Source organism: Halichoerus grypus, chromosome 7 (genome assembly GCF_964656455.1).
Source record: "Halichoerus grypus chromosome 7, mHalGry1.hap1.1, whole genome shotgun sequence".
Taxonomy (NCBI): domain Eukaryota; kingdom Metazoa; phylum Chordata; class Mammalia; order Carnivora; family Phocidae; genus Halichoerus; species Halichoerus grypus.
Genome location: NC_135718.1, coordinates 99,000,622 through 99,072,710, shown reverse-complemented (window position 1 = coordinate 99,072,710; position 72,089 = coordinate 99,000,622).

Sequence of the window (72,089 nt, the reverse complement as noted above, 5' to 3'; positions counted from 1 at the left end):
CCAAATGGGAGGTGGGTTGGGGGGATGGGTGAAATAGGTGAAGGGGATTAAGAATACATTTATCTTGATGAGAAGCACTGAGAAATGTATGGAATTATTGAATTGCTATATTGTACACCTGAATTAAAATTTACAAACTTAATAAGAAAAGGCTTTGGTAAAATTTATTTTCTACATCTGGGAGATTTCATGGAAGTATTTCTGCTGGGAGGCTTTATAATATAGTGGTAAGTTTCTGGGTTCTAATGACAGACTGCCAAGATTTAAATCTTGGCTCCACTACTTACTAGCTGTGAGACTTGGGAAAACCCCTTGCTTTTCTCTGCCTCAGTTTTCTCATCCACAAAATAGTCTCAATAGTAGTTTAGAGTTGTAGAGATGAAGACATTTCGCAAAGAACAGTGCTTATGGCCGTGTAGCAGGTGCTTACTACATATTAGACATTGAACTGCCACACACTCCCACCTATTTGCCACGGGAAGAGAGAGTACTTGTCAGATCTTTTTGAATCTTTGAGAAAATTTCACTAGAACTGATAGAATATAATTTTCCCCAAAACTAAATCCATGAGAATTTATCCCTATTTTGTGGCTCCTCCTTTAACCATGTGATGGGGCCGGGGCTTGAGATAATGGAGGAGAAGCAGGAGAAGGAAGAAATGAAGGAGGAAGGAGGAGATGGGAAATCTCATGACCTTGGAATTGGAAGCAGATTGGTACCCCCATACCTGCTTCCTCCACCCCCTCCCCCTAAACAATGTTTGCTCATTCCCAGTAACTGGAGATCCTACTTGGAACTATGAGTTGCTTTTATCCTGGATCTCAAAGAGCCAAGTCTGAAATATAACTCCTCAGTGTGACATTCCTCACAGGTTATTGTGCAGTGCTACATCCCGCAGTAAGAACACACAGCACCGCTCTGGTAATACACAAACCCAGTGTTTTGTGTGGGTGTGGAGATGTGAAGGGAGATTTTTTTTTTTCACCATTAAGGTTAAGCTCCGAAAAAACAAAAAGGACTAAATCTCTGTTTTTATCTGTCTTTCTTAAACACTTACCTTGCAATTTTAGAAAATTAAAGGGTATGGTATTCATTTAAGACAGTACTAAGACTTACAACCCAAATCAACTAATGTTAGCAGAGAAGAATAAATGCCACAAATTCTCATTTGTTTGTAACTGAGGATAGATGTTACTTTACTGAAGTCATGGCTGGGCATTCCTCCCTGTCTGCCAATCCACATTCCCATGTTCCTGCATGATATCAGAGCACACGGACATTCTGGCTAAATGCACACTGCCCATTCTTGGAGAGAAATTCTGTCCTGAGCACAGACACTTGAAAAAGCATATTCAGCTCCTGGGGTTTGGTTCCTGGCCCTGCAGACAACCTCCCAGCATTTCCCTTCACTGTAGATTTCCCACCTCATTCCACAGCAGTACTAACCACTTTCAGGTTCTCTCATGTCTCTGGCCCTTTGCTCATGCTAATGCTTCTGCCATGAGTAGGTTCTTCTTCCCAAACTTTCACCTTCATCTTGTCTTTTTGCAAAATCTTCCTTCTTCCTTGAGTTGCTTACTCAGAACATGATCTTTTTAGTACCCTTTCCCTGACAATCCCCAAGATCCTTAAGGCATTCCACTCTCTGGAATCCACTCAGACATGGTTTATATCTCTTGTTTAGCCCTTGTCACAAGGAATCTCATTGTATAAAATGTGTGGACATGTGTGCATGTGTGTGTGTGTGTGTGTGTGTGTGAGTGAGTGAGTGTGTGCCTGTGTGGGTCTGTATGTACTGGTTTCTCCTATCTTAAGGATAAGGGACCAGGTCTTATTCATCTTTGCTTCTCCAGTTCCTCGAATAGTTTTTACACAGAGACAATTAATAGAAGCTCCTCATGTGCATGAAAAGAATGAGCAATCTCCTGGCTTCCTTTGCCACTTTCTTGCCTAGTACTGGGACCGTGGGAGGATGCCTCCCCTAGAGGTGTCCTTCTCTTCTTTGAGATCCCAGACTTCCCTTCCTTCTCTTTTCTCCATTCTTCCTTGGTCACCACAGAGGGTTCCTGAGACTCAAAGTAGATTTCTAAGTCCAAACTGAGACCAGCTCACACTCCAGAAAGCCCATAGGAGAAGGCAACCTTCTCCTCACCATCAACAGAGTTAACTGAAACATTTGTGAGTCCCTCAAATATTCCTTTTCTCATCCTACCCTCAGTGGGGTCTGGTAGGCTATAACAAATTTTGTAGAAGCTGGGAAGAGCAGAGAGAATCTCTTGTGCCAGCTCTGCCTGGAATCAGTTATTATTTTAGCTCCTTCAAAGCTTCTCTGTGTAGTTTCATATTTTATGAGAGGTTCTGTCAATATTTTTTCATGGCCATTTTCACTGAATGTCATTAGTATCCACAGTCTTGACCAAGCCTGACTTCTTAATAGAAAAGGTCACATTTGTGAAATTCAAATACCATTACACATATTAATGTCCAATAATAACTTGTGATTGAGTCCCAGCCTATTAGGTAAGAAGTTAATGACATTATTTGATTGGTGCCTCACTGAGGCTAATTAATTAATTCCCTTGTTTTCTGCTTTTTCCTGATACTCATGAAATCTCTATGGGATGACTATTCTACAGCAGACTTGTAGCTTCTTAATTTCGGGATTCATAGAAATCAGTGGCAGTGAGATTCAAGGACAGAGAAAAGAATATATCAATCAACATGTATTTTTTATTCTCTGATTACCCTTTTATGAACCCTTCCAGAAATCACAAGGGAAGAAAAAGGCACAGAGGTGTTTGTGTTTTTTCTCTTTTTCTCATTTCTCTCTAAGTAAATAGTGTAATGTTGCTGAGTCTGGAGGCTGCAGGCCCCAGTGAGTTTGGTATGGACTGTAAACACTGGATGCTGAGAGAAGAGCAAAACAGAGGGTTTTGTGGACCGGGCTCAAGTGTAAACAGCTCCTTCTTGGTCTCTGTGTTGGGCAGGATGAGGACGGTGGCAATAGCTAACATTTACTGATGCTTATTGTTCTCAGTGCTTTACAGACATTCTCTCATCTAAGTTATGAACTGTTGGGTCTGAACTCTTATTATCCTCATTTCACAGATGAAAAAGCTGCAATGTCTATTGACTAAGAAGTTGTCCAAACTTATACAGCTAGTGCCTGTCAGAGCTCAGGTTCAAACCTATGTCCATCTGAGTCTGACCACCCAGCTCTCTTCCTAAGACTGCTTATGTGGGACCCTGGCTCAAGTTGAGGTTCTCCTCCGTTCCCAGGACTCCTGAGTAACAAGGGAGAGGCATCGAGTAGTCAGGAACAGATGAGATACTAGAAGATCTATATTTACACAGAAGATAAAATAAGGATGATCATTTGCACAAAAAGATTTATCACAGTGTTACTTTGGGAGGAAGCTCTCCAGGAAGACAAAATATCAATTGTTGTACAGAGATTCTCATCACACCTTTTTTTTTTCAAGCACAGAAAGCAAAGCATAACTGCATTTTACTATTGGACTAAGACACAGTTTCATGGTAGTATTTGTGTCCTGAAGCCATTCTTGACATTGTTAATACATTTCTACAAGTTGTTTTGGTTTTCTGTGATAATTCAGGAAACCATCCTGGCATTCTTGTAGGTTTTCCTTGTATATTCTATAGTTGGACTTGCCAGAACATTTATCTTATAACAACTGCAATATGTTTCTTATATCTCTTACTTAAACAAATAAATGCCTTGTGATGCCTATAATAGTGGGACATCAAGTTGTACCTCACTAGGGAGTGGCTATTTTCTGCATGTGACATTGTAGCTCTATGCTCAGTTGCCTGGATTTTATTTCCAGGACCAGCCACCTAAATATTCAGTTCAAAAGATGGTGATGGAGGCTTACTATGTGTTTCTCCTGTTGTTACCTTATTTCATCCTACACAGCTCCATTTATGTTAGGATTTGACAGGTGAGAACTCTGAGGCTCAGAGCAGGCTAGTAACTTGAGCAAGGTAATGTCAGGAGCTGGGATTCCAACTCAGATCTCAAACTTTGCATCAAGAACCATGTTTTTTATCACATCAGAGCTCTGTTCCCTGTTTCCGATGGATGTGTCTCTCCTTCTTTCTCTCTAAACAAGCTGGTGAATGCCTTGTAGTATCTTTAAAAAAACAATTACATGAATACAAATCAGATTTTACCTTATTATGTTGTTGATGTTCTCAGCATTTATCTCCCACGTGACACTGGGCCTGTCATGCTCATTATTTGAGTTTGGCAATTATGAGCAGATTGCTTAAAGAACGAATTTGGAGATGGCTCAGGTCCTCAGTCCCTCCAGTCCCCATAATTATCCCTCTGAGTAATTGCTTTGTACCCTTTGGTGGAGGAAAACAATAGCCAAATTGAAATAACTATTTGTGTAAATGATGGTGGGATTCTTTTTAAGGTTTTATTTTTAACTTTCAGTTTTTGAAAAGAGCACATTAAGAAGATCATCTAAAACTGAGGCTAATATTTAACTGAAATGAAAGTCTATCCAACAGGGTAATAGTTTCTTTAAGATCATGTCAAAACTTTTGTCCTTTCTCCCTCCTTTTCAGAGTCCCACAGGATCCAAAGTGCTGTTGGCAGCCAACCCAGCAGCGGGTGCCCAGAGAGGGACCAAGAGCAGGAGTGTCAAGGCAGGCTCCTTCCAGGGCTCACTCCTGTGCTGCCAGCACTAAGTGGGGACCAGCTTTGAATGCAGGGGCAATTTGATGTGCTATTTGGCAACTAATACAATAGAGTGTGCCAATGAACAGTGCTTTCTTCTCCAGGATAAGAGTTGCTGGGTAACTGTTTTATCTTGTGCACATAAACTTGAAGTCAATGCAATTTTGGCAAGTTTGCTTGACTAATTAATGGTCTATATTAACAATCACAGATCTGTACATTTGATCCCTATATGGGCCACTTAGCTTTCTTTTTTTAGTACTGTCTTACTGCACTCCCAAATCTTGCAATCTAAGGCCTTGATCACCAGGCCAGCCAGTTGAGACACTCTTGGAGATTATTTGCCATTCCATCTTTCTCACTGGTAGAGTAGTTCAATTCCTCTCTCCACCCAGTGGTGGGCCTCTCTTTGAGTATGAAGAAGGCATGTCTTCAGAAGCAATTTGATTGCTATTCTAAATCTCTGTGACATATAATGAAATTGTCATTCTGCCTAAAACATAAAGTGCACAATGTTCTATGCCCCCAACCTTGAGTCAGAAATTGCACACATAACCTTGAGATTGCATTGATTACACAGGCTGCCTTTGTTTTTCTTGGAACCCTGCCACTTGGGACAGTGTGTGTGGGACGAGACTTCGGACTTTAACAGCACAGGCATCATTTGGCCACTGAAGTGCCTTAGCTGAATTCTGGTTCCACCTCTTCATTAGCTATGAAAACATGGGCAAATATCCTAACTTTTTCATTATCTAGAAATTGAGAACAGTAGTCAGTACCTGCCTCATAAGGGCATTTTAAGAACCGTTAAAAAGTAAACTGAGATATATTAAAAATATTGAGTTTATTTGAGCAAAACTTGATTTGAATTGCGCAGTATTCAATCTAGCAGACAGAAAGTAGCTCTGAAATGAAAGACTTTTATAGGCAAGATGGAGCAGGAACAAGCCAGATTGGTTGGTTATCGCTAAATTACTTTCCTTTAGGGGATAGTAAGGGTCTATCAGACAGATTATCTCACTAGTGATGATCAGGCAATTCCTGACTGGTTTAAGATTTCATTTCTGGAAAAGCTGAAACTGAATTAAGTCAAGTCTCTGGTGACCTGGGGCTTAGCATAAGTGACTCCATTTTGGGCCTGTTGTCTTGTATTTAATAGGACAAAACAAGGTAATTCATGCAAAAGCACTCAGCACAGTGTTTTTAGCATTTTAATGTGTTAGTTTCCATCTTTGGAAGGGAAAATGAGGATGCAGGAGATGAAGTAATTTGTAAAATGATCTTTCGGTGCTACATCTGAGTTGATGAAATAGTAAGGTAGATTCTGTATAAAGATTGACTTTCTGCTGTTGAGAAGCAGTTGAGATTATTTAAATAATACACTTAATATATGAGGAACAAATGGAAAAGAAGAGCCAGAATTGTTAAATTTTCATCTTTATTTGAGACTTGTTGGCACGAACCTCCACACCAACAAAGTCTTCATAGTTTTGTTTGGCAATGGAAAGAATCCAAAGATTCCTTGGTTTATGATGGATCATTGACCAACTAGAGGCTCACGGTGAGTCACTTGCTTTGAACCCAAGTTTTTCCATTGCAAAAAAGGAATAAGAAAGCTTAGTTCACTGGGTTCTCAGGAGGGCTTGAATAAGATTACACATATAAAACATTTTCTAATCCGCAAAATGCTTTCAAACTTAAGTATTATTATTTTGAAGATGATAATGATGATGATGATGCTTTTAGTTAGCTGAAGAGTTAAAAGATAAAAATGTTACCTCATCTGTTGAGAACAATTCCAGGAATGAATGCTGAAGTCTAGTGCAGACCCAGCTTTCCTTTGTCCAGATCCATATTATCATATTATCAGTCACCCACTGGACAGATGGCATTGGACGAAGTGGGCCTGCCCAATCTTACTGATGGCTCTCCTACTATCCTACTTCCTGCTTTCATTGGCCACATATTACAGAACTACTCATAGGCTGAGGAAGAACTAATTCTCCCCTTTGAGTAACTTGGTCTTCTTTCAGGGAAGTTGTCTTTCTCCTTAAGGAGTTGGAATCCATTTCTTGATATGGAAGTTATATGTCTTATTGGAGAGAAAATCTATTTGTGAAGAAAGCCTTACAAAGAAAACACTTTATCAGAGTGCATTACTCCTGCAGATTCATTAATGCAAAACAGCTGCCCCTCTAAACAGCTGCAATGGGGTGAGGGTCCTCAGGGCACTTGTTTGGGATTGTGGGTGAAGTTAAGTATCACTCAACTTAAGTTAGTAAGGATTTTACATCCAGTTAGACTTTTCCTGTTTTGAAATGAGAAAACTGAGGTCTGAAGCATGTTAAACCTCCTACTTACATATCCACTTTCGTTTCTTGCCATATCCCAGGTTTTATTTTATGCTGTAGCTATACAACATCATTTTCCTTTTAATTTTTGTAGTGTCCTTTGCATGCTCACACCTCAGGAACTTTGCACATGTTATTTCTATGTCTTGAACAATCTCTTTCATCATCTTTATGATGTCATATGACTATAGCCTACTCTATAGTGATTGCTATTGATAGCCCCTATAATTTATCCATCTGTCTGTCTGTCTCCTTCACCAGATTATAAGTCTAAAGAGAAGGGCTATTTCACCACTGCACAGTCCTCATTGTATTCCTTTTGCTCTAAGTGACTGGCTCATTTTAGGTGTTCAATCACTATTGCAGAATGAAAAAGTAAATGAAGCTATGCCATACTTTTATTCTTAATACTTTAATCTCTTATGGACATTTTTATGAAAGGACATAAGATCCTTATATAGTATGTAAGAGCCTAGGATCCTTAAGCCCTTGTTCAATGAGATAGAACAACTAGGATTTACTATTTAATTGGAGCAAAGAGCCAGTCATAAGCAAAACTTCTTCTCTTGATCAGCAAAGTAACACCTCAAAGATATAATGAATATCAAAGAAATTATGGGAAATGTTGGGTTCCCATGGGGAGAAGGAAGACTTGCCTCTGGGAAGAGCTCTGGCTAAATAAAGGGAACTGAAATCCTAGCACTGAGATAGCTAATTGGTGAGAATTACTTCAGACATATGAAGTAATTGTCAGTTGAAGAAGATCAACGGAAGTAGGAAGCACCCCACCTCAAGGGCTTTAGGGCCCCTGTTGGAAAGCGGTATAGCACACCTAAGAAGTCTCCTTTCCAGCTGAGGGAATAGCCCTGGGTAGCAAGTAGCCACTCTTAATACTCCCATTCTCTTGTCTCAAACTGGACTGTTCCTGAGGGTGGGGACTTGTCTCGGTCATTTCTGGATTCTACAGGACTTGCACAGAGGTTAGGATTGAACAGGCTCTTGGTGAAGAATATTTTTGAATGACTGACTGAATAAGTAGGAAGTGGTCACAACTAAGTATTTTAAGTGTTTTGTTGTATATATGTCCATATGTACACTCTGATGACTCAACAATATAGAAAAAGTGGCTGGCTACTTGAAACTGGCAACCTGGATTCTTCTAACATCTTACAGGGTGGACTGTCAGTAGAGCCTAGCAAGGTGCTCAACTAAGGTCTGAACTCCGGTGCCACTTCTGTGGCTTATTAACTGTGTGACTTAAGGCAAGTCATCTTGACCTCCACTGCCTTTGTCTTGCAAAAGAACCTGTCAATACTGCTTAAACCTTAGGATGGTTATAAGAAATAAATGAGTTATGCATGCAAAATGCTTAGCGCTGTATTGGTGCATAGTTGGCACTCAATATATATTAGCAATAACAATATCCAACATTTATTGAGTACTATTAGATGTGTGTGTATATATATCGTGTGTATATATGTATGCATGTGAGTTTATGTATTTATGTGTTATATATGTGTGTGTAAATACATACGTGTGTGTGTATATATATATGTGTGTGTATATATATATATATAGTTAATATCCTCAAAATAGGCCTGAGAGAAAAGTACTACTAACACCAATGTTTACAGATGAAGAAAGAGAGATATTAAATAGCCTGTCCCGAGTTATGTAGATGGTAAGTGGCAGAGCCCGTTTTGAACCTCTGAATCTTCCATTGGAAGCCTATGCTTTCTACGGCCTCTCTCCCATCAACACTGCTGGTTTTAAAAGGGGTGTGGGATAGGGGGCAGTGTGGAGTCTGTTGTCAGATACACTTACTCCATCAGGCTCTGCTGAGGGGAGGGTAGTTACCTAGACACATTAATCAGCAAAACTTTTCCCCACTGAAAAGTAACCTTTAGTCTTCACATAATCTAGAGGGCCTAGAAATTCTCTGTTTAATTACTGTAGTTATTTCAGGAAGCCCCTGAATTGGAAGCAAATAAAGCCAAAAAGGAAGAGGTATAACACCATGTTAGGCTCAGATTTACCCCCCTGATCATGATCTCAGGGGTGGCCCCAAAAAGTGATGTCATGCTGCTGTGCTTCTGATATTCATTTCAGGTAAATTTTATCATAATGTACTTTCCTTTATGAGAACCAAACCATAAGCAAGAATATCTTTTCAGTTAAGAAAAGTTTGCGTTAATGAAATATTGACAAATAGGAAGGGGAAAAAGATTAAGCAAGGTGTATTTCACCTGAGGGATGGCAAGTGTTTATTTTTAACAGATTAAATATTAGCACATTGATTAGTGCTGTGGGATCCATCTAGTTCTGTTTCTTCTGAAAGTGGCCCTACTATTGGAGTCAGAAACAGTCTGTCACTTTAGCTCCTGGACCCTCCAATTCTCACTTCATTAATTGGAAGCAGGAATTATCGGCAGAGACCATTTACCATGCATGTGGAGTGATAAATAGTTGGTCACTCTCCAGCTGGGGTTTTTTGTTACCCCTTTGGAGCTGAAACCATTGGAAGAGGACTATGTTGGAGCCTCTCTGCAACCTCATTTCTCCCTTAACTGAGCCGGCTGCTCCCAGCAGAAGAAGCTACTGTGGATTTGTGAAGCGGGAGGTTAAGTGGGAGGAAAGAGAGGGTAGGGAAGTATGAACTGTGACAATGAGAGTACTTTACAGGCAGCTACTCTTTACTCATGGTCCCACATCAGCCAGCATAGGACCATGGGTGGGAGGCCTTCCTCAGGTTGAACCTAAAGAAACTGTATTTAGTTTGACACCAACACACCTAGCTAATGCAGACTCACAGGCCCTGCAATGAGGGTCTGTAAGCATTAAAACTCCTGGCAGAGATGGAGATGGATGCCTACTCCAGGACAACCCAGAGGAAGTGATGGCAATGGGATGATGCAATGGCAAAGAAAATCCTGAATGGTGTAGTCAGCCAGAAAGGAAGCTCTGGAGCCCTCGGACTGCCCACTGGAAGCTCTAATGTGGCCCTTCTGCCCAGAGTCCTCATAGATCATATAGGTCATAGTCCTGAGAATAGCTGTGACTGAGCCTCAAAAGAAAAAAAAAAGCTAAATTTAACAGGACATCATCAAACCAGTTTGATGAGTAATATTTGCCTGGTGCCTTAACACTTTTGAAAGAAACATGAAATCAAAGGGTAAATTACTGGGACAATACACAAAGCAAGTAGCTGGCTAGCAGGGCTTTAAGATAATCCAGAATCTAAGTAACTCTCTAAAAAGAACAAGCAAGCTATTGAAAAGACTTTCCTAATTTATTTAGAAAGGATATCATGTTCTAAGGAAAGGACTACATTTTTCTTGCTGGAGGTGAGAAAACACTTAGGTTCATGGCCATTAGATCAGACATAATTAATAGAATGCTAACTCATTATTCCTGAAACTAAATCTCCCAGGTGCTCAGTGTAAGAAAGGAAGTAAAAAGCCACTCAAGTGAGAGACTGTGGCTTATTAACACAGGGAGAAAACCACTATCGTTTTTTCTCTTTGCTTTACATGTTTTACATTTATATAACAATGAATAGTTTATAACGCATTTTTTATTGAAACTGACAACTTTGAGTACCTCGAAGTGAAAAAGAATGGATATTAACATCCCCATAATAAGGTATGGGGAATCATGCTCCAATGCTCAGAATGAGTGCATCACTTCCTCCCCTCTTTCCAAATCTAGTCTTAGCCCCTCATGTTATGATTGCTTTAAACTGGATAAAATGGAAATAAGCAGACTGATCACTGAGAGGGTCTGCCCAAGTTACATCCAGGCTGTCTCTCTTAGGCTTCCTGCTTGCTTGGCGGTTACCATAAAAAGGGGAGGCACAGGGAGTCATATTTTGGAGTTTTATGGCACATAGAGTACGATTATATAGTAACTGATGAGCGTTGAGCACTTTTTGGCACTGTGCTGGGAATTTTTCATGTATTAACTCCACTATAATCTATGAAGTTGGTATTATTATAACTTATTTACAAATAAGGTCACTGAGGCACAGATATAAAGCAACTTTTCCAAGGTCACATGGTAAATATAAACCCATCTAGATCTGTACTTGTGGGCTTAATAGCTAATACTTTGTCACTAATTTGTTGTCCATGGCATTCTTATGAGTTTGAAAGAATCTATAGGAACAGTGAATGCAGTGGAGAACAAAACCCTTAAAGTCAGGACACCTGAGTTCGGGTCCTAACCTTGCTATCCAGATCTCACTTGAGTTATCTGCGAAACTAAGGTTTGACTCCATGTATCCTCTGTGGTTTCTCACAAATCTAAAGGGGTATATTCTATTAAAGATTGTGTCCTATTTGAGTCTTCATTTCCAAACTAGAGTCTGAACATATTCTCTGAGCTTCTGCAACTCTGAAAGGTTACACTAGTTATCTTAGAAAAACTAAGTTTATAAGAGCTATTTTATTTAGTCCTTGAGCTTTGCAAAACTCCTAAGAATGTTAAAAACTCATATTTTCATGCTGCTGCATGGGCTTGCACTGACGTGGACACCCAGCATCCAATGACTCCTCATGGCAATTCTGAGAGGTGGGGGGCGGCTGTGGCTCAGCAGCAAGGGACAGCATCCCCATCTCTCACACCTCTCTTTTGATGACCTTTGGCAGCTAAAAAAACACTTTCACAAATCATAGGAGTTCATTTAATCCTCATAATGCCCTGTGAAGTAGGTGTTAGCTTTCTCATTTTACAGATGAAAAAATTAAACCCCAGAAAGTGGTATGTCTTGACTGCACTCTAAATACTTACAAGTAATGACCTGGGCCCTAAATCTCATTTTGACTCTAAATCTAGGTGTATTTCAATTGCCTTTTGTAAGGAAGGCAGCGTAGCATAGTCGGCAGGGTGCTATAGTGGTGGTATGATTCATGACACCACCCCTCACCATCCATGTGGTCTTGGATGAGTCCACCAGATCCTATGCATCTCATCTGTGAAATAGGTTAGTGATACTCACCATGCAATGGTAGTGGCTCAGAAATGATACACTCAGAATTACTTAGTAGAGTAGCTGGCACAAAGTGGATCCTCAAAATCACTATTATTTCCATTTCTCCATGTTTGAAAACTTAGTATCTTCTTTTGCTTCCTAGGAGTTTACAATTTAGTCACTGCGGCTTATGTAATTGCTATGCAAATAACGAATTGTTTTCTTATGGAAATAATTTTCTTGTCAGGAAAGAGCAAAGATGAGGATAAATTAGGAATTTGAAAAATTGTCAATTTAATACATCAGAATAATCTGGGGCCACAGTTTTCTTGCTATTTAAATCTCTTTATTCTTTTAGCTTCTAAATCTCACCTCCCATCTTTTAAACTCAGCTTTAAAAAGTGAACTCACAATGATATAATGTATTAGTCAGGCTGCCCCCTCAAGCATTAAGCTCAGAAATGTAAACTTTAATGGAAAATCAAGCATTGGAAAATCTATATTTAGCATATGCAGCTGTGTCCATGGTGAAACATTTACTCATTCTCAATTTACAGTGGAATAAGCAAAAGACTAGTATCCAAATAGAATAAACAAGTCTCCAAGCTAGACTTTTCCATTTTTTATATTACTATTCATGCACATTTATTTTAAAAAGAACATTTTATTTTAATCATCATTATTATTTTTCAGTTCCAGAAGTTTGGTGCCTTGCTGATGATCACAACTGGTTTCTGGTATTGGAGAATGGAAGGCAAACTGTCATTTCTTGCCCTACTGTGTGTGTAAGCCTCTTTGAATTATCACATTTAATCCATTTGATCCTGTCGAGGAGTGTGCAGAGCTGCATGATGATGGCTGACCCCAGAGTCTGTGTTCTGTCCTCTACCTTCCTGCCTCCAGGATTCCCTTATGCTCTTTGTCAGGGCCTGTGGTGGAGCAAAAACATGGGGATGGTTTGTCAGCAATTTCAAGATCTTGTCAACTGAGACAAGCCTCTCTTAAAGGGGAAGAGTAGGATGCATTTGGCAGAGGAATTCTCCAGCTCAGGGGAGGCAGAGAAGCATTTGGGGGGTGGTAGACTGGGAGCAGGACCCTGCATTGAGTCCAATTCGAGAGTCATATCCCTTTGGGGCTTTGGGCAAATTCTAAACTCTTTCTGAGCCTCAGTTTCTTCTTGTATTGAAACAGAGATTTGGAATAATAAATCTCCAACTTCTTTTCCAGCTTCAGGATCATATGGTCTAAACAAGTTTTTTTTTTAAAATGAGTCTAGCCATGATAAAACAATTCAGGCTTAAGAACAGTTATGTTAAGTCCTCTAGGTTTTTAAGAGCTCAATTTTGGTTATGGATAATAATGGGTTCAACAAAAAATAGAAATGACAAAAGATGGGTAGCTGAAACCCTCATTTATCCTTGCCCCAGAAAAAGGATTGGCAGTTTGTCAGACAAAATTTATTCTCTAAGCAACATACCAGAAAAACAGAATGGATCTGGTAGCATACAAGGGACAGCCACTTTGGGATTCTTGCTTCCATGCTGTCATCAGATTCTCATGGTCCCAATGGGCATAGCCTTAGAGTTGAGCTGGGAATCAGAAAACAGTGGCCATCACCTAGCTTCAAGCCGAGATTCTTACTCAACAAGGTACCACCTGCCAAGTGACTAGTGAGTGGCATAAATAGTTTTGGTACTAGTAGGCAGAGGTGGCTAGGAGAACAGAATGAGATAAAGAACATAGTGCAGCTGGGGAAAATGAACAATCCAGGTTCACACAGGCAACTCAGATATGGAGGTCTTCTGAATCAAATCCAAAATTTCTAGGCTCTAAAGAAATGTGAAGTTGTGATGAGTCACAGTAAATCAGACAGATGAAAAATTTCAACTCCATCCAGTTTTTCTTTATTTGAGTGAATTTTGTTCACTGACAAAGAAGGTAGTTAACAAATTGGTTATGAACTTGCTTTTTAAAAATAGCAATTTCAGGGGCGCCTGGGTGGCTCAGTTGGTTAAGCAACTGCCTTCGGCTCAGGTCATGATCCTGGGGTCCTGGGATCGAGTCCCACATCGGGCTTCCTGCTCTGTGGGGAGCTCTGTGGGGAACCTCTGCCTCTGCCTGCCACTCACCCTGCTTGTGCTCTCTCTTTCTCTGTCAAATAAATAAATAAAATCTTAAAAAAAAATAGCAATTTCACAGAGATCACTCTGCTGAGGGTAACTTTGATACCTCCATAGGAATGCACTTGTCTTTGTCTAGTTTGCTAACATTAAGGTTTCTACAGAAAATAATGCTGTTAAATGTATGGTATGGCAATTGAATCTTGTATTTCTTTTGGCATCAGCTGCTTCTATCAATTCATTACAAGAAATCCATGTTCTCCTTCTTGAACTCAATGAACTTAAAATATTGAGTGAGTTGTGTGAGGCCATTTTCAAGTCTAGAAGTGCTTTACAATGAATGCTTCCCCTTGAGTATAGGGCATTCCATAGGGATCATATCATTTGCCAACTGAGGATAATGACAAAGGCCCACTGTATCTCTAATTGCTGCTGTAGTGTATCAGCCTCTCCAGATGCCTGCTCATATATACCAACCATAAAATAACTTGCATGTAAGATACTGTTTTCCAAATTTCTCTGATATCACAAGAATCATCTACCATGGTAAAGGTTGTAAATGCCCCAGTGAGTATTACATGGGCACTCTGGGCTTTAGTTGGAAGTCTTTGTTAATGTTAACAGTCTTGTTTTTGTCATAGCTAATGTTTTTCTAATTCTAAACCAGTTAATATTCATGAATAATCTATGTCTGTGCAAATTTGCTTAGCTAAGGAGATCTTCTGACATTTTTTTGGCCTAATATATTTAAAAATCAACTTGTCATCAGTAACTTATGGAGCACTTTTCCCACACTTATTTCCATCATGTAAGATACTAAAGTAGTATTTTAGAGCTTGAGAATTGCCCTTTAGAGCCGAAACACGTAGTTAATGAAATAATCATTTATTGCTTCCTTCTTCCCTCCCTCCCTTCCTTCAACCGCAACAACATTTAGCGCTGTATGTATTTTAGCAAGCAAGACCTGGAGACTCAGAGACAGATTATATCCAACTCTCTGCCTTCAAGGGACGCAGAACCTAAGAGAGTTAGATCTAAATAAATAGCTGTGTAGGCCACATGTCAGCTGAGTTATCCTGTCCACTAAGATTTAAATAAGGTCAATTCCAATCCTAATCTAGAAGTAAAGATAGCCTTGAGTCCCTTCCAGTCTTTTCAGAATAATTTTTGTAGGGAGGGAGGTCAAGGGAGTAGGAGGGTTGTGAGGACGATACTTAGGACGTTCTCCCTTTTCACCTCTGGCTGCATCTTGCTGTTCCATATGTCATGTTCCTGTATCACATTGTGCACACTGTGAACCATGGCCCCTCCACCCCCTGAAAACTTGGCATGTACAAGGCAGTTGTTTCTGTGGTGGACTTTACTGAAAGTTTGAGGTGACGAAGGTGTATCACCCTGTCCATTACTGGCCCCCACCTCTCTATACACTCTATTTCCTCACTTTCTAGGTCTTTACACTTTAACACGGAAGAGAGAAGCTTAACAGAATTGGAAAAATGAAGGATGAAATGAAGCATGAAGGATGAATAAGTACTGGCCAGATTGTGGGGCACTTGACAGCAGTGTGGGAGCTTTTTTTCCCTATAATTAGGCAAAGCCCTGCATCTCTTGCAACTCTCTGCTCCATGCACTCCTATCCATGGACTCTGCCATGTGTTTGCTCAGTCCAGGCCGCCTCTTTCCTGCCTCACACTTCACTGGTACCAAAGAACAGTAGAGGCTGAAATGTTCTCTTTCTCTTTCCACTTTTCCCAGTCCCTGTAAAGGAAAGGGAGCATTGTAAAGATTCATTGATATTAAATTATATCACTTTCTTTAGAAAATATTTTAAATGTTATAATTTCCCCTCTATTAATTGCAGCACAGTCCAACCTAGTCCCACCCTACATCCAGGTGCTACTATACTCTCCTAAAATAAATAATAGATTCTTTACTTCCCAACTTAAGCCATGACTCTGAAGTATATAATAGCTATGTCCCACACCAGGTTCAGTCTCAACGGCTACTGGAAAATTCACTCCTAAATAACAACAAAAAATTATTGAATACCTAAATCTATCACTGTTAAAACACTATGTTATTTTGTTGAGATATAGTCAATACTCTTTCACCTCTTAACAATACTGAAGGTAACTTTAAGTTTAAAAAAAAAAAAAAGAGAGAGTTTTGTTCTACAGAAATTAACGTGCCAAAAGAAACTTGTTTAGTTTTCTTTTTTCCCCAACTTTTTATTTAAATTCTACTTATTAGCATACAGTGTAATATTAGTTTCATGAATAGAATCTAGTGATTCATCACTTACATACACCACCTAATACTCATCACAAGTGCACTCCTTAATACCCACCCCCATTTTACCCAAGCCCCTCCCAGCTCCTTCCAAAAACCCCCATTTGTTCTCTATAGTTAAGAGTCTCTTTCATGGTTTACCTCTCTCTTTTCTTTTTCCCTCTATGTTCATCTGTTTTGAGAAACTTGTTTTCTGAAGTTAATCTTCTTATCCATCAAAATGACAGAATTACAAAGTCACAGGAATTAAAGAGAAAAATTGAGAATTGAAGAACTTGTATTTTCAGTTCTCAAGTGCTGATATTGTAAAGGCCATTTAAGAATGAAATGATAATGGAAACATACAAATCATTTCCTAATCTTATTTTAGCCTTCAGGTTTAAACTTTTCATAGAATTGGTGGAGTGCTAGGTACTTCATTAAAAGTTGTCTTTTCACATAATCCTATTTACTCCATAAATGGAAATGCTTCTCAAGAGTAAAATGGCCAAATTGAAGGAAACTAAAGATCTTAGGAACACACTCTAGTGTATTATTTAAAGTTGTTTATAATTCTAAGTTATGGTAAGTTGTTTCTAAAGATGACCATCATCAGTCCCTTCCTTCTCTGCACCTATATGCCATTTCCTCATCAAGAGGTAAAGTCAAATTTCCCTCCCCTTGAATTAGGGCTGGCCTTAAGTTCTTGCTTGACCAATAGAATGAGGTAGAAATGAAAACAGCATTTCCAAAGGCTTAAAAACTCTTGCAGCTTGCACCTGAGCCTCATGGAACACTCCTCTTGGGATGCTCTGGGAAATCATCCGCCAAGCTGTGAGAAGTCTAAGCCAAACAGAAAGACCACATACACAGCTCCAGGAAACAGTCTCAGCTAAACTTCCAACCGACAGTTGGCCATATGATTCAGCTATCTTGACTGTTGAGCCCATTTGAGCCTCCAGATGACCCCAGCCCCATCTATCATCTGATAGAACCTACAAGGGAGACCTTAAGTAAGAACCATCCAGTTGAGCCTAGTTAATCTACAGAACCATGAGAGATAATAGTAAATTGTTGCATTAAGGCCTGGAATTTTAGGATGGTATGTAATAGAGCAATAAATAACAAGAACAGAAATAAAAATATTTTGAATAATTATGTGTTCTTTCTTTTTTCAACACTTTGCATAGTATTTTTGAAGCAGGTCCTGTGCTGGGTGCTGGGGATTCAAAGATGAATGAGATATAAGATGTAAAGCCTAATATGTTTGCTTAAGAAACACCTAGTTGGTGAGACAGACAAATGAACAGAAGAATATTATAAAGGATGATGGGTGCTATTGTAAAAATGTGTGTAGATCCTGTGGGATCACATAGCCTTGGGAAAATGAATCCAATTTTTGGAAGGTGGTGAACAGAGTGAGACTAGAAGACAGAAGAAGAGATCACAAGGCATTCAGATAGGGGGAATCACCTGAGCGCTAGCATAGAGGGATGTGGAATCTTCCTGGAATTGCAAATATTTAAGTAAGCCTGGGGCATAAATGTGAGGGCTAAGTGGCTAAAGAGTGGTTGAAAAGGTTAGCAGAAGGCTCAAAAAAGATCCTTGTGTACTGTTGAAGGAGTTTAGATTTTATTCTTTTTTTAATTTTATTCTTCGATGTTATTATCCTTCAATAATTAAATGATAATCAAGATGTTTTAGTGTTTGTATTGAAGGATTTTGAGGACAGGCAGAGAGTCATATTATCCAATTTATAATTCAGAATTATGGTATCAGAAATAGATTGGGGGTATAGTAGGGAAAGCAAGATTATATGCAGAGAGACTATTTAGGAGCCTATGCCAGTAATTTAGGCATGGCAGTGGGAGTGAGATTGGAAAGAAGGAGATGGATTCAGGATATGCTAAGCAGGTGGAACTTGAGTGCTGAATTTGTAAGACAAGGGAGAGGGAGGAATCCAAAATGAGTTCCAGATTTCTAACTTGGGCAAATGAATAGATGATGATGTCATTCACTGAGCTGTGGCTAAGGGATAATGACAAACACTTTGAATGTGTTGAACTGAAAGCATATGTTAGGCACTGATGTGGAGATGTACAAGAGAAAGTTAGATGGGGAGCTCTAGAGGTTAAGAGAGGAACCTGAGCTGAAGGTCTGGATTCAGAGGTCATGAGTATGTAGAAAGGGTCTGAAACCATGGGTGCGAATGAGCACAGAAGGGAAATGTGCAATATGTTAATAGAAATTCTGCATGGGACTTCCAGGGAATGGCCATATCCAAGGGAAAGTTGGGAGAAACCTGTAATGGGATTGAGAAGGAGTAATCAGACAGGTATGAGGACATGAGGTAAGAAGCCAAGGATAAGAGAGGTGCGAGAAGGAAAGAAGAAATGATGGCATAAAATGCTACAAAGGGGAAACATTCAATGAGGAAGACATTGATGACTGTGGATAGATCAGCTTCAGTAGATTTATGAGGGCAAAGGAGAAGATCTGGTGGATTCAGGACAGAATGAGAGGTGAGGAAGTAGAGTTAATGAAGGTAGACTGATCTAAGAAAGTGGAAGAAGAATTTTGTTTGTTTATATTTTTTACTGAGATACAATTGACATAATGTTGTATTAGTTCCAGGCCCATAACATAATGATTCAATATTTATATATATGGTCATGTCTTTTTAAAGATAATAGTGGTGTGAGTGTATTTATAAACAGCCAAAAAAATACATTAGAGCTGAAGAGACTGAATATGTGGATAAAAAGAGGGAGGGAGGGGCACTGAGTGCACAGGTGGAGAAACAGGTGTGTTTCTGGGGGGTGGGGTGGGACTCTTCCCCACTGATATGGGTGGGAATTAGCTAAGGAGGCACAAGTTTGCAGAGACATGAGGGGAGGGGCAGGGGGCAGGCAGGAGTTCTCTGTGAAGTACAGGACAGAGTGACCATCCAAGAAGGGTGGAGAAGATGGTGGACAGGTGGCTTCTAAAAGAATGGTGAGCATCTGAAAAGGCTGTTGTAGGATAATAGGCTAAGCCTGGCTCAGGGGACAGAGAAGGACTGCCTTGTGCCTCTCAGGACTGAATTAAGATGTAAAAGAATGGATTTTTATTGTCATTAATGTGCATAGGTGTGTGACCTTTTTCTCCCTAGTACTTGACTACTCAGGTATGGCAGTAAGAAAATGAGTGATTGGATTGACCCAGAGTTATGGTTTTTTGGGGCAGGTGCAATGGGGGTTTTAGACCAGGGTCTAAGGAAGGACTGGAGGGCTCATTGAGGTGGCAAAATGGGTGTTAAAATGAGAGAGCTGAAAAGATCAGAGGTTGTGGTTGGAAAGAGGGGCTGTACAGATTAGATGAACTTTCCTTATGGGCATGAAAGACACACAGGTGATGCAGGACTTCTGAGGAAACGGTTGTGAGCTGTCAGTGGTGAACATTCTCATACCAGGAAACCAGAAGACTAGAGAAGACAAGGAAGGAAAATGACAGAGCTGCACTGCATGAGCCTCAATGTAAGGAAAAGATACAGAAATGATATAAACAGGAACTGAGGGAGCAGGTGATATCTGAGCTGGGCTTTTGTGGATCAATAGGAGTTCTCTAGGCAGATGAGAGAAGTGAGGGAGACCCTTTCAGATAAAATCAATAACACCTGACAATGCTTAAGTTCTCTTCCAGCACAATATCTCCCAGGGGATATAGCTCATAAATATATACCCCACTTCCCATTTTTCCTTTTTTTCCCAGACTATGACCATTCTAGAAATAAAATCTTCTCATGAAATTAAAATAACCTTATCTCCAGGATATATAAGCAAATTTGATTTAAATCTTGCCTGAGTTTGCCAGTTGTACAGTCTGGATAACCCCGTTACCATTATTTTCAGAGAAAATGGTAGGAATTATCTTTGAAGAGTGCCACTTTTATGACTTAACAAATATCAATATTTAGAATCCATTATTTGTCCATGACCTGTATTCTTCTTCTATTCTTCTTTGGAAGCTAGGGTGATTTGAGAAAGATTATGGGCCAGCCAGAGCTGATACTGAATCTTGCTAACAACATACACTAGCTATGTGACATTTAATAGCCTACATAACCTTTCCTGGTTGCCATTTCCTCCTCTGTGAAATATGGATAACATGCCTATCTCTAGCATGATGAGGATGAAATGAAATCATGTCAATAGGGATATGACACAGAATAGACACTCAATAGGTATCCTCTGGCTCTCTCTGAATTGTCCTTGCTTCTCCCAGCTCAGTTTTTCTGTGCCAATTCCTTCCAAGTACTTGGCCGCTGACTTTTATTATGTCTTTCTCTTAATCCATTGACTTCTCTATACTTACCTATCCTCTAGCTGCCACAATTCACACAAATACATCACAGTTGCCCGAAAGCATTTTCTTTCCTAGAATCTTGACTTCTAGCTTAGAAAGATCCAAAAGAAAAAAAGGGGGGGAGGTGAGGGGAAATTCTTTTATACTAGATGGTTTTAAGAATGGAATCCTGGAGACAGGGGCAGAAAGTGATCACAGAACAGAAAACAGAGAACAAATACCAGAACCATAGAGGAGACACCTTAACAATAAAATCTCCAGCAGTAAAACCTGCTACCTTGCTTTGCTGAAGTTGAGTGATATCTTGTTATAATTTCTTTGTGTTCTTACTACCTTCTGAAACAGAATGTTCTTTGAATAGGAAGAGGAAAAAATCCTTTAAAAACTAAATTTCTCCAATGGTTTGTCACATGTTTTTTTAAAAAATATTTTTCACCAAAATGTAATCCATATTTTAAATTTCTCCTACTTGCCAGACTTGTTTTATATTTTGTCTCTTATAGAGGTCTGCAGCCAAGAAAAACTGCGACTCTGTTCATACTTGCAGAATAGAGTATCACATTGTCTTTAGGTGAATGATGCTCTCTGGAGTTGTACAACACAGTTGCACTGAGAATCAGGGAGGCTTGGCTGGGTCTTCAGAGACCTAGGACACTGAGATTCTCAAAGCTGCCAAACCCCATGGCTCCTTCCCCTTTTCCTGTTAATGGTTATGCCACATGGTCTGTACAAATTTCTTTGCAGCTATGTAGCAACTGCAGAAAAATAAGTTTGTAATGTATATGAGGAGACCCTTAAAACAAATAATTCACAAAAGAGATACAAAGGGCCAATTAACCTATGAGAGAATGTTCTGCCTCTCTAGTAATAACAGTAACGCCACTTACAACAAGACAAGCCATTTGGACTGATTTGACATAAAACATGTCATTTGGCATAAAGTGACAAACGACAAAAACCATTTGGCAGAAAACAGTAGCCATCATTGTTGTGAAGGTGAAGGAAGCCTAGAAGAGAATTGTCCTAAATGGCAATGCTCGTTATTACTGGGCAGTGTGACCACGGATGATTTCCTTTTTATTTTTTTACATGTGTGAACATGGTCCTATCTGGCCCCACTCCAATAGACACACTCACATGATTGTCATATATCAAATTGGGAAAATAGGGGTGCCTGGGTGGCTGTTATGCCTCCAACTCTTGATTTTGGCCCAGGTCATGATCTCAGGGTCGTGAGATCAAGCCCCCCCCCCCCACCTCAGGCTCTGTGCTTATGGGGGAGTCTGCTTAAGATTCTTTCCCTCTCCCTCTGCCCCTCCCCACCCTGCATGCATGCCCACCCATGTGTTCTCTCTCTCTCTTAAAAAAAAAAATGGGAAAATAAAAGGGGAATGATCTAATATAATGTGTGTTTAAAACTTTTAAATGAAAGATGTTAAATATACACAAATACACAAAAGTAGGGAAAACAGTATGATTATCCCTTCTGAGAACCCATCTCTAAATTCAATAGTTAATCAATATTTTTTTCTGCCTCCCTCTATTATTCCTTTTCTTTCCTTATTTTTCCTTCCTTCCTTCCTTCCCCCTCTCTCTCTTTTTCTTTCTTTCTTTTTTTCTTTCTTCTTTCTTTCTTTTTCTCTTTTTCTTTCTTTCTTTCTCTTTCTTTCTTTCTTTCTTTCTTTCTTTCTTTCTTTCTTTCTTTCTTTCTTTCTTTCTTTTCTTTCTTTCTTTTCTTTCTTTCCTCTCTCTTCCCTGAATTATTTTAAAGGAAATTCCTATCACATTTCATCTTAACCCTAAAAATTCCATATATATTTCTTTTAAAGGGGACATTTTCTCACAACCACAATTCTATTTTCATGTCTAACAAAATTAACAAAAATTCATTAATAACATCTGAGTCCAAATATACCTACACATTTTCTCAGTTATCTCAAAGAAGACTTTTAGAGTTGATTTATTTGAATTAGGACCTAAATGAGGTCCAATCATTGTACTTGATTGCAATGCCTTTAAGTCTCTTTTAATTTGCAACAGATCTGCCACTTTCCTCTCCCTTTTTTTGGTCCTTGACTTGTTGAATAAACTGTCTTAGTTGTCTTATAAATTGTACCAAATTCTGGATTTGTCTATTTGTTCTCCTGTTGCCCTACAAACTAAAGGTTAGATCTAAATCTTGACTAAATTCAGGTTTAACATTTTTTGGGAAGACTATTTCATAAGTGATGCTGTGTATTTCTTATTGCATTACATCATGCAATACATAATGTCTGGCTGTCTCATTTTGAGACATGCTAAAACTGATCAGCAGTTCACATAAGGTAGCTTGGTCCTTCCATTGTGAAGGTTCCTATCATCCTTTTTCCTAATGGCTTTAGCATCTCTTGATGTACATTGCCTGAATCATTATTTCATTAGTTGTTATAAATGGTGATGTTCCAATTTTATTAATCCTTTTGCATTTAATAACTATAATTCTTCTCTAACAAAATAAATCCTCATCAGCTAGGGCTTTTTTGATTATTTGAAATGTAGCCATACAGGACAGGTCAGATAAATGCATATTCCCTAATCTTGTCCACACTAAAGTCCTAGCAGCAATGACAAACCAGTGACAAGGAATATCCATAATGCCCAGATTGTGGTCTCGAAGTAACATTACACACTGAAAGGAATTAGGGTTTGGTAGAGAAAGGGCTGATCCCAAGTCGAGGCTGGAAATAAGATGATAATAAACCTGTTGTGCCAGTAAGCAAAGACTCTATCAAAAGCAAGCAAGCAAACAAACAAACAAAACAGGACTTCATCATAAAATCTCCCAGGAGCTGGTTTGAGGGAGCTCCTTTGGGTACAAGATGGGGTAATTTGAGAATCAAAAAAATAGCAACTGCAATTGATTGACTCATATTGAATATGTTTTATAAGTCTGTGAGTTCATAATGATACAGACAAAAAAATAAGAACAGGTTGAGAACCACAAAACCACCAGCCAAAAGAGAAACAAACCCACTGGTAGCCACTGCAAGGAAGTAGGACACCTACTCCTTCCTCAGGAAAATAGTAAATTAAAGTGAAAGAGTGATTATGTTTATGTTCTTGAAAGATCTCCATGGCTGCTATGTGAAGAGAAAGTTGCAGGAAGACAAGAGTGGAAACTGGGAGACTTGCACTGAAATCCAGGGACTGTGCAAATGCCAGAGGTAGACAGATGAAAGAGCTGGTTCTGATCTCCTGGAGCTCACGTCTCCAGTGGAGTAGACTGCCTTGTGACAGGGCAACTGCAATCAGGTGGGATATGTACAATGAGAGGGACACACAGAGGTGTGTCTGGAACACAAAGGAAGGAAGGGTATATCAATTGCACTTGGGAGGACTAATCCAGAGATGATGCCCAAACTGAGTCTCACTTGAGTCAGAATTAAAAACGTGTCCTACCCCAAACCAACTCCAGAGCCAGTTGGAGCCTGACAGTGGTGGTCAGTACTGACTCAGGATCTGGACAGGATTAACTTGGCAGGAGGAGGAAGGGAACATTGAGTACCTGCAGGGAAGGGACTGAGGAAGGTGGGCAGAATGAGAGGAGAACTACAAGGAAAGATAGGGATGGGGAGGCCCATAGAAATGAAGGACAAATCACAGCTGTGCCATATGGAAAATGAACTTTGCTATGTTGCTGAGCTGCATCATAGGGAAAGAGGTGCTGTGTGGAATAGCTTACATAAGCCATGTTGTGCTATTTTAAAGACTTAAGCATTAGAGATGATACAAACATTGAAGATTCAAAAAACATCAAGACATAACTAGGCAGACAGAAATAAAAAATGGAGAGACTCAGGCTGAGGAATATGGGGAGGATGATGCCCAAGTAGACCTTCACACAACCCAGAGGCAAATGCCTCCAATTCTCAGGAATAGATGGAATGGACTCTACCCACAGGAAGGTGAACAATTTGGACAGGCTGTTTATACACAGATGCACAGAGAAGAGTTACAGCCCAGTACCAAGCTGAAATGGAGAGTTTAAGCAACTATTTCAAATAATAATTAATGATAACATTCAGTTCTCGCAGGAATGCAGTAAAATTGGTCCTTTCATATACTACTGGTGAGAGTTAAATCAGTACCATCCTCCTGGAAAACAATTTAATAACTCATTTAAGATTTGTAAAATATTGTTAAACTTTGACCTAAAAATTATATCTTTGAAAAACGCATTTTAAGAAAAAAAAATCCCCAGGACGCCCGAGTAGCTCAGTCAGTTAAGTGTCTGCCTTTGGCTCAGGTCATGATCCTAAGGTCCTGGGATCGAGTTCTGCATCAGGATCCTTGCTCAGCGGGGATCCTGCTTCTCCCTCTGCCTGCCGCTTCCCCTGCTTGTGCTCTCCCTCTCTGACAAATAAATAAATAAAATCTTAAAAAAAAAGGAAAAAATCCAAAAAACCCTGCAAGAATATATAACCAAAGTGTATCAGAATATTATTTAATATAGAGAATAACAGAAAACAATCTAAAATTCCACCAATAAGGGGATGATTAATTAAGGTTGACATGTTTATGAATGGAATATTATGCAGGAATTAAAAGTTTGCAGTTTTCAGGAACATGGGAAATGTTTGTAATCTGATATTAAGTTAGAAAATAGAAAATAAAGTACAAGAACTTTTTAGTTTTTACAATCATAGAGACAGTATATCTAAAGGAGGGAAATATAGCAAAATTATCTGTAACCCGCATGTATTTTTTTATTATTATTATGTTATGTTAATCACCACACATCATTAGTTTTTGATGTAGTGTTCCATGATTCATTGTTTGTGTATAACACCCAGTGCTCCATGCAGAACCTGCCCTCTTTAATACCCATCACCAGGCAAACCCATCCCCCCAACCCCCACCCCTCTAGAACCCTCAGTTTGTTTTTCAGAGTCCATCATCTCTCAAGGTTCGTCTCCCCCTCCAATTTCCCCCCCTTCATTCTTCCCCTCCTGCTATCTTCTTCTTTTTTTTTTTTTTTTTAACATATAATGTATTATTTGTTTCAGAGGTACAGGTCTGTGATTCATCAGTCTTACACAATTCACAGCACTCACCATAGCACATACCCTCCCCAATGTCTATCACCCAGACACCCCATGCTTCCCAACCCCCACCACTCCAGCCACCCTCAGTTTGTTTCCTGAGATTAAGAATTCCTCACATCAGTGAGGTCATATGATACATGTCTTTCTCTGATTAACTTATTTTGCTCAGCATAACACCCTCCAGTTCCATCCACGTCGTTGCAAATGGCAAGATTTCATTCCTTTTGATGGCTGCATAATATTCCATTGTATATATATACCACTCCTTCTTGATCCATTCATCTGTCAACGGACATCTTGGCTCTTTCCACAGTTTGGCTATCGTGGACATTGCTGCTATAAACATCAGGGTGCACATACCCCTTTGGATCCCTACATTTGTATCTTTGGGGTAAATACCCAGTAGTGCCATTGCTGGATCGTATGGTAGTTCTATTTTCAACTTTTTGAAGAACCTCCATACTGTTTTCCAGAGTGGCTGCACCAGCTTGCATTCCCACCAACAGTGTAGGAGGGTTCCCCTTTCTCCACATCCCTGCCAACATCTGTCAATTCCTGACTTGTTAATTTTAGCCATTCTGACTGGTGTGAGGTGATATCTCACTGAGGTTTTGATTTGGATTTCCCTGATGCTGAGCGATGGTGAGCACTTTTTCATGTTGGCCGTTGGATGTCTTCTTTGCAGAAATGTCTGTTCATGTCTTCTGCCCATTTCTTGATTGGATCATTTGTTCTTTGGGTGTTGAGTTTGATAAGTTCTTTATAGATTTTGGATACTAGCCCTTTATCTGATATGTCATTTGCAAATATCTTCTCCCATTCTGTCGGTTGTCTTTTGGTTTTGTTGACTGTTTCTTCTGCTGTGCAAAAGCTTTTTATCTTGATGAGGTCCCAATAGTTCATTTTTGCCCTTGCTTCCCTTGCCTTTGGCGATGTTTCTAGGAAGAAGTTGCTGTGCCTGAGGTCGAAGAGGTTGCTGCCTGTGTTCTCCTTTAGGATTTTGATGGACTCCTGTCTCACATTGAGGTCTTTCAACCATTTGGAGTCTATTTTTGTGTGTGGTGTAAGGAAATGGTCCAGTTTCATTCTTCTGCATGTGGCTGTCCAATTTTCCCACACCATTTGTTGAAGAGACTGTCTTTTTTCCATTGGACATTCTTTCCTGCTTTGTCGAAGATTAGTTGACAATAGAGTTGAGGGTCCATTTTTGGGCTCTCTATTCTGTTCCATTGATCTATGTGTCTGTTTTTGTGCCAGTACCATACTGTCTTGATGATGACAGCTTTGTAATAGAGCTGGAAGTCCGGAATTGTGATGCCGCCAGCTTTGATTTTCTTTTTCAACATTCCTCTGGCTATTCGGGGTCTTTTCTGGTTCCATACAAATTTTAGGATTATTTGTTCCATTTCTTTGAAAACAGTGGATGGTATTTTGATAGGGATTGCATTGAATGTGTAGATTGCTCTAGGTAGCATTGACATCTTCACAATATTTGTTCTTCCAATCCATGAGCATAGAACATTTTTCCGTTTCTTTGTGTCTTCCTTAATTTCTTTCATGAGTAGTTTATAGTTTTTTTAGTACAGGTTATTTGCCTCTTTGGTTAGATTTATTCCTAGGTATCTTATGCTTTTGGGTGTAATTGTAAATGGGATTGACTCCTTAATTTCTCTTTCTTCTGTCTTGTTGTTGGTGTATAGAAATGCCATTGATTTCTGTGCATTGATTTTATATCCTGCCACTTTACTGAATTCCTGTATGAGTTCTAGCAGTTTTGGGGTGGAGTCTTTTGGGTTTTCCACATAAAGTATCATATCATTTGCAAAGAGTGAGAATTTGACTTCTTCTTTGCCGATTCGGATGCCTTTGATTTCTTTTTGTTGTCTGAGTGCTGAGACTAGGACTTCTAGTAGTATGTTGAATAGCAGTGGTGATAGTGGACATTCCTGCCATGTTCCTGACCTTAGGGGAAATGCTCTCAGTTTTTACCCATTGAGAATGATATTTGCTGTGGGTTTTTCATAGATACCTTTTATGATATTGAGGTATGTACCCTCAATCTCTATACTCTGAAGAGTTTTGATCAAGAAAAGATGCTGTACTTTGTCAGATGCTTTTTCTGCATCTATTGAGAGCATCATATGGTTCTTGTTCTTTCTTTTATTAATGTACTGTATCACATTGATTGATTTGCAGATTTGAACCAAACTTGCAGCCCAGGGATAAATCCGACTTGGTCGTGGTGAATAATCCTTTTAATGTACTGTTGGATCCTATTGGCTAGTATTTTGGTGAGAATTTTTGCATCCATGTTCATCAAGGATATTGGTCTGTAATTCTCCTTTTTGATGGGGTCTTTGTCTGGTTTGGCGATCAAGGTAATGGTGGCCTCATAAAACAAGTTCAGAAGTTTTCCTTCCATTTCTCTTTTTTGGAACAGTTTCAGAAGGATGGGTATTAATTCTTCTTGAAATGTTTGGTAGAATTCCCCTGGGAAGCCATCTGGCCCTGGGCTTTTGTTTGTTGGGAGATTTTTGATGACTGCTTCAATTTCCTTAGTGGTTATAGGTCTGTTCAGGTTTTCTATTTCCTCCTGGTTCAGTTTTGGTAGTTGATACATCTCTAGGAATGCATCCATTTCTTCCAGGTTATCTAATTTGCTGGCATAGAGTTGCTCATAATATGTTCTTATAATTGTTTGTATTTCTTTGGTGTTAGTTGTGATCTCTCCTCTTTCATTCATGATTTTGTTGATTTGGGTCATTTCTCTTTTCTTTTTGATAAGTCTGGCCAGGGGTTTATCAATCTTGTTAATTCTTTCAAAGAACCAGCTCCTACTTTCGTTGATCTGTTCTACTGTTCTTTTGGTTTCTATTTCATGGATTTCTGCTCTGATCTTTATTATTTCTCTCCTCCTGCTGGGTTTAGGCTTTATTTGCTGTTCTTTCTCCAGCTCCTTTAGGTGTAGGGTTAGGTTGTGTACTTGAGACCTTTCTTGTTTCTTGACAAAGGCTTGTATTGCTATATACTTTCCTCTTAAGACTGCCTTTGTTGCATCCCAAAGATTTTGAACAGTTGTGTTTTCATTTTCATTGGTTTCCAAGAATTTTTTTAATTCTTCTTTAATTTCCTGGTTGACCCATTCATTCTTTAGTAGGATGCTCTTTAGCCTCCATGTATTTGAGTTCTTTCTGACTTTCCTCTTGTGATTGAGTTCTGGTTTCAAAGCATTGTGGTCTGAAAATAGGCGGGGAATGATCCCAATCTTTTGGTACCAGTTGAGACCTGACTTGTGACCTAATCTGGAGAATGTTCCATGGGCACTAGAGAAGAATGTGTATTCTGTTGCTTTGGGATGGAATGTTCTGAATATATCTGTGAAGTCCATTTGGTCCAGTGTGTCATTTAAAGTCTTTATTTCCTTGTTGATCTTTTGCTTAGAGGATCTGTCCATTTCAGTGAGGGGGGTGTTAAAGTCCCCCACTATTATTGTATTGTTGTCAATGTGTTTCTTTGCTTTTGTTATTAATTGCCTTATATAATTGGCTGCTCCCATGTTAGGGGCATAGATATGTACAATTGTTAGATCTTCTTGTCAGATAGACCCTTTAAGTAGGATATAGTGTCCTTCCTCATCTCTTATTACAGTCTTTGGTTTAAAATCTAATTTGTCTCATATAAGGATTGCCACCCCAGCTTTCTTTTGGTGTCCATTAGCATGCTAAATGGTTTTCCACCCCCTCACTTTCAATCTGGGGGTGTCTTTGGGTCTAAAATGAGTCTCTTGCAGACAGCATATCGATGGGTCTTGTTTTTTTATCCACTCTGATATCCTGTGTCTTTTGATTGGGGCATTTAGCCCATTTACATTCAGGGTAACTATTGAAAGATATGAATTTAGTGCCATTGTATAGCCTGTAAGGTGACTGTTACTGTATATTGTCTCTGTTCCTTTCTGGTCTATGTTGCTTTTAGGCTCTCTCTCTGCTTAGAGGACCCCTTTCAATATTTCTTGTAGGGCTGGTTTCATGTTTGCAAATTCCTTTAGTTTTTGTTTGTCCTGGAAGCTTTTTATCTCTCCTTCTATTTTCAATGACAGCCTAGCTGGATATAGTATTCTTGGCTGCATATTTTTCTCATTTAGTGCTCTGAATATATCCTGCCAGTCCTTTCTGGCCTGCCAGGTCTCTGTGGATAGATCTGTTGCCAATCTAATGTTTCTACCATTGTAGGTTACAGATCTCTTCTCCCGAGCTGCTTTCAGGATTTTCTCTTTGTCTCTGAGACTCGTAAGTTTTACTATTAGATGTCAGGGTGTTGACCTATTTTTATTGATTTTGAGAGGGGTTCTCTGTGCCTCCTGGATTTTGATGCCTGTTTCCTTCCCCAAATTAGGGAAGTTCTCTGCTATAATTTGCTCCAATATACCTTCTGCCCCTCTCTCTCTTTGTTCTTCTTCTGGGATCCCAATTATTCTAATGTTGTTTCGTCTTATGGTATCGCTTATCTCTCGAATTCTGCCCTCATGATCCAGTAGTTGTTTATCTCTCTTTTTCTCAGCTTCTTTATTTTCCATCATTTGGTCTTCCATATCACTGATTCTCTCTTCTGCCTCATTTATCCTAGCAGTTAGTGCCCCCATTTTTTATTGCACCTCATTAATAGCCTTTTTGATTTCGACTTGGTTAGATTTTAGTTCTTTTATTTCTCCAGAAAGGGTTTCTCTAATAACTTCCATGCTTTTTTCAAGCCCAGCTAGTATCTTTAAAATCATCATTCTGAACTCTAGTTCTGACATCTTATTAATGTCCATATTGATTAGGTCCCTGGCAGTCGGTACTGCCTCTTGTTCTTTTTGTTGAGGTGATTTTTTCCAACTTGTCATTTTGTCCAGAGGAGAATAGATGAATGAGAGCACAAAATGCTAACAGGGTAACAACGTCCCCAGAAAATATACACTAAACAAATCAGAAAAGACCTGAAACTGGGGGAAAAGAAAGGGAAAGAAAGAAAAAAGAAAAAGATAAAAACAAACAAAAACAAAAAAAAATAGAATATGATCAAATATGATCAGACTGGTGCATAGATCAGTGCCACACACTAGATTTTGGGCGTATTTTGGTCTGTTAGAAGAAATTGCCTCCCAAAATTTTAAAGGAAGTAAAACTTATATATGTACAAAAATAAGGGTTAATACAATGAAGGGATAGAATATGACTGTAAAGATGAAAATTATAAAAGATTTTATAAACGGAATTGATAAGATAAGAAGTTGGTTAAAAAAAGAAAGACGAGGATTCAAAAAAAAAAAAAAAGGAGAGAATGTGATCAGGCAGGAGACTAGGACAAAGCCATATACTACAGATTGAGGGTATATTTTGATCTGTTAGAAGAAACTGTATCCCAAAATTTTAAAGAGAGAACATCATATTATATATATATATATACCAAAAATAAGGGTAACTACTATGAAGGGATAGAATATGACTCTAAAAATGAAAAAAATAAAATAAAATAAAAAATATTTTTTAAAAAAGGGATTGATAATATGTTGGTTGAAAAGGGGAAAAAGAAAAATTAAAAAAAAAAGACAGTTAAAAAAATTAACTTTGAAAGGCTAAAGAATCATGGTAAAAAGGCCATGAATTCTATGTGCATTATTCCCCTAGCGCTGGATTTCTGCCATTCTCATTGATCGGTAAACTTGGCCTTGGCTGGCTGTTCTTGCTGATCTTCTGGGGGAGGGGCCTGTTGCCGTGGTTCCCAAATGTCTTTGCTGGAGGCGGAATTGCCCCGCCCTTGCCTGGTCCGGGCTAAGTAATCTGCTTGGGTTTGCTCTCTGGAGCTTTTGTTCCCTGCAAGCTTTCCGTACAGCTTTGGAGGCCTAGAGTGAAAATGGCGGCCTCCCAATTTCCGCCCGGAGGAGCTGAGAACTTGGGGCCCTTCTCCTCAGTGAACCCCCAGAGAAAAGCAGTCAGTCACTCCCATCTCCCTGCTCTCCAGCCGCACTCCGTGCTCACCCGGCCTGTGACCGAGCGTTTCTATCTCTGGCACCCGACCCCAGGTGGAGTCTCCAAACCCAGCAGATCCCTGCGGTGCGCTCCCGCGCCGCTCCTCCTGGGGGAGGAAGGGGAGTCTCCCCGGATCTGCCACTTGTTGGGTCCCTGCCGGAGGAGCAGTGGCCCAACTGTGCCGCGGATCACGGTTTATGGCAACCCCGAGCTGAGAGCCCCCGCCTGGGCTCCGTCTCTGCAGCCGGCTTCCCTGCTCCGATACCTGGGAGCTCTGCCGCACTCAGGCACCCCTGGTCTTTCTGTGACCCCGAGGGTCCTGAGACCACACTGTCCCACGAGGGTTCCAACCCCCCGCTTAGCCACTGGAGCGACGTCCCTCAGCGGAGCAGACTTCTAAAAGTTCCGATTTTGTGCTCCTCAGCTCTATCACTTGCCATAAGCGGCCGACGGAGGCCCCTCCCCCGCCGTCTATTTTCCCCGAATATCGCCTCGGATTCACTTCTCCGCACGTCCTACCTTCCAGAAAGTGGTTGCTTTTCTGTTCAGAGAGTTGTTGCTATTCTTTTCTTCGATCTCCTGTTGAGTTTGTAGGTGTTCAGAATGGTTTGATCCCTATCCAGCTGAATTTCTGGGACCAGATGAAATCCAGGTCTCCTACTCCTCCGCCATCTTGCTCCAACCCTCCTAACCAGTAGGTATTTTTAAAAAAATTTATCTTGGTATAATTTATAGACAATAAAATTCACCAATGTAAGTGTACAAATCAATGTTTTGACAAATGTTTATACCTGTAACTACTACCACAGTAAAGATACAGAATATTTCAATGGCCCTAAAATGTTTTCTTCTGCCCTGTGCATTCTTTCCTCTAGCTCCCTGACCCTTGACAACCATGCTCTGCTTTCTGTCACTAGGAAATGCCTTTTCTAGCATTTCACATAAACAAAATCTATGTTATGTAGGCTTCTGCATCTAACATAATGCTTTTGTGATTCTCCTATGTTGTTGGATGTATCAATACCTCATTCCTTTGTATTTTTTAGTATTCCATTGTACAGACATAGTACAATTTGGATTTCCATTTACCACTTGTTAGATATTCCGATTGCTTCAAGTTTCTTACTCTCATGAATAAAGCTGCTCTGCACATTTGTGTTGAGGACATAGTTTTCATTTCTCTTGGGTAAATATATAGAAATGGAATAAGTAGCTTATTTGGTGTTAACTTTACAAGGAACTGTGAAGACTTTTTCCAAAGTGGCTGTATCTTTTGTAGTGAGAGTTCCAATTTTTCCATATCCTTGTTGACACTTGGAATTGTTAATTGCTTTAATTTTAGCCATGCCAATGGGTTCACAGTGGTAACCCAATGTGTTTTCACATTGAAAACAATACATGTTTTCCAAATGACTAATTATGTTGAGCATCTTTTCATACACTTATATGCTATCTGTAGTATACCCTTTTTGGTGAAAAGTCAATTCAAATCTTACACTCCTCCCCATTCATTGTGTTGTTTTCTTATTATAGTTCTAAGTGTTAAATATTCAGCATATGTCCATTTATTTATTGGATATATGTTTAACAAATATTTTTCCCAGTCTGTGACTTTCATTTTCTTAACAGTATCCTTTGAAGAGAAAAAACTTTCAAGTTTTAATAAAGTCCAACTTAACAATTTTTTTCTCCTATAGTTCATGCTTTTTGTGTCCTCCTCCAGAAATCGTTGCCTAACTCCAGATCACCAAGATTTTCTCCTTCATCTTCTTCTGGAAATAGTTTTAGCTCTTACATTTGTATCTATGATCCATTTCAAGTTGATTTTTGTATATAGAATGAGATAAGAGTTTTGTTCTGCCTTTTATCATGATTGAGAATTTTCTTCTATTCTTTGTTTTCTGAGATTTTCTTTTAATCATGTATGGGTGTTGAATTTTATCACATGTGTTTTCTTTAGCTATTGAGATGATCATTATTTGACTTCTTTTTTGCCTATTAATACAATGAATTACATCATTACTTTTTAACTATTATAGCCGTTGCACTCCTGAACTAAACTCCATTTTTCATGATGTATTACCTTTTTAAGTATGTTTTTAAATTTGAATTGCCAAAAAATTCTTAAGGACTTTTCCATCTATGTTATGAAGGATATTGATCTGTAGCTTTCTTTCTCAGGGTATTTTTCTGGTTTTGGTCTTAGGGCAATATTGGTCTCTTAAAATGAGTTGAGTTTTTCTCCCTCTTCTATTTTCTATAACAGTTTGTGTTAAATTGACATTATTTATTCAATAAATGTTTGGTAGGACTAAACCATGAAATCATTTGGACCTGGAATTTTCTTTTGGGGAAGATTTTTCATTATAAATTCAATTCCCTTCATAGGTAAAAAGCCATTCCTGTTACATTTTTTGTTCTTGAGCTAGCTAGAGTAGTTTGCTTTTTTCAAGATATTTTTTTCAACTTTATCTAAGTTACTGAATTTACTGGCATAGAGCTGTTTGTACGTCCTTATTTATTTAACCTCTTAATGTCTGTAGGAGCTATGATGATATTTCCTCTCTTAAGGTTGATATTGTCAGTTTGTATCTTTCTTTGTCTCCTTTGGCTAGAGATTTATCAGTTTTATTGATTTTATTTTTATCTATTTTTTCTATTTTCTATTTTCCATTATTTTCTGTTATTATTTCATTCCTTCTACTTACTTTTGGTTTAATTTGCATTGTTTTAATCATAAAATAATCAATAAGCAAAAACCAAATATGACTCCAAGACACACTAAAATTCTCTCTTTTTCAGGTATCAAAGTAAAAAAGTTTCAGTTTGAATAAAGAAGAGTAGAGACTCTTCCAATTTCTAAGGACTACTAGCAGCTCCATTAAATCAAATAAGTCACTATTTGCCTTTCTATAAACAACAATTGCTAGAGAAGCATTGTCACTGGCACAAGGGGGTAAGTAAAACAATTTATTTTACTTTCTCATGTCAGTTTCTATACTAAATATTCCCAGTATATCTCATAAAAGTATTTTGCTTTTCTCAACTTAGAAAAAAAGGAAGTGGGCGCCTGGGTGGCTCAGATGGTTAAGCGTCTGCCTTCAGCTCAGGTCATGGTCCCAGGGTCCTAGGATCAAGTCCCGCATCGGGCTCCCTGCTCAGCGGGGAGCCTGCTTCTCCCTCTGCCTCTCTCTCTCTCTCTGTCTCTTATGAATAAATAAATAAAATCTTAAAAAAAAAAAAAAAAGAAAGTCAGGGAATGATCTTTATCACTCACCTCCTGAGACCATCTTGACAAAAACTGATGAACAATTGTGAAGTGCCCTGTGAATACAGCGGCAAAGTGTAATTGCCAATATGCTAATTAAGAATTCATCAAGAGTGTCAACATATCGACATTGAGAGTCTCCAATTTACCCAAGGATGATTATGCTTCATAACTGAGCTGTTATCACTGTCACCTAAAGCAACAAATGTTTATAGAATGTCTGCTTATGCAGGACACTTAGCTAGCCAAGAGGTCCCTGCTCTGAAAGAGTTTATATTTTCATTAGGTGTCCAAGGCATACATAAAGAGATAAGCGGTCCAGGTTGTACAAAGCTAAGTGCCAAATGAGTGGTGCAGAACCTTAGAAATTCAAAGGGTCACAGAATATAAAGGCTGTGATCTAAGATGAGGGCTTTAGGGAAAATTTCACAGCATAGATGAAATTTATTGGTACTTTAAAGGAAAAGTCCATCTGAAACAGGAAAAAAAGAAAGAAAGAAATCCATTTACAGGGATCAGAATAAGCAAATATGTAGAGGAAAGAGGGCTTATAATGTACTTTTGAAATAAGCAGAACAGTTACCGACTGAGCCCCTAGAATAGTCACACATTGTGAAATAGAGTAGGGGAAAATAGTTGGAGAGAAATCACCAATCCCCCAATGTGTGTTTTATGTGAAAAGATTTGCATGTGCTTTGCACATAATTTTTGGGCCCATGATGCTTTTGCCAGGGTTCCGGGATCATTACACTAATACTGCAGCAGAAAAATCTGAGGCTCAGGGAGTAGGGAGTCAAAGGACTTGCCTAAATTCAGAGTCAAGACAGCAATTCTAGTCTTTCAACCTAATTCCACACCACAGATTGGCAAGGACTTGGGAAAACAACTTAAGGGATTTGGGTTTTATTGTGTGAGCAATGCAGGTACACTGGTGGTTTGACCACATTGGAGAATATGCACAGTGAAGAGTTCCAGGAGGACAAATCAGATGGAATTTTATAAGATGAATTGCAGAGGGGAAACAGAGACAGGGAGGAGGAATGCGCGACAGCCCCAGTATAAGGCACTTACGGTCCAGTGGAAGCTGTGGGAATGGAAAGGAAAAGGTGTAAAACACTTTTCCAAATGTCTTGGTTTCAACACATTTTTGAAAAATTAAAACTTTATCAATCTTAAATAAAAGGAAAAGGAGGGAGGATTTTGTATGTGTGGATACAGCGATAGTCTGATTGGGGAAGAAATATATTTAATTTGGGGTAAGTTGAATTTGAGGAGCAGGTGAGGCATCCAGGCAGAGAGGTGGAGCAGGGCACAGGAATCAATACAGTGCTGAAATGTACAAGTAACCCTGAATGGAATGTATAAATAGAGGTCAAGGTCAAGTAAGACTCTTTGAGGAATTCTCTTACCTTAGCTGATTCTTTCTAAAGGATTGATTTTGCCTTTACATGCTCCATATAATTGAAGAGAAGTCAAGTATAATGCTCCTGGGAAGGTGATGAAAACTTTTGGAAAATCAGACCTATGAAGGAAGATTTCACAAAAGCTGTAGAAGCAGCCAACATTATTAAATATTTTACTATGAGGAGCTCATATTTGTTGAGTGCTTACAATGTACTGGATGCTTTTCCTATCCAGCATCACGTGGCAACACTGACAAACTGGGTAGAAATCATATGGTGGAGGAATCTTGTGACCAAATCACAGAGCTGAAATGACCCGGAGACCAGGCTAAACATTCCTTTTTGAGATGAGGAAACTTGGACCCAGGAAGGTTAATGGAATTACTTCCTGAAGAGTTAGAAGTAGCGAGAGTATATTCTAGTTATTTTGATTTAATCACACTCCTGTTCAAAGCCATAAAAGAGGACTGTGCCCTCTACACACCTGTGCACCAGGCGTGTGAGTATATTTTGGAATTGCATTTAATAAGAATAAAAGGACAGGCGACCTGTTAGTTGAGGTTCAGTCTTTGGCCCTACATCTACTCTTTGGAGTGACTAGAATATCACCAAGCATACGGTTTCTTCTGGTACCTTGCATGCAACCACAGTGGTCAAATATTCCTGCTTTTCTAAACAATGAGCAATTTTCTCCAGAGCCCCCATAGGTCAGAACCACATAGCCTATTTTGAGCTATTTACACGACTTAAGCTTCTTTTTCCTTCCAGATTAACATTTCCCAGACTGATTTCAGCCCTGAAGAAAATCTTTATTTTTGGAAAGTTCTAAAGAATATCTGTTCAGCTATTTTTGAGTTTTCAGAGTGAGGAAAATCAATGTTTTATTGCTGCTAAAGGAAAAAAAAAAAAGGTTTAAGTACTTTGATGCTTTGGATACCCAGATAATTAAAAACTCTTCTCATTGAAAGTTCTGAGCATCGTTGTAGTTCTCAGCAAAAAACAGCCCCTATGCAGAATTTGACAATAGTGGTCCTGTTTTGGTTTTCTCTTGCCGTGTAGCCAATTACCGCAAACTTTGCAGCTGAGGCAACAGGCATTTACTATCTCCCAGTTTCCGTGGGTGAGGAGTTTGGGTACAGCTCAACTGGATCCTCTGCTCAGGTTTCACACACTGTTAGCAAGGTGTCAGCCGGGGCTGGGGCTGTGTTCTGGAGGTCCTTTTCCTCATTCTTTCAGGCGGCCGGCAGAACTTACTCCCACATGATTATGTGATAAGGCCCATGTTTTCTTGCTGGCTATCAGCCAGGGACCACTCTCAGCCACTGGAGACCCCTGCCCTTGTCTAGAAGCAGCTTACAACATGGCTCTTTGCTGTCTTCCCTCAAAGCTGGCCAGAGAATACACCGTTGCTTTAAATCCGCTTTTAATCACTAAATGGATCAGCCCCTTCCAGGATCAGATCAACTCATTTGCAACATTTGTAACCACTGCAAGATCCCTTTGCCATATAATATGATATCATCAGGAGAGTGATACCTCATATTCACAGGTTCCCACCACACAAAACGGGAGGGGATTATACAAGGATAAGGGACAGTGGGCACCGTCTTAGAATCCTGCCTACCACAGATCTTAAAGTTGCTTCAAATGAATAAGAAAACTGTCATTATATATTAGTCTATCAAGTCCTCTATCAAAATATTAGAGTCAGCTTTGATTATATAGCTGAAGCAAACCACAAACATGTCACACCTCACATCTCCCCTCTTTGTGCTGCTATAAAGAATAGAAAGCACATTTGAGAGCTTCTTCACCTTTTCCAGACCTGTCATCCTTCCCTCAGTTTGGGCATCATCTAATTCCTGTTGACCCAGTCTTTTTTGCAGTAAGAGAAGCACCTAAGAACAGAATTTGCAAGGAGTTAAGTGACTTCCATGTTATGTTTCCACGAGTATTTGCTTTTTAAAGAGGAGCACATAGCCACAGCCATATTGTACTCAAAGTAAGTAATTCTCTATGATAGAATGTCACCTTCACCACACCAGGAAGGGAGAGGGCAAGGAGAAGGAGTCTGTCCTGCATCCCTTAAAATGCTACTAGACTCATCTCAGGGTAAGCAGAGATACTGAGCTCTGATGACTGTGGGCATCCCCTCTAAACAGGAAGGAAACTCAAAGCCCATACCACCTACCCACCCACACCTAAGTCTCACACCACCTTCTGTGGAGGGTAAAGGATGGGGTGGGTCAAGGAGATGGTTAAACTACACTCCCAGAGAGTGGAGTTTTCTCATAATTGTACACATTGGACTTTTCTGGAGTAATATTGGCTTTATTCTTTTAAAAACACATTAAAACACTTTTTCTTGGGTTCAACTCTCCATGTCTCCACTAGCATACGTCATGATAAGATCCAGAAGGGCCAGACTTGGAGTGTGGGCATGACTTGCTCTAGTGTGTTCCTAGGTTAAAAAGCCAAAGGATCCACTCAGCCCTGTATAGTCCAGCCTGGCTCACCTGGGCTCCATATAAGGGCTTTGGCACATAAATCCTTATAGAAATAGACAGTGTTAGGATCTGCCTGGAGTAAATTTTCTGTATTGCTTCCCATCAAGTATGCATCAGAGTTATCTGACAGAGGTCTCAATGTTTTGTAAAGTGGGTATCTTCCTAACTCTCATTTTATCAGGGACATGACTAAGGCTGGCTCATTTTCTAAATCTTACTTCAGGGAAGAACATTTAATGCATGTCCTGAATGGGATGCACTATTCACAACTTGACTTATCTTGAAAAATATCAGGTGTGTCTGTATGACTATTAGGCCTTTCCTAGGTGGGATTGGAGTTTGACTTTCAGACCCATCTCACCCAGAGGAACTTGTTTCTGAAGAAATCAATGGGCAAGGTTTCTGACCATTTTTTGTGAGTCTGTGTATGGCTGAGGTATTATTCTATCAGGAACCAACCCTTCTAAATGCCCCCCTTCAAGATGCCAAAGTTTTTTTTTTCTCTGCCCCTGGTGACAAATTATGAGTAGAGAGTTTCTATCTACCACTTTCTATTTTGGGTAGCTCCCTACCTTTAGGTTGGGAGTTGCATTTTTGATGGGGTGCAGGTGAAAGCTTGCATTCCTGCTGCCTCTGCCAGTTCTGATGTTTGGCAGGAGTCTTTGAAGTACAACATATTCTACTTGTTTTGGTTAGACTCCATAAACTTAGATTTGAACATCCACTGTACATTACAGTTTGGGGAGGTACAGAGATCAATAAATTACACATCTCTGTCCCAAGTAGATTTTTCCTTTTAGAGCCGAGTAAATGCTGTGCTTTTATAGGGAAAGAGAAGAACCTTCTGCCCCTCAGGGCCCATCTCTTTTAATTCACTATTTGAATCAAGAATTCTGATTTCCATTTTACAGAGAAAACGACTGAGGCATGAGGGTCCAACAGCATTTTCTCATGAGTCAGCAATGACACTTAGCACTGAGTTAATGATTTGTCTATCTCAGTAAGTTATGAGCTTTTGTAGTTAAAAATTGTTTTTCACTCATTCAGTGTTCCCCCTCAGCTGGAACACTAATAGGAATGTAAAAGGGTATTTAACGTTAGCTGTTGTTATCATTGTTGTTGCCTTTAAACATTTCCACACTCATTGTTTATGTGACTCTCAACCCTGAGGAGTTTGGATGGTTCTATCAGAAGCACTGGATAACCTTCCAGTAACATGTTTAAATAAGAGGAGACCTCAATTATGCCAGGGGGTCTTTTCAATCTCTCACCCCAGGCTCAAGCACCATATACAGTTTACCCTTGAATGATAAGGGTTTGAACTGTGTGGGTCCATTTACACATGGGTTTTTTTAATAAACATAGCACAGAACTGTGAACATATTTTCTTTTCCTTATGATTTTTTAATAACATTTTCTTTTATCTAGCTTACTTTATTGTAAGAATATGGATATAATCCACATAACATGCACAATATGTGTTAATCAACTGTCTGTGTTATTGGTAAGGCTTCCGGTTAACAGTAAGTAGGCTATCACTGATATGAGGAATTCTTAATCTCAGGAAACAAACTGAGGGTTGCTGGAGTGGGGGGTGGGGTGGGAGGGATGGGGTGGCTGGGTGATAGACATTGGAGAGGGTATGTGCTATAGTAAGCACTGTGAAGTGTGCAAGACTGTTGAATCACAGATCTGTACCTCTGAAACAAATAATACAATATATGTTAAAAAAAAAAAGAGGAAGAAGAAGAAGATAGCAGGAGTGGAAGAATGAAGGGGGGGAATCGGAGGGGGAGATGAACCATGAGAGACTATGGACTCTGAAAAACAAACTGAGGGTTCTAGAGGGGAGGGGTGGGAGGATGGGTTAGCCTGGTGATGGGTATTAAAGAGGGCACTTTCTGCATGGAGCACTGGGTGTTATGCACAAACAATGAATCATGGAACACTACATCAAAAACTAATGATGTAATGTATGGTGATTAACATAACAATAAAAAATTAAAAAGAAACAGTAAGTAGGCTATGAGTAGTTAAGTTTGGGGGGAGTCAAAAATTAGAAGCAGATTTTCAGCTGCGTGTGGGGTTGGCATGCCTAACCACCATGTTGTTTAAGGGTCACCCGTACATGGTCAAGATCCTCAACTCTGCCCTGGATAAATTCTGTACCACAGTGTGGCAGCACTGACAGAAGGCTGGCTTGGATCCATTTTCCCTTTGCCCAACATCTACTCCCCCTCACTTCCCTCTATTGAATGGAGTTCTGTGAAAAGCCCTGGGGTGTTTCAGGTGTGGTCATTCCTCCAAGACAAGATTTCTGTGATGCCACCTACTTTACCCCCATTCTTTCTTCCCGACCCCTAATTTAATATAACTTAAATCTTTTGAGAATATTCACTGCACTTCAACATTCCTTGTTTGTTTTTTTTTTTTTTTTTTTTTTTAAAGATTTTATTTATTTATTTGACAGAGAGAGACATAGCGAGAGAGGGAACACAAGCAGGGGGAGTGGGAGAGGGAGGAGCAGGCTTCCTGCTGAGCAGAGAGCCTGATGCGGGGCTCGATCCCAGGACCCTGGGATCATGACCTGAGCCGAAGGCAGACGCTTAATGACTGAGCCACCCAGGCGCCCTCCTTGTTTTTTTGTTTTTGTATTTTCCCAAAGACAAATGAAAGGAACAGTGTATCTATCCTAATGTTTTCTTAACAAAATAGGTTAATTTCTAATTCTAGGGAATTGCCTCTTTCTACCTCTTCACTGCACACACATTCACCATCCCTGAGGGATTCTGGGAGATTTCCCCCAGGGTTTCTGAGCACATTCAGTCTAACTCAGTGAATGTTCATTAAATGCTCACTAAATACCAGACTCAGGGTTAGACTCTGGGAATGCAAGGATGAATTAGATGTCGTATCTGCCCTTGAGACGCTCACAGTCTAGCTGGGGAAGCAGAACAGCATATGCAGTCTGCTATGCAAGAACATCTCAAAGCAGAGTTACGGAAGAGCCATGTGTGTAGGCAATATCAGGCTGGAGGACTTGGGGGGAGTGTGGAAACTGGGCGGCGGGGTGGTGGATATAAGTTTAGGACAAGCTTGTAAAGCGCCTTGAATGCCAAAATAAGTAGTGGGGATTTTGTCCTGCTGTTTATGGGTAAACCTCTGAAAGAAAAGGTAGGGTTTGTGTTATGGATGTGTTTCTTAAACATTGAGGTGAAATTCACATAATATAAAATTAACTATTTTAAAGTGCACAATCCAGGGGCATTTAGTGTATTCGCAATGTTGTACAACCACCATTTCTTTCTAGTTTCAAAACTTTTTCATCAGCCCGAAAGAATGCCCAGTATCTGTTAAGTGATCACTCTCTAGTCCCCTTCCACTAATCTGCTTTCTGTCTTTGTGGGTTTACCTATTCTGGATATTTACTTCATTCAAAAGGAATCATATAATTTGTGACCTTTGTATCTGACTTCTTTCCCTTAGTGTAATGCTTTCATTCTTGTATTATGTTTCAATACTTCATTCCTTTTTTATGGATGAATAATATTCTACTGCATGTATATACCATAATTTATCCATTCATCTCTTGATGGGCATTTGTTTTTTTCCCACCTTCTGGTTATTATTAATAATGCTGCTTTAAACATTTGTGCACAAGCTTTTGTGGGGACATATGTTTTCATTTCTCTAGAGTACATACCCAGGAATGGGATTCCTGAGTCACATGGTAATTCCATGCTTAACTTTTTGAGGAACTGCCAAACTATTTTCCACAATGACTGCATCATTTTACATTCCTGCCAGCAAAGTATGTTATCTTACTTCTCCTGATTATTGCCAACCCGTGTTATTTTCTCTTTCTTTATTATAATTGTCCCAGCAGGTGTGAGGTGGTATCTTATTGTGGTTTTGATTTGCATTCCCTTAATGATCAATGCTGTTGACATCTTTTCGTGTGCTTCTTATTCCTCTGTAGATCTTCTTGGGAAAAATGTCTATTCAAGTTGTTTGCCCATTATCTGGTTCTATAAAGAGTTTTGTTGAGACATAATTTACACACAATTCACTTACTTAAATTTTATAATTCAGTGGGTTAATGTATTGACAGAGTCGTGCAACCATCACCACAATCTAATTTTAGAATATTTTCATGACGCCAAAAAGAAATTATGCTCTTTAGTAGTCACACCTCATTCCATCCCCCTCCCAGGCCCTGGCAACCATTAAGGTGCTTTCTGTCTCTATCAATTTGCCTATTGTGAACATTTAAAAAATGGAATCATACAATATGTGGACTTTTGTGATTGGTTTCTTTCACTTAGCACATGTTTTCAAGGTTTGACCATGTTGTAGCATGACTGGTACTCATTCCTTTTTATTGTCAAATAACAATCCATTGTCTGGATATGCCACATATTATGTATCCATTCATCATTTGATGGACATCCAGGTTGCTTTCACCTTTTGGCTGTTGGGAATAGTGCTGCTATGAATGTGAGTATACATGTATTTGAGTACCTATTTTCAGTTCTTTTGAGTTAAACCTATAAGTAAAATTACCGAGTCATGTAGTAACTCCAGACTTAACTTTTTGAGAACCATAAAACTGTTTTCCAAAGTGGCTGCAACACTTTACATTCCCATTGGCAATGTGTGAGGGTTCCAATATCTACATATTTTTGCCAATACTTGCTACGGTTTTGTTGTAGTGATTCTAGACAGTGTAAAGTGGTATCTTTTATGAATTTGATTAGCATTTCCTTAATGGCTGATGATGTTAAGCATCTTTTCAAGAGCTTATTTTCCATAGGTATATGTTCTCTGGAGAAATGTCTATTCAGATCCATTGGCCATGTTTTCTTGGGTTATTTATCTTTTGTCATTGAGTCATAAGAATTCTTTATATATCCTGAATACAAGTCGCTTATCAGATGTATAATTTCCACATTTTTTTCCCATTCTGTGGGTGGTTGCTCATTTTCTTGAGGGTATCATTTGCAGTAAAATATTCTTATTTTTGATGAAGTCAAATTTATCTATATTTTCTTTTGTCACTTTTGCTTTTGCTATCACATAATGTATTTTTATATCATATTTAAGAAAGGTTTGCCCAACCTAAGGTCACAAAGATATATTGCTATGTTTCTTTTAAGAGTTTTTTAGTTTAGCTCTTACATTTAGGTCTATCATCAATTTGGGGTTAATTTTTAGTGTATTGTATTAGGAAGGAGTCCAACAATCCCCCCCCCTTTTTTGTATAAGTCTGATGTGTTTTGAGTCTATACTCTAGGGCAAAACTAATGATAATTTCAGTATTAGTTGGGCTGAGGTACAGAGAAGAGTATGAAGAGTTATAGGGGGCATCCAGGGTTGTAGAATTAAGCTTTGTGCTATCAGCACAGTGATTCAGGAACACACATGTGTCTCAAGCCAGGCCAATGAGATGTAATTTCAAGATTTGCTCGAACTATTGAGATAAAATACTGTTATTTTTTGTTGGGATTGCTGGCTGTATGGATGACTTAAGACTGAAGCTACCAGTCTCTTTAAGTAGATAGCCTACTGGAAAATGGGCCAATAAAATGGAACACAGAGCCAGGAGATGGGGAGAGAGACACTAACTTAAATCTAACCAAGCTTGAAAATCTATCCTTAGATTTTTTCAGTTATATGAGTGAATAAATTCTCATCTTTCCTTACATGGCTTTGTGTTAGATTTTTGTCACTTTTGTCACAGTTAAGTAAATGGAGAATGATGCACATCTGTACCTTTCCCTAAATGCCCACCAACAATCTACACTAGAAAAAGAATAATTTGTTATAGTTTCCTGATCATAATATGCACTGGAACCTTGATGCGGACTCTTCTTTCTACCAAGAATGCCTTTCCCCTTCTCTACTTCATTAATATTACCTATCCTTCAAAACTTAATGAAAGTCTCAGTTGACCCCCTAGAATTCTTGGCTGATATAGCTAGGCAAGTTTGGAGCTCCTCTGTGAGCTCTAGTGGAATCCATCTCATTTTATCTTAGTTTTCTTGTCCCTTAACTTCTGAAAAACTAATGGGCTGTGAATACATGTACTCATCTTTGTATTCCTAGTGCCTAGACCAGGGCCTGGTACATAGTAGGCAATTTGTAATGTTAGTTAAATAAATGGATAAGTGCAACAGATAACCCATACCCATTAAAGTTTTAAGATCTCACAATGCCCTAAATATGTGATTATTTTCTCAGTATCTATCTGGTCCCCACTTCCTTGTCCTGAAATATAAAACATTCTTATAGGAAGATATTTAAGGAGAAACACAAACTGATGTGATGGTTTAGCCAGTGTGGGATGCAGTTGCTTTCCTGCTTTCTGAACAATGTGATGATGACCAAGTACAACACCTCTATATTCTCTACTTAGTAGGTTTTGGTACATAATTTCTTTTTTTTCAGGTTGGCTTTTTTGAATGAGAAGGCCAATGAAAAAATGATCTCCTTAGGCTTGAGACACATTTAGCATTCTTGAGCTTGCTTTCCCATCAGACACTACCCCCATGTTTCTGGAGTTGCTGTATCATTTAATTCAGAGTAATCAAGCAGCTGGTATTATTTTATTTCCTTGTGAAACCTTCTCCATTCCAACCAATGTCCATGTAGTATGTATTATCTTAATATTACTAACTTTGATTTTAGTGTGTTTGTCTTAAGCACAATAAATGGCTGACCTATAAAATTTTTGACACAAAGGGCAGAGTGTTGGAGCCAGGCAAGTAGTCTCAGTTATTCCATCAGCCTGTTGTATGACTCGAATACCTCTGGCCCTCAGTTTCTTCACCTGAATGATGATGGGCCTGGATAGAAGAACACCTAAGACCCATTCCAGCTCTCAGACCCACAAAACACTCAGTATTTTTAGGATTCTCACTGACGTCATTTGTACTAGTGGACAGCAACAGAGGGACTATGGCCTTCTAGTTCTTTGTTCAGGTTTCCAGAATCAAAGTTAACGTTGTTAACTGCAGAGAAAACACTGACATTAAAAAAAATGAGGACTTTTTTAATTTAAGAGAGTTTGTCTTTACTTTTCTCCCGTTTGTTTTTATTTCTTTAAATAACATGTTATGACCATTTTGTGGAATCCAAATCATCTAACTGGCCCTGTAATCTGCCTTTTTTAAAATTTATTTTTATTTTTAATTTTTTTAGAAAATTTTATTTATTTATTTGAGAGAGAAGGAGATAGATAGCAAGAGAGAGAACAAGCAGGTGGAGAGGGAGAAGCAGGTTCTCCACTGGGCAAGGAACCCGATGCGGGACTCAATCCCAGGACCCTGGGATCATGATCCAAGCCGAGGGCAGACACTTAACTGACTGAGCCACCCAGGTGCCCTGCCTTATTTTTAAAAGGAAGACAATATGTACCTTTTGTCTAAAGAGACCCTTTATAGTTGGGTTGTACAGTCAGAGTAGGCCAAATGGTATACTAAAATACCCCCTAATTTCAATTTTAACACAATAAAAGTATATTTCTCACTTATGTCATCTCCATTGAAGGGTGGCAAGGCTGGGGTTTGGGGTGGGGGTGGGTAGAGAGGTGGGACAGACTGTTTCCATCATGTGGACCCACAACATTTTAGGACCTCAGTGTCCTCCACTGGGTCTTTCAGCTCCACCAGCTCATGAAGAAAGAGACAGAGAAAGTGTAGAATTGTTCTTATGGCCATTTCTAGAGGTGTTATATCAATTTGTCCCACATTACACTGACCAGAACTCAAATATGTGGCCCCACCTCTGCAAGGTGGCCAAGAAATGTAGTTTAACTGTGTACTAAAGATGAAATGAAAATGAGTTTGGTAATCATCCGAGGTCATCTAGGCATGGCAAAAATATGCACAGGGAGAAGTTTACACAATATGAGAGCTGTGCAGAGAGATGTCATTTTCTATATAAAGATGAAAAAGACAAATGGGATCAGTTGGTCACAAAGAGAGGCCTAGTGGTGATTTTGAGTTCAGAGAAGGAACTTAATGCAATCTCTCTTGTTTTATAGGCAAGGAAGTGATGGCCCTGATAAGTAAAAAACTCAACTGCTTAGTAGAAACTAGAACTCCTAGGTTGATATACTTCCTGGCATTCATCAGTAGAATAAAAAATACCAGCATTCTTTGGAGAAAAGCCTACTTGGCCTTGGCTTGAGACCAAAGTTAAGATAATCAACCTTAATTTTTTCTTTTAGTGGAACAGATATAAACACCTCTGAAGAACTTCTTCAAAACTAAAAGTAGGCATTTAATGAGAGAGAGAGAAGGAGAGAGGAGGGAGAAGAGAGCAAGAAAAAAGTCACTCAGAAAGAGGCAAAGATCTATTGAAGAAGTGCTCTTATGGTTCACCTGGATTATCAATTTTGATGGATCTAGGGGTTTATAAGTTGAATTTTACTTCCTGCTTTCTAGTTCTAAGGAGAACTAGCCCCTGGCCAAATACTGGAGAAGGTAAAGACTGTCTTTAGGCCTTCTGCCCCTCCTGTGTGTACCACTCCTAACAACAGAGCTCCAGTAGTGTCTCCCAGCCCCTCATCAGAAAGCAATGCTATCATTCCATTCCCCGAGTAATTCAATCACTCCATTCTATCATAATCATGTATAAAGTGCTAATTATATATGTTCATTGTCTCTTTTACTTCTCATATATGTCATATGAGCTGTTTTATAATTCTAATTTTGTAAATGAGAAAATTACTGTTTCCAGATGCTTTATGTACCTTATCACATTTCATACAACATAAATCATGCTATATGTCTTCCCTTTAAAATATGAGGTATCAATAGCAGAGAGGTTAAATAATTTTCCCAAGATCACCAAGCCAGCAAGATAAAGAGCTGAGTTTTAAACTTAGATCTATTTTGTTCCCAAACCCATGCTTTTCATGATGCTTAATAATAATAATAATTAAAATGATTTTATTATTTTTACTGTAATTTTTTATTTCATAGCTTTCCCAGAGAAATAACTCTGTAATGGAGTTCTATGATAGGATTCTTAGAGCTGCAATACTTAAACCCTATGACTAAATATGGTCGTTCAGTTTATAGGATACTTTCAGCTGCAAGTTAAAAAAAAAAACCCAAAGGCCCCCAAAAAACAAGTAAACAACAGGCTGTTTCTTTTCTCTCTTAAGAAGAAATCCAAAGATAGAAGAGTTTCAAAGCTGGTTCATTTAGCTACTCAGAGATGTCATCAAGGACCCAGTGTCCATCCGTCTCTCTAGTCCGTCAGCTACAGCAATTTGCTTTGTCCTTAGGCTGGCTTCCCTGATGGTACCAGATGGTGCTTTCATTGTAGGTGACAACATCCAGAGGCAGAAAAGGAAACTATTAAACTTGTGTCGCTTTTTAGGAGTGGGAAAAAGTTTTGCAGAGCCTCACCAACAGATTTCCTTACATCTCTTCAGCCAACATCATGTCATATGCCCATATCTAAACTGATCACTCTCCAAAGGCAATGGAGTTACCATGTTTGACTTGAACCAGTCAAGACTTAACCTCTTGGCTTTGGTGTCCCCTGAAATAACTGGCTACTCAACATATGAACAAAATTAGAATTCTATTAGGAAGAATGGTCAAGGCCAAGGGGTGAGTGGGTAGGAGGCAACAGTGATGATCACTTCCAAGCACCAGGGCTTAGTAGGTTAGGGAGAGAAGTAGAATCTTTCAAAATTCATAACAGAAGTCTCTTGCTTTCCCATAAGCCCAGCCCCTGCTATGAGACTGTTAGAAATAATACTGTAAGTGTTTGGGAAAGAATTTTCACATTGTTTTAGGGTGTTATTTTGAAATTACAAAGATTCCAAGCTGGTTGATTGAAAAAATTCAAATTATGATTTACTGAGGGTTACTTGCATTACTCTATTATGGACTCATAGATTTCAAATGACTTTAGAGTCATTTCGTTTAATCCTCTGACCCTCTGTTATAATGCTTGGCTTCCTTTTACAGTGTCTTTGAGTATCTAGACTCTGCTTCAACACATTCTGTGACAAGAGGCTCACAATTTATAGTCTATTTCCGTTGGGGGCAAGTATTTTTTGTTAAAAAGTTATTTTATTTTATTTTAAGATTGATTTACTTATTTATGTATTTGAGAGAGAGAGCATGCACATGTGAAAGAGAGAGAATCTGAAGCAGACTCTGTGCTGAGCATGAAGCCCCAAGCAGGGCTCTACCCCACTACTATGAGATTATGACCTGAGCAGAAACCAAGAGTTGGCTGCTTAACTGACTGAGCTACCCAGGTGCCCCAAAAAGTTATTTCTTATTTTAAGCCAAAATCACTATAATTAAATACATATATCTTTTACATAGACATAAATGTGCTGCATAAAACAAACAAACAAACAAACAAACAGCAACAAAAATAAAACAGGTTTTGGAATCAGACAGACTAAGCTTAGTATCTCAGGTTGGCCAATGCCTGGTTATATGGTTGAGAGCCAGACTATCTGGACTCAAATCCTAGGTGTGCCATTTACCATCTACATAACCTTACAAAAGCACCTAGCTCATCCCTCTACTCCCCATGCCTCTGTTTTCTTTCTTGCAAAATGAGTCTTATAGTAGAATGTGCTTAATGGAGTTAAGTGAATCGATATATGTAAAGCCTTAGTGCTGAGACAATACATGTTGTTACTATCACAATTAGCTGTAAGGACTTACAATTATTTAAACTCTCTGATATTCAATAAAATTGATATAACCATCCCTCTTTTTGAGGTTTGTTATATGATTAAATGAGACCATGAATACAGAACAATCAAAAAAGTCCTTCTTCCCACATCACTTGCCCCATGCCTGCCTGGAACTCAGCAGGTGCCATATAAATATTGTCTGCCCCACCAGTTCCCTTTACCCCATGAAGGTAGAGAGATGAAGTTCACAGGGTGGGTGAATCTTAGCCCTCCTTTGGATTCCATGTTTCTGCCAAGAGCAAGTCCAGCTGCTCTCAGGGTCAGGGCTCCTACCATTTATATCTCCCAATCACTAGACTGGAAGCTTCTCAAGGGCAGGGCCAAATCATAGTCACACTTGTATCTGCAGTGCTCAGTCCCTGGCATGAATTAGTGCTCAACACATATTGGTAACTGAAGTAACTTTTCTCTGGGCCTTTCTGTAGGCACTATACTCACAGTAAGTGCTTGGCAAACATTAGCTCATGATATTATTATTATATAACAAACTCAGTTGTTTGTGCAGGTAATGAAGGGGCTAGTGGGGAAAACATCTATTTCAGATGTCTGCAGTACCTATTTCCCTTTCTCCCAAGCCAGAACTTCTAAAGTTTACTTTTCCACTCCCAAAATGCAAGTCATCCCCACAGAGACCAGTCTTCACACTGGGCAGGGAGGACTGAATGTCTAGGACCTACTTCCTGCTTTTCTTCACCCTAGCTGGGGTCACAATTGCCATTCACTACGCCGCTTAGGCTTATGCAAACTGTATTTTAAGTGGATTAACTAAAGTCAGTTTGACGATTGCTGCCCCTGAACACGTTTAGTCCAAATAATTTATTTTTGCCTTTCAAAAGGTAACCGGAAAACCCATATGAAATATGGCACATGAAATCAAAACATAGATCCATTAAACCCAAACTTCTGTTCATTCAACCCAAACTTCTGTCCCTGCTGCCATCTCAAGGTAAGGATTGGGGAAAAGCCAAAGAGTTTTATGGCATAAATTTAAAATACAGAAACAATTCTTCATAATATCTTATGGATTCACCATCATAGATTAATCTTCATCTTTCCTGAGTTTCTATCAGGGAATGTCAAGGTCTGTCCATAGTTCTTGGGATCAAGTTTGTATTCTGACTATGGTCTTGTAGATGCTGATCTACTTCCCACCTCTGTCTTAGCAGACCTAAGAGAACAAGTCTACAAGGTAGCTGTCCTTGGCTTTGTGTGGCCCCAGTTTTTAATCCTTGGTACATTTGAACACTAAATAACTTTTTCAGATCCTGCCTCCCTGGGAAAGAGGCACAAACCTTTTTCACTTCAAGACACAGGAGGAGATGTAGGAGAAAAGTGTTTATTTTAGAAACCTGAAATCCAGAAGATTCACTTAACTATTCTTTCTTTGGGAAACAAGTCAAAAATCCGATGAGTTGACTCCTACTTTTGTTTTAGCTTGGCTGGACGTCTGTATAAACAGCCTTTCTTATGACAGTTTGGCAGCAAGACTTCTGGTCAGGAAAGGGAGAACATACGAATGTTTTTATTTCTCAGCCACCATCCTCACCCACCCTCCCCTTTGCTGCCCTTTCCCTGAACCGAGACTAGAGTTTGATTGGGGCTTTGTTTTGTGCCTTGGGCAAAAGTTTTGGGTCAGCTGAGGTCAGTTCTCATTTTATCTAAATCAGTTAGCCCTCTTCAATCTCAATGGAAAAACTTCAACAAAAATACATTTACACATAAGACTTCGTTTTCATTGAGTTCTGTGTTGGCAAAGAAGACCAGATCCTTATCCCTGGAGGCACTTAACTTCTTAAACAATGTTTTATTAATTTTTTTTATCAAAGAACTTCTACTTCATCATAAATAAATTGGCTTTCTTGCTTCTCATGCTGACACCAGAAGCTTGTGGACTTTTGACATTTCCTAATTTAAATGTTGACACTGTCTCAAACATATAGTAAGGAGGCAGTATCAGAATAGCGAATAGAGGGTTGGTGGGTCAGGAAACCTGGGTTAGTCTTGACTGTGCCCTCAGGTGTGACCTTGGGCAAATTCCTAAACCCCATGGCTCCTCATCTCAATAAATAGGGGATTGGATAATAATTAAAATTTCTTAGACTCAAAGATTTAATGACTTAGTTGATAGAAACAAAGAAATCCAAGACCCATAAATAAATCAAAAGATAGATATTAGGTTTATTTTAGAATTCACAATTTTCTACATGGTTACCAAGCAAGGATTACTTCTTGAGTTATCAAGACTATAGTGATGTCAGGGAGCATGTTGGAGCTGAGAAGACCATAGAGGTTTTTCTATCAAATCCATCCCTTTTATAGATGGAAAAACTGAGGCCTGAAGAACAGCAGTGACTTGCCTAACATTGGCTGCAAAAAGCCACCCAGGATTCTCTCTTCATTGCTTTTATTTTATACTTCCTTGACTCTTTATACTGCTACTCAGAGGTATTCTTTATTATAAATGTCTTTAGTATGTGTTTTCAATAATTCATTTTGGCAATTGATACATCATATATATGTCCTAGGGATTTGAACACATAACAGAGGCATTTAAAATAAATACCATCTTGTGATTCATGTCTTTCATCCTTTTTGTTGGTTCTATATGTACTAATTATCCAGTGTATGCAAGCCTGAAGAATACCTTCTTGCCACAATATCCAAAGACTATCTTCACCCAAAGTATCTGGATAGCTGAAGTACAAATTTATTTTGAAAAAATGAATAATCAGGGTTGTTGGCTTTTGGAAGTTTATATACTACATTAAAGAATATAAGGCTATAGGTTTTGTATACATTTCCTCCCCAAATTTTATCTGTTTGCAATATTCCTCAGACAATAAGGATAACTCATCAAATTTTAGCAGTAGCCACGTTAGCGTCAGAGTTTACAATATATACTCTCCCTGATAATATCTTGCTTTCCCCACATTTGAGGGAGTGAAAAGTGTCATATACATGAATTTTTCAGGCAATTACTATCTTTATAAAATCACAGTGCTAGTTTTAAATTGATACTATTTGATGGAATACTTGATAAAATGTGTATTTTTTAAAATTTATTTTAGAGAGAGAGAGAGCGGGGGAGAGGCAGAGGGAAAGAATCTCCAACAGACTCCCCACTGAACGCAGAGCCTAACACAGGGCTCAGTCTCATGACCCATGAGATCATGACCTGAGCCAAAACCAAGAGTCGGACACTTAACTGACTGAGCCAGTCAGGTGCCCTAATGTATATTTTTTAACACTAGAGTAGTTGTAGGTGTTTTTACATTTTTTTTAAATGATCAAGTTTCATTATGAGCATTGATTATTATACTGTCCTGATAATACAGTGATCACTTCTGGAGCTATTGAAGTACATGGGGCCATTTGTATTTTTGTGGTCCTCGTATCAATGGTCTGTCACCAGTAAGGTCCTACCATGGATTACATGACAACTTTTAGCAGGCCCTCGCCCAACTAAAAACATAATGGCTTTGGGTTTTGCAACGAGATGACCAGATCTGTTAGAACTGTGGGAAGAAAGAGAGAGACAAGAATCTGAGAGAGGCTTGCCAGACCTTAGTGCCTGGAATTTTACTGCTCGAAGAGCCCTTCTATTTACTTCAGCAATAACTAGATTCTGGGAGGCATTGTCTTCAGGGCTTACAACCATATATTAGTTTCCTAATTGGAACTTTGGGTCAGTTTGTTTATGTTCTCCTAACTAACAAGAATTACTTACGTCATTCTTGGATCTAGACAAGTTATGAATTATGAATGAGTGGATAAATAATTAAGTAAACAGAACTCGGCCCTACACAGTGCATTCTCCAACAACCCATTCCATTCCTGAGAGCAGCATAGTAAGAATGCTAAAGAGAACAAACCAGAACCAGAGCAACTTACGATCCAGTCCAAGTTCACACTTTTTAGCTCTGTGACTTGAACAATTGATTCACTTCACCTTTTTTTCTTCATCTGTAAAATGCATATGATAATAGTACGTACCTCCTATTTTGTGAAAGTTAATTGTGATAATGCATGTAAAGCATTTAGTACAGTGTCTGGCAGATAGCAAATACTAAACCTTATTTCAGTGCACACCTTCCTGTTTTCCAAATCCCTCTTATCTCTTTATCAGTCCGGATTGGCTAACTGCAGTGAACCCTACTTTGGGTGCTCAGCATAACAGGGGCTCATGTAACAGAAGCTTCTTTCTCATCCATGTAAAGTGCAGTCAATAGTGGGCAGGGGAGAAGGTCTGTTCCACAGTCATTCAGAGACCCAGGCTCCCCCCTGCCCTGGGTCTCCATGACTACCTTGCGCAGGGAGCAGCAAATGATGACCTGTGGGCCACACCAGCCTGCTGTCTGTTTTTGTAGAGCCCATAAGCTAAGAATGGTTTTTACCTGTTTAAATGGATGTATTTTAAATAGCTACAAAAGTACATACATAAAATCCTTGATTTTGCCTCTTGGCCCACAAAGGTTGAAATATTTACTATCTTGCCCTTTAAAGGAAAGTTTGTCAATCCCTTTCCTGGGGCCCTAGAGCATAATCCACTGCAGGATCCTTTGCTTTGGGCTATCAAATTAAAGAAGAAGCGGAGCATCACGTGAGAGATTTTTTGAGATCAGTTCTGGCAATGGCATGTGTTACTCCTACCACATTCCTTTGGTCAGAACTCAGTCACATGGCCATACCTAACAGCGAAGGAAGCTGAGAGATGTGGTCTAGCATAAGCCCAGGAGGGAAAGTAGTGGATTTTAGTGATCATGATGCAGTACTGCCAAACCATCGTAATCATAAACTTTTCTCTGTGCCACCCCCATGCCTCCCCTTTCCTGTACCTTCACCTCTGACCCATCCTCCTCATCCCTAAATACCTCCAGACTCCCCACTCCCCTCCCTGCAGATTCCTTTGTAATGTACTTTGTGGGACCACTCTCAGTACTGTCTCCTCTGTATTGACAACTTCCTGGTTTTGAATCCTTCTAATCTTGGGTATGTTACAGCCGCTCTCTTTGTCTTCCCACAGTGACTTTAACATATCAGCTCTCCTTTTTGACTTGTTTTCTGTTAGTGTTCTTGCCACCCAAAAAGTAGACACACTGGGGCTGTACATAGGGATTTCTCCTTTCTGCACCTCTTCCAAGACTCAAACTCTGAAATTCTCCTCTTTGGCCTCTCTTATTATTCTCCGTAAGCCTTTCTTCCCAAACATCCTCTACCCTTTGCCTTCATCACAACCTCTGGCCCGCTGGTGTCTCTCTCTAACTCTGTCTGTGTCTCTTTGCTTCTCTGGATCTCTCTCTCTCTCTCTCTCTCATACTCTCTTCACTTGCTATCATACTAAGCTTGGACCCAATGATTAGTTATATGAACTACTCTTTTCCTGACACTGAAAGACTCCACCCAAAATCTTTCTACCTATTTTCCACCTTGAGTCTCTTCACATCTGGTAGAACAGTGGCATTGTATATGTGTTCCATTTCTATTCCTAAATTGGTAAATGTTGCAAAATAAAGTAAAATAATACACAGGCTGTTTTCTCTGACTATTCAGTTCTTTTATTTATCTCCAATCAACACCCTGCTGCTCACCTAAAGTTTATACTTTTCTTGTGTCTATATTTCTCCTTCACCTACCCCTGCCTCCTTATTTACTCTAGATTACTTTTAGTTTATTCAGACAGATGTAGTTTAAATGATTCACTCATTAATTCAATGCATGTTTACTGAGAAACTATTATGCGCTCTATTATGCTTTTAGTCTAATTTTTTCCGGCCATCTAATATAAGGGTCTCAACTCGCTCTTGATTTCAAAATGTCTCTGTCTTCTTTTTTTTTTTAATTTTTTATTGTTATGTTAATCCCCATACATTACATCATTAGTTTTAGATGTAGTGTTCCATGATTCATTGTTTGTGCATAACACCCAGTGCTCCATGCAGAACGTGCCCTCCTCAATACCCATCACCAGGCTAACCCATCCTCCCACCCCCCTCCCCTCTAGAACCCTCAGTTTGTTTTTCAGAGTCCATCGTCTCTCATGGCTCGTCTACCCCTCCGATTCCCCCCCTTCATTCTTCCCTCCTGCTACCTTCTTCTTTTTTTTTTTTCCTTAACATATATTGCATTATTTGTTTCAGAGGTACAGATCTGAGATTCAAAAGTCTTGCACAATTCACAGTGCTTACCAGAGCACATACCCTCCCCAGTGTCTATCACCCAGTCACCCCATCCCTCCCACCCCACCCCCCACTCCAGCAACCCTCAGTTTGTTTCCTGAGATTAAGAATTCCTCATATCAGTGAGGTCATATGATACATGCAAAATGTCTCTGTCTTCTTACTCCTGTCTGTTCCTTCCTCCTCTCTCAGAGGATGAAGAATTTCCCCTTCTTTCTTAGGCTGGTACATTTAATCTCATTCCCTTTTTTCTCTGTCAGACCAAGTTCTATAAATTTTTTATCTTCTATTCTGCATGTTCATTCATGAACCAAAAGTATGACTTAGTATCCTCTATTTTAGAAAAGTAAATGCTTCTCCTGATCCTATTGCTCCTTAAAAAAATATCCTGTATTCCTCTTTTCATTTCTCACCATTTTCCCCCAAACAGCAGCTTTATATATTTTACCACAAATTAATATATTAATCTCCAGCAATTTTGACCACCCCTGCCCTCTCCTGAAAATGGGTATCTTAAAAGTAACTATTGACATACTAATTGCTAAAACATTTTATCTTTTATTATTGCTTATTCCTTCTGATCTTTACTGTAAAACTTTTAAAATTAATAACATTCACAATAAACTATACAAATTATAAGTGCCTTTTAGTATGTCTCAATTTCTGCTGGTGTGTTTTTGTTCATCTTCAAGGCTATTCAGATTAGGGCACCTGGGTGGCTCAGTCATTAAGCGTCTGCCTTCAGCTCAGGTCATGATCCCAGGGTCCTGGGATCGAGCCCCGCATCGGGCTCCCTGCTTGGCGGGAAGCCTGCTTCTCCCTCTCCCACTCCCCCTGCTTGTGTTCCCTCTCTCGCTGTCTCTCTCTCTCTGTCAAATAAAAAAATAAAATCTTTTAAAAAAAAAAGACTATTCAGATTAGCTATTTCTTTTTCTGTGGGTTTTGGCAGATTGTGTCTTTCAAGGAATTAATCATTTCCTCTAGGTTATGGGCATACATTTGTGGGCATAGAGTCATTCTTTATTGTCACTTGAATTTCCATGGGATGTAGTTCTCTTTCATTTCTTTTATTTCTGACATTAGTAATTTGTGTCCTCTCTATTTTCTAATTAGTTAAGCTAGAGGCTTATCAATTTTATTGATTTCTTTGAAGAAATATCTTTTGGCTTTGTTGTTTTTCTCTATTAATTTGTTTTTAATTTCATTGATATCTACCCTAATTTTTATTATTTCTTTTCTTCTACCTATTTTGGATCTAAATTGCTCTTCTTTTTCTATTTCCTAAGGTGGAAGCTTAGATCATCAATTTTAGATCTTTCTTCTTTTCTAATAGTTGCATTCAATGCTGTAAATTTCCTTCTAAGCATTGCTTATGCTGCATCCCACAAATTGCATTAACTTATTTTCATTTGCATTGGGTTCAAAATATTTTTAAATTTTTCTTGAGATTTTTTTTCATTGACCTATGTGTTATTTAGAAGTATATTGGTTCATCTCCAGGTATTTGGGGGATTTTTCAGCTATCTTTCTTTTATCAACTTTTATTTTAATTTCATTGTGCTCTCACAGCATACTCTCCATGATTTTTATTGTTTCAAATTTGTTAAGTTGTGTTTTATAGGCTGAAATGTGATCTATCTTGGTGAATATTACACGTGACCTTGAGAAAAATGTGTATTCTGCTGTTGATAGTCTATTCTCATCTCTTACATCATTGCTATCATGCATTGCACTTACATATAAGCATACTTCATTGAGTATATTGCCTCTATTATTTTGAACAAACTGTTATCTGTTAGATCAGTTAAGAAAAAGAAAAATAGGGACACCTGGGTGGCTGCCTTCAGCTCAGGTCACGATCAAGCTTGGTCCTGGGATCAAGCCCTGAGTCAGGTTCGGCTCATTCCCCCTGCTTGTGCTCTCTCTCTCTCTCTCAAATAAATAAATAAAGTCTTAAAAATAAAAGAAAAGTAAAATTTTTAAATTTTATCTTCACTCGACCATTCTCCAACGGTAGCTTCTAAGCACCATGACAGCTCTTCTTGCTCAATATTGCCTTTGGTTTTTTAGACAATAGCCTCACTGACCACAGTAAACACTAAGCTATTCAGAAGTTAGAACCAGAGACTACGCATCTTTTAATGCCCAGTGCTTAACCTAGTGGCTGCTCCATTTCAAATAAATATTTGTGGAATAATTTAGATGAAATCAAAATAACTAGACTGCAATAAGTATCTATTTTTTGTCGACACTTATGGAGTCCTTTCTATGCATCAGGCACTGAGCTAAGTGTTTTATACATATCATGTCCTTTCCTTTGATAGAAACCCAATGAAATAGGTACTATAACTATATATATCCCTATTTTATAGATGAGGAAACTGAGGTTCAGAAAGGTTGTACAATATGCTCAATATTACACAGATAGTAAATGACGAAGCTTAGTTTCATATCCAAGCGTGTGTAAATCCAGAACACCTTTGTGGCTTACTTCCCAAAATGTAGACTGACTGATTCTCTCAGTGGCTAATTTCTGACAGTAGCCCCCCCTTTCCCAGCCCCATCAACAATTCCCTAGATTTGAACACTGATACTATGTTGTCACCAATGCAAGTGTGTTTCTGGATCATGGTAGCCCTCAATAAATCCTTATCAAATCATTAAAAATATAAACGAGAAAATAACATTTTCACCATGTCTGAATTTAGCAGGCTTATTTCTGAGTCATCCAATATCCCCGGGGCATTATGAGAATTAACATAACTAAATGTTAATGCAAATTCTCCTCAAGATCTAGGTGTGAATTAGACTCTTGGAGACAGAACCTGGACTATTTTAGGCCATTTGTGTAGGATGTTTTAACTGAATTCTTCAGACTGTTGATTGAACATAATTATGCACATTCTATAGGTACAAAAAAAGCAAATGCACTAAGCATGGTGGTCTCCCTCTTCTGAAAAGATAATATGGACAAAAGCCTCTACATGCAAGTCACAGAGGAGCCTGATTTGCAAGCCCCAAGAGGTTACTGAATCTGGGGCAGCACTTCCTTCCTCCAGGTGTTGTGTTTGCCTTATAGGCCATAGGGTATGCACTGGGTGATATCTCAGAGGACTTCTCAGTGCTGAGTGGGAACTCTCATCACTGGGAAACATATACATGATATGCCTGATGTGCATCTGTGGCTCAGCAGGGACACTGACACTGTCCTTGGGCAGCCTTTTGGATGCAGTCTCATCCTCAAACCTGGAAACACAGTCCTTAGCTTCAGCCACAGAAGCAGGGAGGGGGATGGAAGTGGGAGGGGCTATCGCATGGTGTCCTTCCAGAGTGCCCTTGTCTTCAAAGATTACTCCTTCCATATACAATTCCTCTCAGTTCTAGCTCCAGCCATCCTGGAGTATTACTCTCCTCAACCAGAAAGTCAGAAGGCAGATAGCACAGGTGGGAATTGCTGTTTATCAGTGAGTGATGCAGCTTCTCCTCTCTGAGTATGAATGTGGGAAGGCTTTATTTATTTATTTTTTGTTTGTTTTTCCTAATTTTTTTTTAATTTTATTATGTTATGTTAGTCACCATACAATACATCATTAATTTTTGATGTGGTGATCCACAATCCATTGTTTTCGTATAACACCCAGTGCTCCCTGCAGTACGTGCCCTCCTTAATACCCATCACCGGGCTAACCAATCCCCCCTCCCCCCTCCCCTCTAAAACCCTGTTTGTTTCTCAGAGTCCATAGTCTCTCGTGGTTCATCTCTCCCTCCAATTCCCCCCCCCTTTTTCCCTTCCTTCTCCTAACGTCCTCCATGCTATTCCTTATGTTCCACAAATAAGTGAAACCATATGATAATTGACTTTCTCTGCTTGACTTATTTCACTTAGCATAATCTCCACCAGTCCCATCCATGTTGATGTAAAAGTTGGGTATTCATCCTTTCTGATGGCTGAGTAATATTCCATTGTATATATGGACCACATCTTCTTTATCCATTCATCTATTGAAGGGCATCTCAGCTCTTTCCACAGTTTGGCTATTGCGGACATTGCCGCTATGAACATTGGGGTCCATATGGCCTTCTTTTCACTACATCTGTGTCTTTGGGGTAAATACCCAGGAGTGCAATTGCTGGGTCATAGGGTTGCTCTATTTTTAAATTTTTGAGGAACCTCCACACTGTTTTCCAAAGTGGCTGTACCAACTTGCATTCCCACCAACAGTGTAAGAGGGTTCCCCTTTCTCCACAACCTCTCCAACATTTGTTGTTTCTTGCCTTGTCAATTTTTGCCATTCTACCTGGTGTAAGGTGGTATCTCAATGTGGTTTTGATTTGAATATCCCTGATGGCTAATGATGATGAACATTTTTTCATGTGTCTGTTAGCCATTTGTATGTCTTCTTCAGAGAAGTGTCTTTTCATATCTTCTGCCCACTTTTTGACTTGATTATTTGTGTTTTGGGTGTTGAGTTTGAGAAGTTCTTTACAGATCTTGGATACCAGCCCTTTATCTGTAGTGTCATTTGCAAATATCTTCTCCCCTTCTGTGAGTTGCCTCTTTGTTTTGTTGACTGTTTCCTTTGCTGTGCAGAAGATTTTTATCTTGATGAAGTCCCAAAAGTTCATTTTTGCTTTTGTTTCACTAGCTTTTGGAGATGTATCTTGAAAGAAGTTGCTGTGGGTGATGTCAAAGAGGTTACTGCCTCTGTTCTCCTCTAGGATTTGGATGGATTCCTGTCTCACACTGAGGTCTTTCATCCACTTTGAGTTTATCTTTGTGTGTGGTGTGAGAGAAAGGTCCAGTTTCATTCTTCTGCATGTGGCTGTCCAATTTTCCCAGCACCATTTATTGAAGAGACTGTCTTTTTTCCATTGCATGTTTTTTCCTGCTTTGTCAAAGATTATTTGACCATAGAGTTGAGGGTCCATATCTGGGTTCTCTATTCTGTTCCATTGGTCTCTATGTCTGTTTTTATGCCAGTACCATGCTGTCTTGGTGATCACAGCTTTGTAATATAGCTTGAAATCGGGCAACATGATGCCCCCAGCTTTGTTTTTCTTTTTCAACATTTCCTTGGCGATTCAGGGTCTTTTCTGATTCCATACAAATTTTAGGATTGTTTGTTCCAGCACTTTGAAAAATGTCATTGGAATTTTGATTGGGATGGCACTGAAGGTATAGATTGCTCTGGGTAGCATAGACGTTTTAACAATGTTTATTCTTCCAATCCATGAGCATGGAATATTTTTCCAACTTTTTGTGTCTTCTTCAATTTCTTTCATGAGTGTTTTGTAGTTCCTAGAGTATAGATCCTTTACCTCTTTGGTTAGGTTTATTCCGAGGTATCTTATGGTTTTTGGTGCTATTGTAAATGGAATTGTTTCTCTAATTTCTCTTTCTACAGTTGCGTTGTTAGTGTATAAGAAAGCAACTAATTTCTGTGCATTGATTTTGTATCCTGCCACATTACTGAATTGCTGTATGAGTTCTAGTAATTTGGGGGTGGAGTCTTTGGGTTTTCCACATAAAGTATCATGTCGTCTGTGAAAAGAGAGAGTTTGACTTCTTCTTTGCCAATTTGAATACCTTTTATTTCTTTTTGTTGTCTGATTGCTGTTGCTAGGACTTCTAGTACTATGTTGAACAATAGTGGAGAGAGTGGGCATCCTTGACGTGTTCCTGATCTTAAGGGAAAGGCTCTCAGCTTTTGTGGGAGGGCTTTATACATGGAGAGATGCTAGGCAAATACAGGACATTACTATATTACATATTATTATTTGAGGAATAAATGTTGAGTTGCAAAGTAATGACTCATGATTCCCTGGAATGATGCCTGTGACAAAATCAACCTTGCAAATTAGCCCTGGTAATTTCACAGAGGTTAAGAGAATTTAGAAATTGAGACTGAAACTAAAGGAAATAAGAATAAAAATAGGTTTGGGAGATAGGAAGAATGCATTTTAATTTTTATTTGTTAGAGGGTGTTAACTCGCAATGATACTACAATTTGCACAACTGGCTATATTTTTTAAAGCACTTAACATATCCCTCATCTGATTTGATCCCCATAATAACCATATGAAGAGGATAGCAATGTAACACTTTTGTTCAAATGAGGAAATAGATATCCAGGTCCTGTCCATTGTCTATGATCTGTTGTCAATGTGCCGTCCAGGAGAAGCTGAGACTCGCTCTTCTGGTTCTAAATCCTTAGTCCTTCTATTACAGTGTAGAATCATGATCTAAACTCCCTGGGTGTACTTGGAATACAATGTTATTATTAAATTATTAAAGAATTAAATTCTTTCCATTATGCTATACCTTAGACAAAGTAGGAGAAGGGTATGGTCAGCGAAGTCATGTAGGTTCCAGGGGCTTTTGCTGTTGACTTGGAGTTCTTGTGTAGAGTCACATGCAGTCATCCCTGGGGTCGTGTTTAATCAAGAGACAGTGATTGTAGATGCATCTCAATGCCTAGAACTGCAGATTTCCACAGAGGCAAACGCTGCTCTAGAATTCAGCTTTTCCTTTCCTCCCCTGACAGTGGTAGAGCAGATTTGGTCAACAAGTGTGCTTTGGGCCACAGTGCTGGGCACCACTGGGACTAGCATAGAAGTTTGCTACAAGCTCTTTGCTCCCTAGAGCTTGAAATCTAGACAAAATAAATGCATACACAAACAAGCTCGTGGTGCCAGTTCTCCTTGAAACAGCATTTCAGAGAAAGGGGACACCAGTGAGAGCAAGGGTGCTGCAGGAAGCTGCAGGAAAGAGGTGTCATTTAAAATAAGCCAGACATAGATGAGCAATTAAATAGACTGAAGTGGGAGCACTAGTTTCCAAATGGAGACACAACAAGAGCAAAAGCTTCAAGGCAGGAACAGCTCCGGTATGTGTGGAAGACAGTGAGGAAGCCATTTTGACTGGGGCAGGAGGGCAAACCACTCATCCCATCTCCATATGGGAGGAAAAACACTGAGGGCCAGGCCAAGCCAGAGGCAGGAAGAATGAGGAGAAAAGAGTTCGCTTTGGTGATGGTGTAGCAGGGACTCCATCCCCTCCCAGCTGTGTTCATAATGTTGACCAGGATGATTGATCCTCAGTGAGAATGTGATTTTTCGAAAGGGGAGGTGTAAGGAAGGTAGGAGAGAAGAGAAGGAATGCTTTAAGGTGAGGGGCATGTAGGTTTCTACGAACCCAGTGCCCCACAGGAAAATGTTTTCCACAAGATCAACCTCCTTCCTTGTCTTTGCAGGTTGATTCCTGCCAATAATCTTCCTTTGGGAGAGTTCCCATTTTCTCTCCCCTTTCCTGCTTGGTACATACTTTTTCTTCTTATGGCGGATTTTGTATTTTTAGCCCAGGCAGTTGCTGTGGCAACCACTAGAGCTGAACATTTTGTTTCCCAAGAACAAATGCATGTTTAAATATTCAAGCAATTTTTCCGTTGTTCAAAGGAACTGAGATTTCAAGTATGAGATAGATTGAATTTTCTCTCCTTTATTTTAAGGGTTCCCACAGTGTTCACACTTTTCCAGGGTTGGGATGGAGGTCAGGATTAGTGTTTACATCAAACATGGTAATCTCTTTTGGAAAGGATAATGAGGAATAATTTTAAGATGTTTTATTTCCCTCTGCAACTTTTTTTGGAATATATTAGCGAGGAGTACTCCAGACAATGAGGAGAGAGAGCTCATTTCTTCCCTCCTTGGGAAGGAAAGATTCAGAAAGAGGTACTCTTTCAATAAAGAGATGCCTTCGTTCTTATGTCTAACTTACATTAACAATGCTGGCATGGTAGTATGGCTTTTGCTCTATCTTTTGACATTTCCTTACATTAAAGAAATTGTAGAAATTGCATTTACTGTGTCTGAGTATTCTTTTCTCCCTCAGATACATATTATAGATTGTGGATTGCAAACATGTCTCTATTTTAGTAATTGAGCTTCTGAAGCTTATCCCAGCCTCCAGATTCCTTTCAAGTATATTGGAGTGTGAAAATGGATCTCCCACACATCTAGACAAGGAGTTCTTAACCTTGGGTCTGTGAACTTGGATGGAAAAAATTACACCATTATTTTTACTATCTTCTTACTGGAGTTTATCACTTTGTTCCATTATGATTGTTGGTAACAAACAACAAATCACCACTAGAACCCCACTACATGACAATTGTTGAAGAGTTAGATCAAAATTCTGTGCATACCCATCACTACTTTGAAGTTATCATAGTTACTAGATATACAGTACAGCCCAATCTCATTTCTTGAGGTAATAAAGAATATATACATATATTCATTCATATCACAAATTTGATTTTTAGTATTCTGAGAACTGTATTTAAATTGCTTTTCTTTGTAATAAATTATATTTCACTTTATGCTTTTAAAAACATCCTGAGAAGGGGATAAGTAGATTTTTCCAGACTGCCAAAGGGGTGCATGGCACATGAAAATTAAACAACTTCTAATTAAAAATTAAACAGCTTCTAATCTACACATTTGTACTCTAGTGTTACCATCTTTGTATCTAGACTAGCTGGGTCTTAAGAAGCAATTTGATGAATTCTTTTCATTTTATTTTTTAAAATCCCTTAAATATTGAGCCATGTTCCCCAGTAGCACTTCTTTTAGAGAGCAGGTGATTTTTTTGGTTTTTGTGGGTTTTTTTTTTTTTTAAGTTTTTATTTCAATTCCAGTTAGTTAACATACAGTGTTATATTAGTTTCAGGGGTACAATATGATTCAACACTTCCATATATCACCTGGTGCTCATCACAACAAGTGCACCCCTCCCTTCTGGTAACCATTAGTTAGTTATCTATAATTAAGAGTCTGTCTCTTGATTTCTCTCTCTCTTTTCTTTTGCTTGTTTGTTTTGTTTCCGAAATTCCACATATGAGTGAAACCATATGGTTGTGTTTCTCTGACTTACCTTGCTTAGCATTACACTCTATGGCTCCATCCATGTCATTGCAAATGGCAAGATTTCCTTCTTTTTTATGGCTGAATAATATTCATGTATATATATTTGTGTATGTATATAATATATATAATAATATAGTAATATATAATAAATACATACATGTAAAATACATATATGTAATATACTATATACATTCTTCTTTAACCATTCATCAATCAATGGGCACTTGAGCTGCTTCCATATCTTGGCTATTATAAATAATGCTGCTATAAACATAGGAGAAGGGTATGGGATGGGATGCATGTATCCCTGTGAATTAGTGTTTTTGTATTCTTCGGGTAAATACTTAGTGGTGTAATTGTTAGATAGTAGGTTAGTTCTATTTTTAACTTTTTGAGGAAACTCCATACTCTTTTTCATAGTCGCTGTACCAGTTTGCATTCCCACCAACAGTGCAAGAGGGTTCCTTTTTCTCCACATCCTCACCAACACCTGTTTCTTGAGGTTGTTGATTTTAGCCATTCTGACAGGTATGAGGTGATATCTCTTTCTGGTTTTAATTTGCATTTCCCTGTTAGTAAGTGATGATGAGAATCTTTTCATGTGTCTATTGGCCATCTGGATGTCTTTTTTGGAGAAATGTCTGTTTGTGTCTTCTGCCCATTTTTTAATTGGATTATTTGTTTTTTGGGTGTTAAGGTTTATAAGTTCTTTATATATTTTGGATACTAACCCTTTATCAGATATGTCATTTGCAAATATCTTTTCCCATTCAGTATGTGGCCTTTTAGTTTTGTTGATTGTTCCCTTCACTGTGAAGAAGCTTTTTATTTTGATGTAGTCTCAATAGTTTTTTTGCTTTTGTTTCCTTTGCCTCAGGAGACATATCTAGAAAGAAGTTGCTATGGCTGATGTCAAAGAAGTTACTGCCTATATTGTCTCCTAGGGTTTTGATAGTTTCCTGTCTCACGTTTAGGTCTTTAATCCATTTTGAATTTATTTCTGTGTAAGATGTAAGAAAGTTGTTCCAAATTCATTCTTTGGCATGCTGCTGTATAGTTGTCCCAATACCATTTATTGAAGAGCCTGTCTTTTTCCCATTACATATTTTTTCCTGTTTTGTCAAAGACTAATTAACCATATAGTTGTGGGTTTATTTCTGGATTTTCTATTCTGTTTCCATTGATCTGTTTGTCTATTTTTGTGCTAGTAGCATACTATTTTGATTACTACAGATTTGTAATATAACTTGAAGTCCGGAATTGTGATGCTTCTAGATTTGCTTTTCTTTTTCAAGACTGGCTTGAAAACAGCTTGGCTGTTGGGGGCCTTTTGTGGTTCCATACAAATTTTAGGATTGTTTGTTCTAGTTCTGTGAAGAATGCTATTGGTATTTTGATAGGCATTGAATTAAATGTGTACCTTGCTTTAGGTAGTATAGACATTTTAACAATGTCTGTTCTTCCAATCCATGAACATGGAATGTCTTTTCAGTTTTTTGTGTCTTCAATTTCTTTCAACAGTGTTTTATAGTTTTTAGAGTATAGTTCTTTCACCTCTTTGGTTAGGTTTATTCCTAAGTATCTTATCATTTTTGGTGCAATTGTAAATGGGATTGTTTTCTTAATTTCTCTTTCTGCTGCTTCTTTATTGGTGTATAGAAATGCAACAGATTTCTGTAGATTGATTTTGTATCCTGTGAATTTACTGAATTTGTTTATCAGTTCTAGCAGTTTCTTGGTAGAGTCTTTTGGGTTTTCTATATATAGTATCAGGTCATCTGCAAATAGTGAAAGTTTTACTTCTTCCTTACTTATTTGAATGCCTTTTATTTCTTTTTGTTGTCTGATTGCTTGGCTAGGATTTCCAGTACTATGTTGAATAAAAGTGGTGGGAGTAGACATCTCTGTCTTATTCCTGACCTTAGGGGAAAAGCTCTCCGTTTTTCCCCATTAAGGATGATGTTCCATGTGGGCTTTTCATATGTGGCCATTATTATTTTGAGGTTGTTGAGGGTTTTTATCATGAATCGATGTTGTACTTTGTCAAATGCTTTTTCTGCATCTATTGAAGTGATCATATGGTTCTTATCGTTTCTCATATTGATGTAGTATATCATATTGATTGATTTGTAAATATTGAACCACGCTTGCAATCCAGGAATAAATGCTACTTGATCATGTTGAATGATTTTTTTTTTATGTATTTTTGGATTTGGTTTGCTAGTATTTCATTGAGGATTTTTGCTTCTATGTTTATTAGGGATATTTGCCTGTAGTTCTCTTTTTTAGTGGTGTCTTTATCTGGTTTTGGTATCAAGGTAATGCTGGCCTCATAAGTGAATTTGGAAGTTTTCCTTCCTTTTCTATTTTTTAGAAGAGTTTAAGAAGAATGGCTATTAATTCTTCTTTAAATGTTTGGGAGAATATATTTATATATTTCTAAGAATTTATCCATTTCTTCCAGTTCTCCATTTGTTGACATATAGTTTTTCTTAATATTCTTTTATGATTATTTGTATTTCTGTGGTGTTGGTTGGTAATTCTTCTCTCTCATTTGTAATTTTATTTATTTGAGTCCTCTCTCTTTTTTTCTTGATAAGTCTGGCTAGAGGTTTATTAATTTTGTTGATCTTTTCAAAGAACCAGCTCCTGGTATCATTGATCTATTTTTTTGTTTGTTTGTTTTTGTTTGTTTGTTTTTTAGTTTCTATATCATTTATTTCTGCCTCTAATCTTTATTATTTCCTTTTTTCTGCTGGCTTTAGGTTTTGTTGTTCTTTTTCTAGCTCCTTTAGGTGCAAGGTTAGTTTATTTGAGATTTATCTTGCATCTTGAGGTAGGCCTGTATTGCTATAAATTTCCCTCTTAGAACCATTTTTGATGCATCATTTTCATTTGTGTCCCTATCCTATTTTATTTCTTCATTTATTTCCTGGTTGACCCATTCATTGTTTAATAGCATGTTATTTAACCTTCATGTATTTGTGGTCTTTCCAGATTTTTTCTTGTGGTTGTTTTACTTTCATAGCATTGTGGTCAGACAAGATACATGGTATGACTTTGATCTTGAATTTGTTGAGGCTTGTTTTGTGACCTAATATCTATCTATTCTGGAGAATGTTCCATGTGCACTTGGAAAGAATGTGGACTCTGCAGTTTTAGGATAGAATGTTCTGAATATATCTGTTAAATCCATCTGTTCCAGTGTGTCATTCACAGCCATTGTTTCCTTGTTGAATTCCTGTTTAGATGATCTGTCCATTGATATAAGTGGGGTGTTAAAGTCCTCTACTATTATTGTATTATTATCAATTAGTTCCTTTATACTTGTTATTAACTGTTTTATGTATTTGGGCACTCCCATATTGGGTGCATAAATATTTACAATTGTTTTATCTTCTTGTTGGATTGTCCTCTTAATTATTATGTAGTGTCCTTTGTCTCTTATTACAGTTTTTGTTTTAAAGTCTATTTTGTCTGAAATAAGTATTGCTACTCTGGCTTTCTTTTGACATCCATTGCATAACAGATGTTTCTCCATCCCCTCACTTTTTTAAAAAGATTTTATTTATTTATTTGAGAGAGAGAGAATGAGAGACAGAGATCATGAGAGGCAGGAGGGTCAGAGGGAGAAGCAGACTCCCCGCTGAGCAGGGAGCCCGATGCGGGACTCGATCCTGGGACTCCAGCATCATGACCTGAGCCGAAGGCAGTTGCTTAACCAACTGAGCCACCCAGGTGCCCCCATCCCCTCACTTTTAATCTGCAGGAGTCTTTAAGTCTAAAATGAGTGTCTTGCAAGCAGCATCTAGATGAGTCTTGTTTTTTCATCCACTCTGTCACCCTATGTCTTTTGATTGGAGCATTTAGTCTATTTACATTCAATGTCATTTTATTACTTGTCTTGTGGTTATTTTTGAAGATTTTCTCTGATTTTTTTCTTGTCTTTCTCTCTTTCATTGTTTACTGGTTTTCTTTAGTGATATATTTGGATTTCTTTCTCTTTATTCTTTGCATCTTTGCATGTTTTTGTTATGTACTTACCGTTAGGTTTGTATATAATATCTTCTGCATATAGCAGTCTATATTAAGTAGATGGTCATTGAAGTTTGAATCCATTTTTTTTTCTCTTCTCTCTCCACATTTTAGGTATATGTTATTATATTTTATATCCTTTTTTTTCGTTCCTTGACTGATTTTTTTTACAGAAATATTCATTATCACTGCTTTTTTGTTTACTACCTCTATAATGTCATTTTTGTTCTTTCCTTTCCACTCCAGTTGTCCCCTTTAATATTTCTTGCAGGCTAGTTTTGTGGTCATGAGCTCCTTTAGTTTTTTTGTCTGGGAAACTCTTTATCTTTCCTTCTATTCTGAATGATATCTTTGCTGGGTAGAGTATTTTTAGCTGCAGATGTTCCCCCCTTCAGCATCTTGAATATATCATGTCACTCCTTTCTTACTCACAAACTTTCTGTTGAAAAATCTCCTACTAGACTTATGGGTTTTCCCTTGTAAGTTACTGACTCTTTTTGTCTTACTGTTTTAGGATTTTTTTCTTTATCTCTATATTTTGCAAGTTTAATTACAATATGTCTTGGTGTGGGTCTGCTTTTGTTGATTTTGATGGGAGTCCTCTGTGCCTCCTGGACCTGATAATCTGTTTCCTTCCCCAGATTAGGAAGGTTTTCAGCTATTATTTATTGAAATAAATTTGCTGTCCCCTTTTCTCTCTCTTTTCTTCTGGGACTCCTATAATATGAATGTTATTACGTTTGATGGAGTAATAGAGTTCCCTAAGTCTATTCTCATTTTCTGTAATTCTTTTTTTCTCTCTTTTGCTCAGCTTGATTACTTTCCATTACTCTGTTTTCTAGGCCACTAATTCATTCCTCTGCTCTGCTTCTTCTGTCCTGCTATTCATTCCATCAAACATGTTTCTCATTTCATTTACTGAGACCTTTATCTTGAGTAGGTTAATTTTTTTGAGGGGGATATTTGTGCTGATTCACCATTACTTCGGACACTTTCTTCACTCTGTTCATTGCCTTTGAAAGCCATATGTGTAATCGATAATTTAGAAACAATGTTATAGAATGAATTTATCAACCAGGGCAGAGTCAGGTGTCTGAAACCATTCTGGGTATTTCAAGTAGGAAGGTATTTAATACAGGGAATAAAAGCTAGGGCTGAGGAAGCAGAGGTCATGGAAAGCTACCACTGGTATTTCAGAAATCAGGAAGTTTAAGGAACTTTAGAAAGCATCATCGACAATCTTTGCTGTTGCAACACCAAGGAACATGTTTCAAAGAAGGATATCTGGAAGCTACTGGACAGTGTCACATCTACTTTCTTCTGAAGTTCATACAACTCATACAACTGGGTATTGCTGCTACAGGAAAATTAATGACTGTGCTTCTCCTCTGCTTTCCAAATTTTGCACTTGCCTTTCTGGAACCTAACTCACAACATTGGGATTCTAACAAATATAGATCTCAAGCTTCTAGCCTCTGGAAAACAGAAGAAGCATAGGGATGGGAGGGTAGGAAGTAGGGAGCAGAGCCAATGACAGACACTTCAGCATACAAGTCAGGTGGAATGGTGCTACAGTGGAGAAAATGTTGTGATATCTGAGATCTAACCCTGGCTGTGTGACTTTGGATAACTCACACTTGTCTGTTCTGGGACTCAGCTTTTACATTTTCAAAGGTTTAATTTTTAAACTACACTGCATTATGATTGTGGATTATGGATTACATTATTCAGGATTTCAGGCCTGAATCTCAGTTGTTCTGGAAATGTGGCTGTGTGGAATCCAATCCCTTGATATGAAGACTTCTCTGTTCACAGACACTGATGAGTGAGTGGGCCTGTGAGGAGAACCTTTCAGGCAATGGGCTAAGGAATTCTTGAAGGATTCTTAAGGTTTGCTTGTTCTGTATAAAGAGGATTCCTGTCCTTCCCAATGCCACCTTGTACACCTGAAAACCCCACCTGCTGATATCTTTCTCTATAGCTTATATAACTTACCAGCTGGAAAGCAGTGAAACTAATTCCACAAGCTGTTCCTGAGGGTTTGATTGCTTTATCTGAGGCTCCTCACTCTGGTGCATTCATATGAAAGTGTTTTAGAGATAATTTCTTATTAACCCAGAGGCATTTCTGTGTTATATAATCAACCATCTCAAGAGTCTCCTGCTAATCTTGTTCATATTCATATTTGCCACTTCCCCCACTCACTTCACTTCCTCAGAGCCTTGTCCAATGAGGAAAAAAAACAAAACCCAGATCAAGGGTACAAATGTCTCAAAAACCCCAAGCAGATCAAAGCAGTATGGGTTGGAGAAGAGACATTTTGTTGCTGCTTCCCAGAGGGCTCTGGCTCAAGTGTTCTAGGGAAGTCCCCTTCCCTCCCACAGGCAAGGGTATTCTGGAGACCAGAGCTACTATAATCAGAGGACTGAGCTCATTACCCAGAGGGACCCCAGGTGCCATGCTGTGACCAATCAAGTCAAGGCCAGAGGGAGGAGGTTTTGAATGGCCAACATGAATTCTCTGAGCTTATTTTTCCCAAAGTGAAAGGATTATGTGCAGCTGAGAGAACTGGTTTAGCAGGAATTTTCAATAATGAAGGGCCTTAATATTTGATTTCATGCTTTAAAAAGGGCAGGCCTTGATTTCTACAGTATGTCAACCATTCTGCCCATGTCCTGATGGGGGGGGGGTGCGGCTCTGGGAAGATGTGGGGCAAAGCCAAAGACCCTGCTTCCTGGCATCCTTGACTGAGAAAAGATAAGCTGGCTAGATAGCTGAGGCAGAATGCAACTTGGGGGAATCTCTGCTTTACACTGCCTAATTCCAGCCCTAGAGTGACTAAGAGGAACTCAATTGAATTCACTTTTTTATTTTTTTTAAAGATTTTATTTATTTATTTGACAGAGAGAGAGATTGCGAGAGCAGGAACACAAGCAGGGGGAGTGGGAGAGGGAGAAGCAGGCTTCCTGCCGAGCAGGGAGCCCGATGTGGGACTCGATCCCAGGACCCTGGGATCATGACCCGAGCTGAAGGCAGACGCTTAATGACTGAGCCACCCAAGCACCCTGAATTCACTTTTAAAAAGCATCTATTGATCACCTATGTGTAAAGATCAATGCTGGAACTACTGGGGACTCAAGGGTGAAAAGTACATTGTTTCTGACTTCAAGATTTCATAAGCT